The 72,089-nt window shown below is 28.1% G+C and overlaps 3 protein-coding genes across 4 annotated transcripts in view; 1 reads left to right on the top strand and 2 right to left on the bottom strand.

Annotated features, from left to right (window-relative positions):
* Positions 1-30,167: 30,167 nt before the first annotated feature.
* Positions 30,168-42,316, bottom strand: LOC135928201 (uncharacterized). The gene is made up of 6 exons (XM_065464586.1): positions 42,171-42,316; positions 40,593-41,590; positions 40,230-40,292; positions 31,855-31,977; positions 31,006-31,191; positions 30,168-30,911 (listed from the first exon to the last, which is right to left on the bottom strand). Exons 2-6 carry the CDS (start codon positions 41,464-41,466, stop codon positions 30,274-30,276), a joined length of 1,884 nt encoding a protein of 627 aa, XP_065320658.1. The 5' UTR covers positions 41,467-41,590; positions 42,171-42,316; the 3' UTR covers positions 30,168-30,273.
* Positions 42,317-46,585: 4,269 nt separating this feature from the next.
* Positions 46,586-62,792, bottom strand: LOC135927955 (uncharacterized). Of its 2 annotated transcripts, none has more exons than XM_065464243.1 (11): positions 62,680-62,792; positions 62,540-62,637; positions 62,344-62,434; positions 62,220-62,302; positions 62,095-62,175; positions 58,371-58,559; positions 55,979-56,154; positions 53,544-53,700; positions 52,491-53,121; positions 52,087-52,228; positions 46,586-46,920 (listed from the first exon to the last, which is right to left on the bottom strand). In XM_065464243.1, exons 1-11 carry the CDS (start codon positions 62,700-62,702, stop codon positions 46,894-46,896), a joined length of 1,698 nt encoding a protein of 565 aa, XP_065320315.1. In that variant the 5' UTR covers positions 62,703-62,792; the 3' UTR covers positions 46,586-46,893. The 2 variants fall into 2 exon arrangements, with proteins under 2 accessions (XP_065320315.1, XP_065320316.1); XM_065464244.1 differs by having other exon boundaries at positions 62,095-62,172.
* An 8,037-nt stretch (positions 62,793-70,829) lies between these two features.
* LOC135928103 (trimeric intracellular cation channel type 1B.1-like) overlaps positions 70,830-72,089 on the top strand; it is a 7,032-nt gene continuing 5,772 nt past the window's right edge. The window contains exons 1-4 of the mRNA XM_065464451.1: positions 70,830-70,944; positions 70,987-71,143; positions 71,187-71,371; positions 71,507-71,591. Of these exons, the coding sequence (XP_065320523.1) occupies positions 70,941-70,944; positions 70,987-71,143; positions 71,187-71,371; positions 71,507-71,591 (431 nt within the window). The 5' untranslated portion in view covers positions 70,830-70,940. The remainder of the gene's footprint in view (positions 70,945-70,986; positions 71,144-71,186; positions 71,372-71,506; positions 71,592-72,089) is intronic.

Raw genomic sequence — 72,089 nt, 5'->3', positions numbered from 1 at the left:
TAGAAGATGGGATATTTGATCGCGATAAAGCCTCTAGCAGATACAGCACACATTAACCAATGGGATAAAAAACAAATATTATTTATGAAAAATGGTCTGCATTTACCTAATAACAACGCTTCTAAAATACTCATTTCTCCGACAAAGCAATTATAGGGATATTTTATGCTCCAATAGACAAGGTGAGCGGTGGCTAGGCACACGAGTATACTTATAACTTGTATCCAGATCAAGTAATATCTACTTTGTACGTTGTAAACCAATTTTATCACTTTTCCGTAAGAATTTTTTGTCCTGGATAACATACAATAAATAATAAGACTGTTTCCCAATATCCCAAAGGTATCAAAATGATAAGGATAATAGGAAAAATATGTTTTTTTTTAAATGATAAGGTCGAAATGATTTCTTGGGTACGATCTAATCCTGTTAAATTTACCGATGAATCATTATTATCCTTGTAAATGAAGAATAGTAAATCCATTAAATTGTGTTACCCTTTTATTAAAAGAGGAATTTTTTTTAAAACAAATGTCGGATTGTGACTTATAAAAATGTTATATAATTTAAAAGAAAAATAATATATACTATATTGCATGTCTTAATTTTTGTTAAAAAAAAGAATATATAATATTATTATGCAAGTTGGCATTCATTAAACACTGAACTTAATTTTAAAACTGGTTATTTTCGTTTTATAATTGATATTAGTTTCGGTTTGTAAATTAATTGAAATTTAAATCATATTATTCCTTTCCAATAAACAAGAAACAAGTATCGCCAAAATTAGTAACATTAATCGATAATATATTTGTTGTCAATTTAAAAAGGTTAAAAATTATAATAATATTCAAGGAAGCAAGAGATCTGAAATTATCCTGAAGGTCCTCCCGTGCATCCTGGGAAGTGGATACCAGATGTTTTTGTGGCATAAATACTTAAATGGGTATGAAATGACGAATTTAAATAGAGTAGTAATCGTCACTCAGAGCGGGTAGGTCTGGGGAGCGGGTAGGGGGTCATGATTCTTTTTAAAATTTCTATATTTTGTCCAAAGTAAGCTAATCATAAATTAGTTTGCTTGCAATGTTGATCATTATAATTCAAGTAAACTAGGTCATCGGGGTAGCGGGACTCATGAGTGGTAGAGAGGTTTAAACCGGTTATGACCTAAGAATTTATTTTCCATGATATATCAGTTACCAAAAAATGTGTTTATATTTAAAAATTCATTAATTTTTTTTAATTATGTTAAAACTATCATATAATTCAAACCAAATTATTCAATTATTCAATTTGGAGGGGTTTTTCCTTTAGTTCTTTTGTATAAATATATTTACATGTTTTTTTACATTTAATCTCTTTTAATTTTTTATTTTACTTTTTCTTTTTTTTACTCTCTTCTTTATTTTGTTTTTTTTCCCTTATTCAAAATTGGCAGTCGACAATAATTTCTGAATAAAAATTGGAAAGAAGACAAGTTTATTTTTTTGTCATTTAGCATTTTTATTTTTCGATTTTAAAATTACAGAGGATTAAAAAATATATATTAAAATGGATATATTAAAAATTAAATATAAAAAAAAATAAATATATAATATATATATATAATCTATGAAGACATTAAAAAGGACTATAATAAAAAATTATATATTTTTTTAAAAAAAGGGGGGGGGGGGGGTATATATCATCCAAGAGAAGAGTGAATACTTAAAAAATTAGACCGGCAAATTTCCAGTGAAATCTGCTGGCGAAGGTAAAATCCTTCAATGGAATTTTATTGTGTTTTTTGTTTTACATCTTTTTATATCTACTTCAAAAAATAAATATTAATTTATTAATAATTTAATTAATCTAAAAAAAATAACAATTTTTATAATCCTTTTTAAACAATAATAATAATAATATATTAAAAGAATAATTGCTCAAAATAATCAAAAAAATAAATATTCATTAAAATCATCGTTAATAATAGAAATTATTGTGTTGTATTTTATTTTTAGATTTGTTTTTTTGGTAAAGTTATTATGTATTGCGTTTTGTGAATCATTTTTTATCAAAATTTAATTTTTATCGCGCTTAAATTATATTTTTAGATTTGTGAAAGTTTATTTTTGGTTAAGTCATTACTATTGCAATTTTTGAGTTATTTTTATTTTATATAGTTTTTATTTTTGATTATAATTAAGATTCTTCAGGATAATTTTGGGATTTATAATTTTTAAAAAAAAATGTATTTTTTTAATTTTATTATTATTTTAAATTAAAAAATTTTTTTTGTGAGTCATAGCTTCCCTAAAAAAAGGGAAGCATATTGATATGTAATTTAATTCTTTTTTTTTTGAATTCTTTATTTTCTTTTTCTATTTTATTTCATTATAGTTGATTCGTTTTTTTTGGTTAAAAAATTGATTATAATAAAATATTCGGAATTCCTTTTGGTATCCTTTATTCTTATTTTGAGGGAATTATTCTAAGTTTAATAAGCGGCACAATCACCAAAAATGAATGACTTCACAATTTAACATAAAAAAAACGACCCACACAACATAAATAATGTCGACTTTTATCTTCCTTGAGCTGATTTTTTGAAAGGCCTCTCAATATTTTAGCCAGAAAAATATTGCCCTTAGCCTCAAAATTTCGATAATACATGTTGATGAGCAAAATCTTCAGGCTTGTGTAGTTTTTCTGGGCGAAGTATTGAGTTAGCCGTTAGTTTTATTTTCCTTACCATATTTTTTATTGCATGATATTGAATCATTAACCATGACCATGACTATTCTAAATAACTACCTACCATTTGGGAGCCTCTTCATTTGTGGCGGGCCAACTTTGCTAGAATTATTATAATGTATAAGAATGTTGCGTAAAGTTACCTTTATAATTAGATTCTTCAAAAAAGGAAATAGTTTTATAGCAGTACGTCTACTACTGTGTGGGGGTGAGAGGAAGGGGGTGTATGTCGCAAGTTCTTCTTTAAAATTGGAAGGGGATAAGTAGATTTGTAAATTATACCCTTATTTATATAAAATTGAATAAATGTGGGGGGGGGGGGGGGGGGTATATTAATTAATATTTCCTTTTTTGCTAATTTTTTTATGGTACTTTTTCCCCTTAATTATGAGTAGGAGGGAGGTAAAATTTAGAGGAAGTAGGGAGTTAAAAAAAATCTTCTACTAGGAGGGGGGGGGTGTAGAAATAGGCTCGGACTAGACCTAATTATTATTTTATTCCTGGTCTTGTCCTGTCCCAAATTTAATGGGAAAATATAATTAAACGCATATTTAAGCGATAAAATAATATAAAATTCCTTTGTCCTAATCCTAGAGATAACAATTTATTGCTTAGAAGCTTTTTTTTAAATATATTTTGAGTCAAAAAAAAATGTCAAAAAAAAATATCAAAAACAAATATTAAAAATCCTAATGTTTAATAAAGGATTTAGTCCCAAGACCGACAAAAGGCCCACTTTTAGATTTCACAAAGTCTCTCATGGCTGATATATATAAAAATGTAATTTTCACAAAGCTGTATCCGTTTTGCAACGAAATTCGTTTGCGATAATGCATTTGCAATGCATTCATGCTGATGCAATGGCAGTAATACAGAATGCATTCGCGATAATGCTTTATCTATAATATTATCACTATAATATGTTGGCGTAAATGCATTTGTATTTGTGTTATTATTTTAGCGGTAACGCATTCACCATAATGCAATCACGAAAATAATTTTAGGTGGTAATCGACATTCCCGGTATTACATTCCGCGTTAAAATTTTGGCGGGATTGACATGTGTAGGGATTAGTTAGTGAATTAAAGAAATTTATTAAAGTGTTGGTAAAATAGTGATCTTTATCACAATTTATTAATATATATATCTTTCGGTAAAAGTTAATTGTATTATAAAGACATTTGAATATTATTTATTTCAACAAAAAAGATAAATTAACTTTTATAATTATCTAAACTTAATATTTGATTTGTAGAAGCAAAACATTATATAAACGGGTAATATAATATTAAATAAAAGTCCATTAAACTATAAAGTTGAATATATATAATATTACTACGACACATGTAACTATTATGACTATAAATTATTATCTATATAACATTATAATATAATATTGATAGGATTTGATGTGAGGAAAAGGAGCAATTCAAAAAGTGGTTTATACTGAGCTTTGAGAAACTTAATATAAATTGATCATAACTATCTTGAGACTAGAATATATTTACCAAAATAAAATTTAATCATTTCTGATATAAGACTTCTAAACTTTGGATTGCCGAACATTATTATGTAGGGATAAATTATATGTTTAAGAATTAGGAATAGATAGGAGAGCATGTAAAAATCAGAATAGCAATTTAGGTTGAAAAGTTCGTAGTCTCTTTTAATTAATGTTAATATCGTATATGGTATTGAAAAAATGAAAGTAATTGTACTCAATATGCTGGCGATCTTGACAAAATCATGCGATTTTATTACAATATTGTCGGTTAGGGAGCCAACCCTCGATGTGTTAGCTCTCAAATCAATTCCAACATTATTAGATATCGTTTCAAATTTAACGGAAACTTTATTTGTAGAATCTCTTGTGGCAGAAATAGCTTTATCTTTTCTATATATCAAATACCAAGTCTTCAAATTTAAAATCACCATCAATAAGCAAGGTAGCGTGATAGATATCGATATAAAAAATAGATAATACACCTTGTAAAAGGTGTCAAGATTATAATTAGTCCTAATTAAATATTTATTTTTCAAAATGTATTGTTCATTTTTGACAAGATAAATATTCTTAACCATGAGGTGTGGTAGAGACATTATTAAAGACACCAGCAATAACGACAACATTATAAAACTATCCAAAGTTGACTCTTTATCTAAGAATTTGATTTTGTAAAAGATGGGATATTTAATCGCGATAAAGCCTCTAGCCGACATAACACACATGAACCAATGGGATAAAAACCAAATATTATTTAGGATATAGGGTTTGAATTTACCTATTAACACCACTTCTAAAAGACTCATTTCTTCCACAAAGCAGTTATAAGGATATTTTATGTTCCCATACACAATTAGAGAGGTGGCTACGCACACGAGTAGACTTATAACATGTATCCAGATCAGGTAATATCTGCTTTGGACGTTGTAAAACGATCTTACCGCTTTTCCGTAATAATTTTGTGTCCTGAATAACATAAAGAAGATAACAAGACCGTTACCCAGAAATCCGAAGGGTATCAAAAGGATAATGGGTAAAATATAATTATTTCTAAATGACAAGCCCGCAATAATTTCTTGGGTGGGTCTTGATCCTATTGAATTTACCGATGAACCATTATTATCCTTGTAAATAAGGAATAGGTAATCCATTAAATTGTGTTACCCTTTTGTTAAAAGCGGATATTGTTTTTTTTTTAAATATCGAATTGTGACTTATAAAACATGTAATCTAATTTATAAGAAAAATAAAATATACTATATTGCATGTCTTAATTTAAAAAAATAAAGTAGATATTATATTATATTATTATGTAAGTTGGGATTCGTTAAACACTGAATTCAATATTAAAATTGATTATTTTCGTTTTATAATTAATATTAGTTTCGGTTTATAAATTAATTGAAATTAAATCAGTTCATTTATTTAGTAAACAAGAGTCAAGTATAGCCAAAATTAATAACATTAATCGATAATATATTTGTTTGAGATCTGGAATTAACCCGGCTGTCTTCCTGTTCAAACTGGAAGCGGAGTTGACCAGATGTTCATGTGGCATAAATATTTATATGGGTATGATATGACGAATTTAAATATTTTTTCAACTGAGTAGGAATAGTCACTCAAAGTGGGCAGGTTTTTGAGGGGAGTAGTAGAGAGGGGGTGGGGTTGGGTCATGATATTTTTAAAATTTCTACAATATATCTAAAGTAATCTAATTAAGAATTAGTTCTCTTACAATGTTGATCCTTATCATTCAAGTGGACTAGGTCATAGGTATAGGCGCTGACTTTATTCGGGCAGCGGTGAGCTCTTCTCCATTAAAACATTTTGCCGTCCTCTGATCATGATTAGGAGAGGGGTTTAAACTGGATATATATATATATAAATTCATTCTCTTTTTTTAAAGCTATTATGTTAAACTATATTATAATTATAACTAAATAATATCGAGTTTTATCTTCCTAACCATAGTTTTTGGTTCATAATATTGAATTACTTACCATAACCATTATTCTCGAAATAACTACCTTAGGGATCCTCTTCATTTGTGGCTGCCTAAATTTGCTAGCATTATTATAATGATTAAGAATGTTGCTAAAAATTACTCGTGAAAAGTAACTAATTAGATTCGTACAAAGGAAATAGTTTTATAGCAGGACGTCTTCTACTACTATGAGAAGGGTGTGGAGCAGAGAGTAAGTTTTATTTAAAGTTTATAGTAATAGATTCCTATTTTCTAAAAAAAAAAGGGTGAAGATCTCATGGCACATAGAATTTTAGTTATGTTAAATAAATTTTTCAATAGGCTTGTTGAACAGGTAGCGCATAAATAAGGGTATTATGTTGTTTGGGGCGCTGTGTTGTAATAGTCTATTATCTATTATTCAAATTGTGATAATATTCAAAGACAAAATAATGTTTTATTAAAATTGTTACTTTATTTTTTAAGTACTATGCAAATGAGATAAAAAAAAAGGCGTGATAATTGAATATTTTTCATACTTTAAGAGTTTTAACAATTTGATTTACTTTTTATTTTTAAACCTTAATTTTTTTAAACTTTTTTATGATTTTTTGCCTTAATTTTCTTAACTTTTTATTTTTCGTATATAAATTTCTTAATTTTTAATCTTTTTATTTTTTGTTACTTTTTCCTTTTATGTTAATTTATAATTGATTTTATATAGAATTTATTAAAGATTTAGTATTTAAATTTTATTCTTCTATTTTATTCTTAGGCCCCAAAATTCTCAAATATAATAAGCTAGTTAGTTAAAAATATTTTAACGCCCCTTTCTTTTCCCCTATGAGGACAGATATGTTAAAATATTTATCGGTATAGCTTAGAAATAGCCTTGTAAAAAGGCTACATTTATTCAAATTAAAATTAATAATTTGGCCATAATATATACAAACCTAGAAGAAAGAAAGAAAGAAAGAAAGAAAGAAAGAAAGAAAGAAAGAAAGAAAGAAAGAAAGAAAGAAAGAAAGAAAGAAAGAAAGAAAGAAAGAAAGAAAGAAAGAAAGAAAGAAAGAAAGAAAGAAAGAAAGAAAGAAAGAAAGAAAGAAAGAAAGAAAGAAAGAAAGAAAGAAAGAAAGAAAGAAAGAAAGAAAGAAAGAAAGAAAGACATAATTGTCGGACGTAAAAGAAGCAGTAGTTATATTTAAAATATTTAATTTATTTTTTTAACAAATAAGGAATTTTTTGTCCTTCAATGTTTGTTGGTTTTTATGAGTCAAGGTTTAAAAAAAATTTATGGGAGGGCAAATTGTTTACTAACCGGTGTTTCGTTTTGTTTATGTGATGTTAATATTAACATTTGTAAGGAATGTGGTAACGCAAGTATAATCCCAGATGATAGATTTACTTATGGGATAGTTATTAGGTCATCGGGCGATCATCTGATGAAAGTTTCCGGGGCCTAAGATATTGGGAATTCGAACTTTTTTTAGGATTGATGAATGGCGTTGTTGACAGCGTAGACTTTTGATAAAAATTTATACTATGTCTGCCCTTAGCATTGACTGATAAGTTTTAATTCAGGCAAATATGAGGTTGGACTGTCGAGTCCAACAAGTCATCGCTAAAGGAAGGGGGATTATAATGAATAACGTTGAATAGGCGAAAAGAGAGGAAAGATCAGTGACTAGGTATGAGGGGATAATAAGTCGATACCACCCATTTTACCAGAAAGTTTGGGTATTTCTATTCTAGATGTTAAATTTCAAATTTTCAAATAAGGTTTTAGGCAAAGATCACAACCACTCGATAAACACTTTTGTAAAAAAAAGGAGGATATAAAACGTATATTAGTTTGATAAGAGAGGCTCTGATATAACGGGAGAATGTTTAGGAACGGACCAAGCTGAAGATGTTTACAAATATTTTAGTTAACAGAAAAATATTGCCCAAGTCTCGAGATTTCGCTAAAAGATATCTGAACCTTTGTGCCATATGTGAGCATAATCTTTAGGCTTCTATAATATTTTTCTAGTAAAAATATTGGGTTAGTCGTTTTAAAAAATCCACTAGTTGGGCGATTCCTTATTTTATCACATTTTGTTCGCAAATTTCGTTTTAATTGTCATACTTTTTAATATTATATTATCACTTTAGCATATCTATTTTTGTTTTAATTGCTATACTTTTTGATATATTATTTTGTAAATTTTTTTATAATCTTTATAATCAACCTTTATATTGGTAGAAAAGTAAATAAAATTGAGCTTTATTTAAAAATTTGTCCTTCGAATCTTTTCTTAGAAGAAATACGAGGCCCGTAAAAAAAGGACAGTAATTTCGAGGTCAATATGGATTACAATCTCTACTCTCTCTATTCCACCACTCGGATATTTTGTTATATTTTATAGGGATCTCCTTGAGATACAATTGTTGATAGATTTGACATAGATATTTATCCTCTTGTCTCACGATGACATTCTTTTCTTCAAGCGTGATATTCACTTTAAGAGGGTGGCATTAAAGTCCAATTATAAAATGTATAGCTAGTTCTTCAAAATTGTTGGGATCAAAATAGGGGTAATTCTTTGGTATTTCTTGATATTTCGCGCTAATGAGTCATTTTGGGATTGATTTTCTGGTTAGGAGATGAAAAAAAAATATGTACACATTACATTATATAGGTATTATTTACGTATAGTAATCAATAATAAATTACTATAAATTTTCATTGTAACATTTTCCATAATATAATCGTTTAAGGGACATAAAACAGAATAAACATTTAGGCCGTGTTCTAGTTTGTTCTATTTTTGAAAATTTAGATTTTGAATTAGGACACCCTATTTTTGTTTTGTTTAAGTGTTCTACTAGATCTAGCTAGTCTCCATCTTTTTATTCTATTTTGATGAAGCTATATAAGCGGCTAATAGATTCCCAAAAACTCATAATAGTTACGATTTTAAAAAATTATGACAATTTATAAGAATATAAATTAATCATTAGCCAGGGACAAGGCCCCATAAATAAAAAAAATGAAGGCCCTATCCTAACACATATTTAAAATGCCTTAATGTTAACACATTTACTCTGGCAAGCGCCTGAAGATTAAGCCAAAACGTATATATTTATAAATAATATAATGCATACCTCTTTTTCTAATTAAACTACCAGGAAATAAAATATCGAAATGCTTCATTCGCTCGAAATATTGATCGAGAGATTGCCAAAGTAATACCCCCTATTTTTTTCACACAATAGTCCACCCTTCTCACGCTTGGAGGAAAGAGTATTTTATCGTATCGAGTCTTAGAGCATAAATATCTATGCCAAATCGCAACATTTGTATCTCTAGGACATACCTAAAAAAAATTTTTACAAAATATCTCCAGTGGTGGAACGGAGAAAGTGATTTTAATTCACATTGATTTCAAAATTTAAATCCGTCTTCGAATGATTTAATAAGTATATAACGATGCGAGCATTTTTTTTTCAAATCATTTTTTGACCGCGAGAAAATCTGATTTTACAAAGAATATACTCCATCATGCTGGAATACCTACCATATGAATTTCAAACAATTTTGTCATGAATAAAATTTATAATAGCTTTTTTTTCCATAAGATTTTTTAAAATAAATTATAAATGAATCAAAGATAAATGGCAAAATTGTCTACAATTCGTAAGATGGGTATTCCAAACATTCTGAAATACATTTCCGGTAAAATCAAATTTTTTAAATTTAAAAAAACCCGCTCAAAAATATGATTTGTAAGTTGAAGAAATTACATTTTCGAAAATAACACCTAAATTATTTTATTAATTATAATATAAAAATGTCGTAGATTGTTCAATCTGAAATATAAAAAAAAGATAATCACATTGTAAATATGGCACTACATATATATAATAGTATAAAATAAATTAACAAGAATTTTAAGGTGCGAGTCGACGAATAAAATAATACAAAGTGTAAAATTGTGATAAAATAAAAATGTTAATAGAAAATTTATAAAAAGGAAAGAAGTGGGAGGTCAAAAATAAAAAAGAGTCAAGAGGAGAATGAGTTAATAAGACAGTGGAAATTTTATTATGATCTTAATTGCAAAATTTTTGACGAAGGTTAGAACCCTTCTCTTAGGTCAGGTCTTGGGTTTGAGACGAAAAGTTACAATTGGGATTATATAATGTTGGAAATGAAGTAATATTCATCGCATGTTCATGTGTTTGTCATATCATTACCGATATTAAAAACCCGAATCCATTGTAGCTAATGAATTACCGCGAACGCATTATCTATCGCGAATATATTACAACGAATGCCTTATCGGGAATGCATTATCGCAAATGAGTGATAAATTATTTAATATAATTAATATAAAGTATTAAATTTTTTTGCTACTTATACATTTATATATACTATAGTTAATCAAATTAATATTTTTGTTAATATTTTTAATCGTAAACTATGGTTTTGTTACCTTTTGGGAATGCCGGTATTTTATTGCTTAGAATCTTTTCTATACATATTGAATTATATAAAAAAAATTAAAAGTATGAGTCTAACTTTTTTTAAAAAAGGTTTTAAAACTAAGTTCGAGAAAAGTTCCATTTTTAGATTCCACTAAGTCTGTCTAACAGACGATAAATTATACATTCTCTATAAATTTATGAAACGCATGCGCGATAATGCTCTCGCTATAGTATTTTGGCGCAAATGTAGTAACGGTATCAATTTTGCTATATTATATTCGCGGTAATGCAAGTCGCGATAATAATGCTTTTCGCGCCAAAATTTTATCGGTATTAGCATTATGACTATAACTAATTATCTAATTTAATACAGTTAATATTATAATATCATATTGATGGGATTTGCTATAATGTTGATAAGTAATAACTGAGCTGAAGTGAAATAGCTTGTACTCAGCCTTAAAGGATAATTAAATATAAATTGATCATAACTATCTTGAGCCTAGAATATATCTAGCATAATAAAATTTAGTCATTTTTGATATCATACTTCTAAGCGTTGAATTACCGAACATTATTATGTAGGGATAAATAATATGTTTAAAAATTAGGAATAGATAGGAGAGCATGTAAAAATCAGAATAATAATTTATTTTGAAAAGTTTGTAGTCTACTTTAAAGAATGTCATTAACGTGTATGGTATTGAAAAAATGAAGGTAATTGTGCCTAATATGGTGGCGATCTTGAGAAAATTATGCGATTTTATTACAATACTGTCATTTACGGAACCAACTCGCGATGTGTTGGCTCTCAAATCATTGGTAACATTATTAGATATCGTAACAAATTTAATGGAACCCTCATTTAAAGTAGTATCTCTTGTGGCAGAAATAACTTTATCTTTTCTGTATAACAAGAACCAAGTATTCAAATTTAAGATCACCATTAATATGCAAGGTAGCGTGATAGATATCGCTAACGAAAACGGATAATACACGTTGTAAAAGGTATCGAAATTATAATTAGTCCTAATTAAATATTTATTCTTGAAAATGTACCGTTCATTTTTGACAAGATAAATTTTCTTAATCATTAGGTGCGGTATAGACATTATTAAAGACACCAGCAATAACGACAACATTATAAAACCATCCAAAGTTGAGTCTTTATCTAAGAATTTGATTTTGTAAAAGAAGGGATATTTAATTGCGATAAAGCCTCTAGCCGACACAACACACATGAACCAATGGGATAAAAACCAAATATTATTTACGAGAAATGGTCTGCATTTACTTATTAACATCGCTTCTAAAAGACTCTTTTCCCCGACAAAGCAGTTATGGGGATATTTTATGTTCCAATAGACAAGGTGAGCGGTGGCCAGGCACACGAGTATACTTAAAACATGTATCCAGAACAGGTAATATCTGCTTTGGACGTTGTAAATCAATTTTATCAGTTTTCCGTAAGAATTTTGCGTCCCGGGTAACAAATAGTAAATAATGAGACCGTTTTCCAATAATCCTAAAGGTATTAAAAGTATAAGGATAATAGTAAAAATATAATTGTTTTTAAACGATATGGTCGCAATGATTTCTTGGGTGTCTTATTCTTGTTAAATTAGCCGATGAACCAACATTATCCTTGTAAATAAAGAATAGGTATTCCATTAAATTGTTTTAACCTTTTATTAAGCAGATGGAAAATTTTTAAATATCGAATCGTCACTTAACATCTATATAATAATAGGTGAAGAAAAAATATATACTTATATTGCATATCTTAATTTAAAAAAAATATATAATATTATGACAGGTAAGATTCATTAAATATATGTGGAAACACTGAATTCAATTTTAAAATGGACTATTTTCGTTATATAATTAAAATTAGTTTCAATTTTTGAATTAATTGAAATTTAATCAGTTTATCTTTTTTTTAAAATAAAACCAGAGTCAAATTATCACCAAAATTAATAACATTAATCGATAATATTATTTGTTTGTTGACAATTTAAAAAGGTTAATAATAATGTAAAAGGAAGCAAGAGATCTGGAATTAAACCGACGGTCCTCCTGTACATTTTGAAAGTGGGGTTGACCAGATGTTTTTGTGGCATAAATATGTAAATGGGTATGAAATGACGAATTTAAATAATTTTTCGACTGAGTTGATGTAGATCAACTAGTAGAAGTCTACGAGCTACAGATAGGCGTTACATTTTTTTTTAAAGTATCTACTTCATAGTTATATCTCAAAGGTAACTTGTTACATTGCAAGTTTCTAAATAGATTATTTTATAATTGGTTTATATTTATAGTATATAATTTTAAATTACATGAAATAATTTCGCGATTTACAAATTCGGATCAAAAGAATTCAAATAAAAATTCAAATCAGATTAGGCAATAACTTTTACGGAAAAATAATGCATTGCAATATATTATATATATATATTTAAACTGAAAAAAAATTATCTATTCACAATATTTATATTCCAAAAAAATTGGGCCTTAATAAAAATTTATATTTGGCATTTAAAATATGCAAAGCAGGAATTCTAACCATTACCCGAACCCGAAAAATAAACCGCAGGTTTTTAAAGAAATTTTTTGACCCCGAACCGAACCTGAACCCAGCTTATTAAATTTCCAATACCCCAAACCGGCCCAGGGAATTTTGTTTAAAAATCATATGTTGAGATATTTGTAAAATTGTAAAGACAAATATTAATAATTTGATGAGATTTTTTAATATTTTCTATTTAATATGAACGGTATACATCCTTAAATATTGCAGATATTACCTAATGATGATAAATAGATACCCATAGCCCCGTTCGTTTTATCTGATGATAATAGTTAGGATGAAGTTAATTATTAAACAAGATGATTTAGAGAAATTGATACAACTTAAAGAAAAGGCGTGAGAAAATACTTAAAAGAGGGCCAACGATTGTAGAGAAAAGTACAGGAACGATAATGATTGAATTCGGCGATTTTAAAAGATTTGCTATTCCTTGCAACCCAAGTTGATTTATCATATTTAGCATATAATTATATTTAATATTAGCGTTGAAAGATATTTTTCGCATTTGAAATTCATTCTTTCACTGAATAGATCGAGGATAAGCGAAAAACTCTTAGTAGGTATTATATGGTAATACGTTTAAACAAAATTTCGAAAATTAATACATGACTATGCTTTGTATTTTTAAATATATTATGTCTATAAATAAAAGAAAAATTTTATTTTTTATACTAAATTTATATCTAGTTTTTTTAAAAAAAATTATGATTTAAATATGGAATTTATATTATTATCATTTCAAAAATTCCTCAACCCGAGCTTAAACTGGAACCACGGGGTCAAAAATATTCCCCTGAACAGAACTCGAACAAATACGGTTGAAAATTTGTTTGCATCCCATGCCCTGTTAAAAGTTAGCGCGAATTGGTGCTAACGGCGAACGCGTGGTTAGACTGAACAAATTTTCTATACAGGAGCGCTTGATCTTAATATTGATTCATTACTAACTATAATTTTAAATAAGGAAATCATCTTATAAAAAGGTAATAAATGAAATGGGAATATTATAAATATAAACTCATATAAATTAAAAAAAATAAAAAATGTCTATGGCTGAAATTGTTTGTAATTTACAATTTGGGTACTCTACACATGCTAGAATACACTTCCGGTTAAATCGGATTTTAAATTTTTTTTAAATCGCCCTCGGTAAATGATTTAAAATCAAGAGATTTCGAATCCCCGCGGATTCCTAATCCCCATATGGCATGTGTATAATAAAATATTTAACATAACCCTAAATTCCTTTCTCCAATATGGTGATTAATGCATTATGATAATTGGCCACCAAGAAAGAGCAACAACTATAGTAACCAGTGGCGTAGCTACGGGGGTGGTTTTCGGGTTTGGACCCCTCCCAGAGCAAATTTTTTTTTAGATTATACGTTCAAAAGACTTATATACCAAATAAATACCATTATATATTTTTCTGGTTTTGATGTTTGTGGAAGGATATTATATTACTATTCTGGGTAGTATTATTATAAAGTCATTGAAAATAATTTACTAAATTATAATAACATATTATTCATGCATTTATTTATTATATATTGTAGAAGATGTGGTTATGATTTTTAAGATAAACCCGGCCGAAGGCCGGGGAAAAGGGCCGAAGGATTTTATATGTATGGACCCCATCTAAGAAAAATCCCTAGCTACGCCACTGATAGTAACCCTACTGGCTAACCGCTAATTAAAGTTTAAATAAGAGTTTGAAAATAATTAGTCAAAAAATTTTACGGCCAAAATTTAAATCTATGTTTTCATCTTGAAAGACTTTTATGGGTGTGGTAAAATTTGATCAAAAATCTGTTCATAAAAAGAAAAGATCCTCAAATATTTTTTTTTAAGATTATTTTTTTTTCTTCAAAAACTCTGGTTTTTATAAGTGTTTTTGATGGATTTTTAAACGTGAAGGCGGTGGAGAAAAAATTTTTTTTTTTAAATAAATTATTTTAAATTAGGGTTGGGAATTTTCCCAATCATATGATTCGGTCATTTAACCGATATATGACCGATCAAATATGGTCACATTCAAATAAATGTTTTTTTAAGACAAATATTAACTATTTTTATGTATAATAGTAAAAAAGGGAATGGTGAATCTATGTAATAATTAAAAGAAATTCTTAAATTCTATAAATAATGTTCCGCTCTCCAGGGGCGCATAGTCTAGCTTTGCTTTATAATCCAATTTTATCGTTTTTTTCTTTAATATAATTAAATCAATCTTAGGTTATGATATACTCTTACCACAATTCTTATTGTCGAGATCTTCAGTCCATTTCTTTTCATCGTACTTTCCGAGAAAGGAGTATAAATAGGAATTGTTAGAAGATATCTAATGTTAAAGGTGGGTAATGTCAATTCCAACAACTTGAGCCCGAAATCTGATTGTTTTTTTTATGAAAGTTACCGCTTTTCACGTATTTTGGCTATTAAATATACCGCCGCTTACCAATTAAAATATTTTGATTATCAACACCTTGTAAAATGATTATTTCTTATATTATATCACATGCTTCATCAAAGTGGCTAATAAAAAGATGCTGCCCTTATATCGGGGTTCCAATAAATCAGTCAGCAGTGAGTGAGTACATGTATTTGAATTGTTTTTTTTCTTCTTTTATCAAACATATCTTTATTTATTTTTTTTACTTCAGTGGCATGATATAGTTATGTGTTTTTCAAATTAAGCATCTCGTTTTTTTTTGCGTGAGCTAAAATACATTTATTCCTTTGCACTTGCAACAATAAGATAGCTATATAGTGAGCGAATAGTTTAAAATTTTAAAATATCCGCGCGAAATACTTATTAATTTAATATATTTTTGGTAATTTCTTTCGGCGAAATATTCAACTTTTTCAAAAGCTACTTTCAGAGTCTTATCGCAGATTTATATTTGCTCCATACAATTTATTGACGATGCCTATCTCGTTTGGAAAAATTGTACATCATGTAATATAAATTGACAATTAGTAATTTTCTCATAACCATGCTTGAGCAAAATTTATTATATTTATTTATGTTGAATATGTTGATCGATGTTATTTTATTATTTATTTTGGCAATTCAACATCCGGTGGAAAATTTGAAGTGATAGAACGGTAAATGTTATTTTATTTTAATCATATTTATTTACAGATTCTATGAACATTATATCTCAATATTGATAGTAATTATAACTTACACTAAAGAAATTAAGCTTAAAATCAGCCATCACCCACCTTTAAAGTAATTAAATTATACTGTAGTTCTCGGGTATAGGCTTTTTCTTTGTCCCACTCCTTTTAAATTAAATCCTATGGAGGTTTAAGCAACATTTTTCTAAATTTTGTGCCTACAAGTACGTGCGGCTTGCCCACAAACGTGTGGAGGGCTCTCATATTTTTACTTTTATACCAAAATTAAATTGTTCCAATTAGATGGAAATGAGGAAAACCTAGCGTAGCTTTGTTGAATCTTCAACGCTAGAGGGCAAAAGCGCTATATATCACGTACGTACGATTTATTTCTTTATATATCAATTTGTATTTAAATTTAATCGGTCAAAATTTTGTATTAACATTATTTTTATACGATCAATTTGTATTAGTTATTTTTTTTTATATTGTTTAAAAAAAGGATATGTAAAGCGAAATTGTTTTTGTTGAAAAGACAGATAAATAATGTAATTTATCTTTAAAAAAATAAATATGTAATATATCATATAATAAAATTTAAATTATGATTAAAAATAAAATGTATTATAATTATCTAACTATAATAAAACGTGGAATTAATATAATAAAACGTGGAACCAACATAATAAAACGTGGAATTAATACAATTCCAACGGCCAAGACGAGTCTCGAACTTGCGACTTTCGCCTTATACAATTCCAACAATTTATATATTGAGATCCAATCAAAGTAATAATAAGAAAAAATTCTTTTATTTTTATATTTTTTAATGTGAAAATCTTAGATTTTTAATATAAAATTATAATTAAATCGATACCTTGATGATACAAATATATTTTATTAAATAAATATGTAACTTAATTATATTGAATAACATTAGTATTGTTAAAAGGTTCGATTTGAGCCAATTTTTTAAAAAAGGCTAACTCAATATTTTAGTCAGAAAATATTGATTATAAGCTTCAAGATTTCTCTAATGGATGTCCAAATCTTTATGCCATCTATGATCAAAATCTTCAGGCTTGGGTAATATTATTCCGGATAAAATATTGAGTTCGCCGTTTTTAAAAATCGGCTCAAATCAAGTCGTTTAATAACACTAAATTAGCATGCATTAAATACATATTAGTTAAATAAATCAATATATTTATTCATCAATAACATCTTGGAGTTTTTTACCGTATTTTACAAATACTCCTACGGTCATTTGTGCGACTTGCCAATCCTGCTTTGATTATTATTCCTTCTGTTTATCTGATTTAATATATTTCCCTCTACTTAAAAAGAATGTGGAATAGTGAGGTATCCTTTCCAACGACTCAACTCAGATTCCATTAATATAAGAGTAATTCATCGAGATTCGCCATATATATTTTGGCAACCAATGCATCCCATAACCTAATTCTCTATGTCATAATAATATATGCTAAATAGATCATCTTCACACTTCCTCCATTTACTCACCAAAAAATTCAAATATTCTTTTTTATTGGCTCTCTAAAATTGAAAAGGCCGTAGTAATCTATAACCTATAAAATCATATATATATATATATCATATTTTTTAATTTAACAACCATACAATATTTACCCATGAACGACTTTGTCGTTATCTGAAAATCTCAATTCAGATTTATCATAAGATTTGTCAAATTTTTGGCAATTCTCCCTAATATAATAAGACTATCTATTAATTTCACGGAGTTATATAAAGAGTTCCTTCTTGTTATAACCGGTTTTATTAGATATCTTCCCATGTTTTCTTAAAATAGGCTAAACAGTTTGAAGATTGCCCATGTTTATTCCACATTAGCTTATACTTAGAAAATGTAATTTTTAAAATGGTTTTAAAATGGACATCGTTACCTGCCCTTTCAATGCCAACTCTTGCAATGAAATGTGTGTGCTGAACAAGAATGATGCTTGAGTAAGTATACAATACTATCATTAGTATTTTGATTTTCAAATAGATCAAATAATGGCAGAGGAACTATTTCATCATCCGATTCCTCTCCTTGTTCATATACTCTAATAAATTTTTAATAAATATATTATAATTTTTTTACTTGAAAGCTTCTATATAATTTCTAGCATTGTCGGTAATGCATGTTGGTCACTTTATTTTATATCTTATATGTAGTAAAAATAGATTATTTTTGGTAGATAATCAATGTGTGTTTTTGGTTTAGCTTCTTCTACAAACTAAGCTGTCTGAAATCCTCTCAAGAGTGTCTGGGTGTAACCAGGGTACCGTCATCCCTAAATAAGATACTTTTTAAAAGACAACATTATCAATCTAGAAAATATATATTTTATATACCAATGATAAGCTGACCAAATGTCCACAGTTGTATAGACAATTTTTGTGATACACAATAAATCCACTAATTTTTTGCCATGGTGCCATATGTTTTGTTAATTTTTAATATGAGAATAAGCCTACATCACATTTTTAGTTGGCTGCAATTTTGATAATATTAATAAATGCAATGCCTTCTACAATTGAATAATTCCTCAATTACAAAATTAAAAACTAATTCATCAACAGCTGATTAGGCTATTTTTATCTTTGGTGTAGATGGATTCTGCAACTCAATGAGTATGAGTTGATTGGTTTTTTTTATATTACTATTTAAATTTCATTTATCTCTTTCATTTTTTAGGAATGTACAGCCTATAATTTTCTAATTAAAATATTATTAATTCCTGAATTTTTTATTAAAAATAACTTAGTTTTTTTTCAATAATTGAGGGTAATTCTTTTAAAAATTAATTTTTAATCCCTCTCCAAGCTTATTGTAAAGGAAACATTAAAAATTGAAATTATGATTGCCAAAAAATAATTTTTCAATTTTTTATTATTTTTAGAATTTAGAATTAACATTTAAAAAGGAATCAGGGAAAATATCTAGGCATATCAGTTCTCTAAAACAATATTACTACATAGTTTTATTCCATATATATATTTATTTAAAAATACATATCCATTTAAACAAAGTTGTTCTAAATTCACTATTTTATTCTTTAAATTTATTAACAATTCGAACTTAATCCAATAGCAATACCAAAACGAGAAATAGAAGATATTGTTAAACCAAATATAATATTTTGAACCAATACCAATATTTTGTTAATCTTAGATTTTCAATGTTGATTCCCAGCCCTATATTATAGTATTTAATTGCTTATATTATAATTTCATGATTAAGCTTTGCAAAATATTATGATAGAATACTTCTTTAATGGTTATTTTACAATACCCATGAGTTAATATTGTGTTATTAAAGTAATGTTTAAAATATTAATATATTAATTTTTCTTGTTACCTTCATTCTTTAAGTTTACACTGTTGGTTATTGAGGTTAAAATATTTGTGGTAGGGACACAATTTACATTTACAAAGTATAGACTTTGTACCTTTAATTTTCTTTACTGGTGTAAAATATGTTTCAAATTAGGACCAGAGAAGGGTTAAATCATCTTCACCTGAAGAAGTAAGTACTATGGACACTTAAATAAATTATAAAGCAAAATAATAATATTATTATTAACATTTACTTTAAATTTTGACGAATATTAATTAGATTAGCATTCGACTGAAAATTAACAACGAGTATTTAAAATAAAAATGAAGGAATGGTGGTTGATATGAATTAAAAAACTGGGCTTAAATTATTTATATTAAAAAATAAATAAAAATAATTTTATAGTACAATAAAATATGGTTTTCTTTTTTTTAATATTTTTTAAGAAAAAATTTAAAGTTACGAGTAACATTTTGCGTTTACTCAAAAAAAGAAACTTATTACCCTCGTAACCTCTAAAAGAAGGTAACGGCGTATCTTTTCTTCAAATAAGGTAACGACGTTTAATGACGTTACTTTTTTTACGATACTTTACAGCACTAATAATAACTAATATCATGTCAATACCGAGAAATTTTTCCCCAAATGTATCATGCGAATGCGTTACAACGAGTGTTAATTACCGCGAAAAGATATTTTAGCAAATGCATTACCGTGAAAACAACATCGCGAATCCATTATAGTGAATGCATTATAGACTAAAAAAGTATCTCCAAAGCATTACTGTGAGTGTATTATTACGAATGTATTATAGCAACAGCGAACTGCATTAAAGTGAATGTTTTACCGCGAGAATACATTATCTCTAATGCATTACAGTGAATGCACAGTGGCGAATGTATAATCAGGAATGTATTATAGCGAATGCATTATCGTGAATGAGTGATTTATATTTGAAAAATGGTTCATATAAATAATATAAAGTGTTAAAAATTTTTTGCTACTTATTTTTTTTCCTATATTATAAGGTGTTCATCAATTAATATATTTTTTTTTATTTAAATATTTTTGCATTTTGTTACCTTTTGGGAGTGCTGGGTCCATAATATTATTCCAAAGAATCTTTTTTTCTCTAAAGATATTCTTTAAAATTTTTACTGCAATATTCTAAATCATTTAGCAAGTTCAAACCTTTTGAAAAAATTTTTTAAAAACTCAGCCTAATTAACGCTTTTTAATATTTATTTAACGTGGTGTTTTTAGAAATCAATTTTTAATAATATATGTTACGTGTTCAATTCATTCAACTTTAGTTAAATTTATATTTATTTTGATCTAAATTAATTTTTATGGAATTTTAACTTTAGTCACGTCCATAATTTTAATATTTATTTTTAGGCCCGAACCAGACCTAATTTTTATTTTATGCCTGATCTTGTCCTGTCCCAAATTTAATAGAAAAATATAATTAGACGCATATTTAAGTGATAAAATAATATAAAATTTCTTTGTCTTAATCCTAGAGAATAGAGATAACATCCTATTTTATTGCTTAGAAGCTTTTTTGTATATTTTGAGTCAAAAAAAAAATTAAAAGTACGATCCTAATGTTCAAAAAAAATTGATTTGGTCCCAAGCCCGGTAAAAGGTCCATTTTTAGATTCCACTAAGTCTCTCTAATGGCCGATCTGTAACCGATATTGCAACTGTGGTAATTCGTTTGCGATAATGCATTCGCAATGCATTCATACTAATGCAATGGTAGTAATACAATTACTCTAATATTTTGCAAAAATGCATTCGCGATAATAATTTCTCTATAATATTATCACTATAATATGTGGCGCAAATGCATTCGCGGTATCAATTTCGTGATATCATATTAGCTGTAACGCATTCGCCATAGCAATGATAACTTTTGGAGGTAATTGACATTCGCGGTAATACATTTCGCGTTAAAATTTTAGCGGGAACATGGGTAGGGATTAGTTAGACAAGAATTAAAGATATTTATTTAAGTGTTGGTAAAATAATGATCTTTATCACAATTTAATTTATCAATATATATATCTTTCGGAAAAAGTTAATTGTATATAAAGATATTTGAATATTATTTATTTCAACAAAAAAAGATAAATTAACTTTTACAATTATCGATACTTTTAAATATTTGATTTGTAGACGCAAAACAATATACAAACGGATAAAATAATATTAAATAAAAGACCATTAAACTATAAAGTAGAATATATATAATATACTACGACATGTAACTATTATGACTATAAATAATTATCTATATAACGTTATAATATAATATTGATAGGATTTGATGTGAGGAAAAGGAGCAATTTAAGCAGAAGTGGTTTATATAATAGCTGAGAAACTTAATATAAATTGATCATAACTATCTTGAGCCTAGAATATATCTACCATAATAAAATTTAATCATTTCTGATATTAGACTTCTAAACGTTGAATTGCCGAACATTATTACGTAGGGATAAATTATATGTTTAAGGATTAGGAATAGATAGGAGAGCATGTAAAATTCAGAATAGCAATTTATGTTGAAAAGTTTATAGTCCCCTTTGAATAATGTCATTATCGTATACGGTATTGAAAAAATGAAGGTAATTGTGCTTAATATACTAGAGATCTTGGCATAATTATACGACTTCATTACAATACTGCCATTTAGGGAACCACCACTCGATCTGTTAGCTCTCAAATCAATGTTAACATTATTGGTTATCGTTTCAAAATTAACGGAAACTTTATTTGAAAAATCTCTTGTGGCAGAAATAGGTTTATCTTTTCTGTATATCAAATACCAAGTATACAAATTTAAGATCACCATCAATATGCAAGGTAGCGTGATAGATATCGCTAACGAAAATGGATAATACACGTTGTAAAAGGTGTCGAGATTATGGTTGCTGCTAATGGAATATTTATTTCCCAAAATGTATTGGTTATTTATGGCAAGATAAATATTCTTAATTATAAGGTACGGTAGAGACAATATTATGGACACTATCATTAACGATAACATTATAAAACAGTCCAAAGTTGACCTTTTATCTAAGAATTTGATTTTGTAAAAAATGGGGTATCTAATCGCCATGAAGCCTCTAGCCGACACGACACACATCAACCAATGGGATAAAAACCAAATAATACTTAAGAAAAAGGGTCTGCATTTACCTATTAACACCACTTCTAAAAGGCTCATTTCGCTGTTAAAGCAGTGACTGGGATATTTAATGTTCCAATAGACAATGTAAGAGGTGGATATGCACACGAGTAGACTTATGACATGTATCCAGATCAGGTAATATCTGGTTTGGACGCTGTAAAGCAATTTCACTGCTTTTCCGCAAGAACCCTGCGTTCCGGGTAACAAACAATATAAAATAAGACCGTTTCCCAATAATCCGAAAGGTATCAATATGATAAGAATGATAGGAAGAATATAACGGTCTCTAATTGATATGCCCCCAATGATTTCTTGTGTGCGTCTTAATCCTGTTAAATTTGCCGATGAACCATTAATATCATTGTAAATAAGGAATAAGTAATCCATTAAATTTGTTATCAAAAAATTTTAAATATCAAATCGCGACTTAAAACATGATAAAATTTATAAGAAAAAAATAATACTATATTGCATGTCTTAATTTAAAAAAATATATTAAAAATATTATTATGGCAGTTGAGATTCTTTAGATATATAAATATATGGCAAACACTGAACTCAATTTTAAAAAATTGATTATTTTTCGTTTTATAATTAATATTAGTTTCGGTTTATAAATTAATTGAAATTTAATCAGTTTATTTTTTTTTCAATAAAACAAGAGTCAATTATCACCAAAATTAGTAACATTAATCGATAATAATATATTTGTTTGCTGTCAATTATAAAATGGTTAAAAATAATATATAATTTACAAGGAAGCAAGAGATCTGGAATTAAACCTGGAAGTGGGGTTGACCAGATGTTTTTGTGTGGGCATGAAATAACGAATTTAAATATTTTTTTCGACTTTGTCACTCAAAGTGGGCCGGTTTCTTTTTTTTGGGGGGGGGGGGGGGGGGGTGGGAAGGGGGAGGAGGGATCATTATTGTGTTTAAAATTTATATATTATATCAAAAGTAAGCTAATTAAACATTTATTTGCTTACAATGTTGATATAATTAATTGAACAAGGTCGTGAGCATAGGCGCCGACTTCATCGGAGGCAGTGGTCTCGTCCCCATTAAAATATTCTACATAATAGATAATATTTACCCAATTTACAATATCAATTTTTTTTTTAGATAAAATTTATAGCCCCCCTTTCCCATTGGAATTTTTATAAGTCGCCGCGCCTCTGGTCATGAGTGGAAGAGGTGGATTTAAACCGGATATAACCTAAAGATTTTTATTTTCCAAGATCTTCCAGTCACCTGAAATCTAAAACTATCATATAATAATATAACTAAATAATAGCGAGTTCCTTTTTTCCTAACCAAATTTTTTTTTCTTGCATAATAATGAATCACTTGCCATTATCACTACGAAATAACTATGTACCATCTGGGATTCCTTCGTGGTGGGCTATACTTGCTAGCATTCTGATAAAGAATATTTCTTAAAATTACTTTTGAAAAGTGACCATTTACATTTACTAAATATATTCTAAAGAAGTGAAATAGTTTTATAGAAGGACGTCTACTACTATGGAAGGGTGTGGGGGGGGGGTGATATGCTGCAAGATTCTCTTCTAAATTAGTAGGGGATAACCAGATATGAAAATTAGACCGTAATTTAATAAAATTGGATGAGTGGTGGTGGGGGGGGGGGGCTAAAAATAAAAGCAAGAAGTAAAATTTTTGAGTTGGGGAGGGGGGTGTAACTTTGTCATTAGCTTAAGAGGGTGTAGAAGTTAGAGATTCCCAGTCCAAACTTTAAAAAAATAAAACTTCTGCTAGAGCTGGGTGGGGCCTGATATTTAAAAAAAAAAATTGGGTCAGGCCAGATCGGGTCTTGTTAAAATTTATAAATGACATCTTTCAATTTCGTGAAATATAATGACATATTTTAAAATTCTTGCAAGAAGGGGCCAAAATTTTATTTTTAAATTCGGACCGGACAGAACCGACAACTAATTTTTATCTTGGGCCATACTTTTTCGGGATAAATAAATAAAAATTTTGTTCGGGATTGGGCCGAGCAAATTTTTTTAAATTAATGATGATGCAGAAAATAAAAATCAATAATGGATGCAGCATCCTTCATTTGCTGAGTTAGGGATTTATGTAAAGTTTTGTCGTATCTATTCGAGCCGGACCTGGATTAAAAATTAGGCCCGATGCAGATCATTGTAGAAGTCTCTGAGCTACAGTTAGGCGTTACATTTTTTTTATAAACTAGCTTATATTCGTTACATTTTAAAAGTAACGGGTTACATTGCAAGTTTTTAAACAAATAATTTTTAAATGGCATTTACCACAATTCTATATTATATAAAATAATTTATTTACAAATTTGGATGAAAGGAATTTAAATGTAAATTAAATTAGATTAAGCCATGATATCTTTGAAAAAAAAAATATATATATACACCGCAATGTAATCAATTTGAACTAAAAAAATATATATCGATTCATAATGTTACCGGGAAAATATCTAAATTTTAACACAATATAATATTTATATTCCAAAATAAAAAATGGGCTTAATAAAAATTTTAATATGACTTTTACAATAAACTATTTTCCAAATCGGTATTTAAAAGTGGGTGCAAGCTTTTCTTCAAAATTAAGCTTCCCTAGATTAGACAAGCCTTCTACAGATGCGCCTGATTTTAAATGACCCATTACTCAAATAAACTACTTTTAAATTTGAGAAATCATCATCTTGTTATATAGTGGTTTAGAGGGTCTAATGATAGTCGTGCCTTAATTATACTTAAAATATTTTGAAACAATAAAAAAATATTAAATACGGTTTGAAAATTTCGAATTGTTAAAAGTTTATTTTAAAATTATGTCTCACCTGATCATTATTATCAACGAATATTTTCGGATCTTGCTATATAGTTAATACAAATAATACTATAAAAAAATGATAAATTGATGGGAAAAATATTTAAATAATCCCAGCCTAGTATTTTTTTTTGTTAATATTTTTTAGGCCTGGCCCGGATTTTTTTTTAGATAAATTTTTTTAAGCCCCTTCGGGGTTTATTTAAATTTTTTTACTAGGGCCAGGATTGTAGGTTCTCTGGTTATCATGTATAGAAGCAATATTTTTTTTTTCAAATGTGAAGGTAAACCCAGATAATTCCTTCAAGTTAGGCTAGTAACAGATAATGAATGAAATGAGTAGTGATGTTAAGGTAACTAGTTAGTTATAAAAATAACTGTAACTAGTTATATTTTTAAAATTGTAACTAGTACCTGTAACTAGTTATAATTTTTGAAATGTAACTGCCAAAAGTAACTAGTTACTTTTAAAGATATAAAATTTTGTGAAAATGTCTGATTGTTATAATTTCCGGTTCAAATTGATTTTCTTTACTTAAATTGTTACATTCCTGCTGGGCTTCTTAATTTTGTAAGCAAAAAGTAATTTAATAAATTTTAATATTATATTTATTTACAAATGTAGCACAATATATTTTTTTCCGTCAAGTAACAAGCATTGGAACTTCATATCATACGTAATAAAAAAAATTTAAAATTTAGTATAAGGAAAAACAAAGACAGATTATTTTAGAATTTAATATTAAATTATTAATCATTACTTACAAGAACCAAGTCTAACAAAAATATCATGTTATAGGTTTAATAATCTTTATGATAATGACAACATCATTGCTGCAATTCTTCACCCTTTATTTAAAACTGACTTGCCTTGGATTAGGCAAGAAAGGAATAAAGCAAAAAAAGGAGGAAATTTTATAATTTAATAAATACCTTAATACCTCAAAGTGAATCCCAGACGAATGAATCATACTCATAACCAACATCACTTGATGTAGTTGGATTTTTTGACCTAATGCGCCAAAATATTCTGGATAATGAACTTATAGAAAACTTTATCAAATCTAATAACAACACTTTTTCTTTATATAACGATTTTCCAAAGTTAAAATTACTCTTTATTAAATATAATGTTGTTCTAACATCAAGTGCTCCCGTAGAGCGCTTGTTCAGTCTAGGTAAGCTCATTTTTGGAGATAAACGAGCACGTTTCCTAGATAATAACTTTGAAATTAATTGTTGTTAAAAGCAAATAAACATTTATTAGATTCTAATTTTTATGAAAAATAAATGTTTTTTTTTCAATGCAAATATATATTTTTATATTCGATATAAATATTCAATTTTGCGATATTTTTTTATATAAATAAATTGTATATTATTTTAAATAACTGATTATACTTTGTTTATCCTAATTTTTTTTTATTAAATAAATGCATTCAATAAAATAATGCGCATATGAATGATGTATAAAGTAAGTAACTAGTTACTTTTGAAAATAACTGTAACTAATAACTAGTTACTTTTGTAAAAATGTAACTAATAACTGTAACTAGTTATGTTTTTGCCAATGTAACTAGTAACTGTAACTAGTTATGTTTCAAAAGTAACTTTTAACATCACTAGAAATGAGATAATATAAACATGATCTGCATCGGGACTAATTTTTCAAGCCTGGCCCCGATATTTTTTAAAAAGTTTTGCCGGCCCGGCCCGAATTTATTTAAATATAGTAATTTTTTTTATAATTACTCAAAATAAATGATATATGGTGTCGAGTTTCTTATAAAATCAAATATTTTTTATTTTACATTAAAAATTCAACATAAAATTGATATTTAAAAAAAAATTCCAAAGCCCAATGGCCCAGCCCGATTTCTTTTTTCGGGCCTACTTTTGCAGATCTCTAATAAACATCGTGTATATAAAATATTTAACTTAACTGATTCGCTACTATAATAAATTATCGCGATACGTAAAAAAAAAAATTTTTTTTTACCGTATTTTAAATATCATTTTTTTAAAAAAATAAAAGAAAAGTTTTACCAACTTTAATTCGAAAACTAATTATTATTTCATGTTCATACCTACCCTACTTTATTTTAAGATAAAATATTGATTTAATTTAAGGTATATTACAATATTTATACCTTATTGGCAACAAAATTTAAGAAGAAAGAAAAAATAATATTAATAGTAAAGTAAAATGAATAAGAGACGATATGTCGGGCTATCTGTGTAATAGACACTTATCTTTTCAAAAGGTAGAAAAAAATATATATAATGTTTATAAAAAGTTAAATTTACTAGGATATAATTAATAACATAAACATTAATGAATAAATACATTATTAGTATTTTTTTTTTAAATCATTCATTTATCATATCATGTTTTTTTTTATCTTCTTTACCTTTGAAATAAAATATAAATTAAAAACAATCTTTTTTATTTATGTCGATAATCTAGATCTAATTTATATATTTTGTTAGACTACAATCATCATCAATTTTAATTCTTATTTACAATGTTATGATATAATCAGATCAGATTCATGTATAAAAAAAATATAATTATTTTGTAATTTTAATTTTTGATATAAAGTTTCAATGTCTATTCTGTACTATAATTTTGAAATTGAAATAGAGAGATTGATAAATGCGATCCTATCTCCTTCCCATAAGGACTGGAATCTGCCTTTCTCTCAACAAAAAAAGCAATAAGGTTTTCTTTTGTTGGGAATTATTACGAAACCATCCTTTTCGTAATTGTATGGTGTATTAATATCATTAAAATTTTGAAAAAAATAAGTTTTAAAATTAAAATATACTACAAAAAAAAGGTATTTAAACATATAAAAAAAATTAATATGCCACCAAAGATAACAGTCTAGTTATTTAATTTATTCAATTCAATTATAGTAATTTGAAGAGAAAAATAAAATAAAGCTAATTTATTATATTTTTTTAAAAGGTAATAAGTATAATATTTTTAATTTATAGGCAAGTGGTGGCATGGAGACAAGGTAATACTGAAAAGCCGTACATGTTGAACTCACAATATATATTTTAATTTATTTTTAGCAGACTGGCTAAAGCATTAATCGTTTTTTTTCTTCTTAAATGGAATTCTTAATTAAAATAGACACGCATGCGTAGTTTGAGTTTTTTTTATAAAAAAGTATATATAAAATAAGAGCTTCTTGGAGCCTTTTATATCGATGAAAAAACCTTTTAACTTTTTTTTTTAAAAAATAATTCATTCGGAAAAGAGTGGCTTAGCATTTTAAAAATATTTTATTTTTTTTCAGTAAGCAGACTGGCTTCGAATTTAAAATAGTTTGTTTGTTCCTTTAAAATTAATAAATTAGCATAGGCGCGCATGCGTAAGGCTACTTAAATTTAAAAAAAAAACTTTATAAAAATTAATGCGGAGCCTTTTATCTAGAAAAAAATGTTTGCATTAAATCATTTAAAATAGTCTCTTTTTTTTCTTTTAAATTAAAATTCTTAATTTTGAATAGGCGCGCACGCGTAGACTACTTAAATTACGTTTAATTTACCAACAAAAAGTTAATAAATTATTAATATATAAAAAATATAAATGGGAGCCTTTATTGAACCCGTTTTAAAAACAAGTTAATTTGGAAAATTAAGTCCTTCCTGGAGTAAACAAAAAAAAAGGATTAGTTGCCAATATTTTTTAAAAAAGGTGGGTAACTTATATTTGAGTCACGGACAGAAAAAATATAATTTAGACGCTTAAAAAAGGTAAATATTTTTAAATTACCCCCCTCCCCCACCCTTTATGCATTTCTTAAATTGTCAACGCTTTTAAAATTACCCGTAAACAAATTTTTAAAAATTGGGACATTTCTGGTGATTCCTTGTATATGACCCGGTGTTGAAGATATATAGATTCCGATTCCAGTTCAGACAGATTTTTAGTTAATTGAAATTAAAAGATTTTCTAAGAACTACAGTTAGGCAATGGCAAATGTCGGCTCAATCCATAGGCGCGAGCTGGTGGAAATCCGTTAATATTAAGGGGGCTTTCATTTATATCGGTCTCTTTCAAATCTGCGCTGCTATATTTTTAAGGAAAACCCTCCGAGGTCACAGTGATAACTTCCAGTTAAAAACTCGGTTTAGCCCGCTAAAAGTTAGCTTAAACGACTAAAAAATAATTACCCAAACTATACCAAGGACTTTGCTGCCTCATTTTTTATAATTATTAACAGTTTAGCCGGGCAGTATGGGCGTCTTAAAAATTAAGGCAACGCTTTTATAAACAAAATTTTTCAATAAGAAGAACTTTTCATATAACATTTATTTCGATATTTATTTATATAATTATATCTATATTTAATTGTGATACGTATAATATAATATAGTTAGAGCAGTTTTCTGTAATCAGCGTATAGTTATCGTGTTTAAAGGGCGTTTATTTGATTTATCCCGAAAGATTCATCGCGTTTTTGTTTAAAAATTATAAGAAAAGGGTAATCTCGTACCATACAGGGCAGGATTCAATGAATCTTCGGGAATAACCCGGGCCCCATCCTTTTATGGGACTGACCCGTAAAACGGCGTGAGGTCGAAACTGTTCATTTCGGAGCGTCTCCTGTTGAGGGAGCATTAATTTTTCTGTAACTTCCACCCGCTCCCCTTTAATCGTATACCCATTTCCGGCATCTGCATTTGGTATCTTTCCCGCTGCCGAAATATCTATCTCATCGTCTCCGGCATCGACCTTCCCAAAATTTCCCATTTCTTCTTGCTCCCTCGTGCCCTCCCTATCATCGCCATCGTCCGAATAACGACTCCCATCCTCACTGTAGACTTTGACACCTTCATCACGTTTATTTTCACGGGTAGTTTTACAGATATCTATCATATCCTTGGGACAAGCAATATTGTTATTATCGATATCTTCTTTGCCACCATCGAGCGTCGTAAATTTCGTCCGATCGCTAACCCTGCAAAGCCGCGAATCATAAATCCGCGCACAATGGCCGGGTGGAAGGCGTATTGGTTGGCCCGGGGTGTGCGAAACGTCGGCAAAAATGGCGTGAGTTGATTGGTTGAACAAATAAACGTTTGTTCGGCGTGATCGTTGCTCTATGGCTAATAGGGTTAAATATATATGAAAAAATAATAAATTTAAAAAAATTTAATCAATAATAATTTTTCAAAATTCGCGGATTTATTAAATAAAAACCTAGGGCTAATGAATCAGCTGGTTGTGACGAACCGATGTGGGAGGGTAAAAAAACGACGGGCTCAGAATTAAGTGTTTGAGGACCGGAAAAATGCTTGAATTCCCAACGGGCTAAAGAACACCAAGGAGGTGGAGAGATATTATCGGCAAATTTGTCGAGGCGATGAAGCGCCGAAGTATTTTCTTCTAAAGAATAAGGATAAGATTTTTTTTGTAATTATGAATGTGAATTGAATGAAATGGTAAATTTAGTAAGCATTTTGGCGATAAAATTAATTGATGTCTGCCACCCCCTCCCCTCCTTCCATTTTTTCGTAAATCAAGGCATCCCCGAAAAATATCGATCTAACCATGTAAACACGGAGAATAAATTATCTAACAAACTTTGTATCATAGACCTGCAGGCCCGGCCCGAGCTGTATTTTAATTTTTTTTAATATACCCTGGCCGGGCCCGAAAATTTTTTTAAAAAAATATCCGGGCCAGGCCGTATATTTTAAAACCAAATATTCGAAATCGCCATTATTAGCTATAAAAACAAATATAATATATTTTAAAAAAATCCGGGCCGGGCCGTGAAAATGTTACCTTAGCAAGGTCTCTGCTTTGTATTATGTTTTGGATTAGCCATTTAGTATAATAAGTTAATTTAACGTATTTTAGCCTTATGATATAAATCTAACCTAATTATCCTTATTCAAATATAATTTATATCAAATTTAACCTTTAAAATTTTAAGTTTGCCCTTTTAAACCGTCAATAAAAATTTTTTTATTGACTTTTATTTTATAGTTTCGTTATTCAAATCGAGCAATTCGACATAAAGGATTCTAAGAAGTAAAATATAACTTTTTCGGCGAAGCGGGTGAGGTACTACGGAGCCGACCCCCTGAAGAGTTCCGCCAGTTTCAGTTGATTCGTTATGTGACGTTAATTGAGGTAGGTCATTATTTGCATTGTCGAATTTTAACGCTAATTTAAAGAAAATAAAATAAAGCGTAAAAGATGGAAAGCGCAAATTAATAATTTATTCCCAAGGGAAAAAGTATTCCCTAATGCCCGGCATTTTTAATACGCAGAAAGAGGAGTGAGGGGTATGACGTAAGATCGCCAGAAAGGGGTACCACGTTTGGCGTAGCCTTTAAATAAAAAAAATGTAACTTTTTCTTCTAGTAAATGATTTTTAAAAAGTTAAGATCGATAAAATAATTATGTAATAAATAAATAAACAAATCCAAGTTAAAAATAAATACTTTTCGCGATTTTATTTTGAAAAATAATCATTTGAAATTGATTTTTTTTTTAAAAAAAAGGGAAATATATAAAATTACGAAAGAGAAAATGATTTTAAATGACTAATATATTAAGTACATCGCATCATCCATCCATCAACATTTCTTCTTCTGACTTAGTGGTGTTGTTAAACGATTCGGTTTAAGAATCTTTAAAAAAAAAGGACGAACTAAATATTTTATACGAAAAATATTACTACGCATGCCTGTGAATATTTTGCTCATATGACACTTAGGTTTGGACATCTGTTAGAGAAATCTTGAGGTTTAGGCAATATTTTTCTGGCTAAAATATTGTGCTGGCCATTTTTTAAAAATCGGCTCAAATCGAGCCCTTTCGGAAATAATTTTTCAAGCAGTCAGTATCTTCTAAATTTATAACAGAATCATGATATCACTCAAAATAAGAAAAGCCTGGGGGGAGGGGGTTGAACAATATTATTATGGTTAAGTTTCCACGAAAAAAAAAATTTAATTTTAAATTTATTATCTGAAATTCAATCTTATTTGGGATTGGGCTGATTTTTCAATGATCTTTATCGGTAGTTGGTCTCAAATCCCTTGGGTAATTACTAAATTTAGCCGTTTAAGCAAATTTTTAGCCCCTTAAACTAAGTTTTTCAAACTATCCAGTTTGACCTCGGGGTTTTTCTTAAGATATCAAGTTCAAATTTGGAAGAAACCTCAAAACGCCTTAATATTTATTAACCGGTGTTTGATCACGGGATGGATACCTTTAACATCCTCAAAAATAAAAAAATCCGTCAAAACCAAGATTTAAAACAGATTTGGCAATATAGCGCACACAAATTGAACGTTGCGACTTGCAACGCAGCCTTTCAAATCGCATATAAAAAAAACTTAAACGCTGCCATATTTAAATTGACGCGTTGAGTTTTATTTTTTTTTCCAATATGAAACATTTAAATTTAAAACAAAAAAAATGCTTGCCCTGTATTTACTTTAAAAAAAAATTAAGGAAGGAAGAAGTGCAAGACATCTCGAATATATGTTAAAAGAAATCCTTTTTCTGAATATATCAATATAAAAGGCGATTTGACACATTCCCAATTTTATAATTCTACAAGAATGAAAAGATCAACCTTTTCATATATTCTTGGGCTAATTTATGATTATATTAATCCAAAAATTATTAAATTAATGCTGAAGACTGATTGTTTGTTACCTTGAGGAAATAAATTTAATTCATTAGTAATTTACATGATCATTTTATGCAATATATATTTTTTTTTAAAAATGGAATACATTTTTTTGAAACTATGAGATTACCTGAAATGAAAGAAGTATATAGGAATTTAAGGAAATTAGGAGAAAATGTAGACCCTACAAATTTTGATAGAGAAAGAAATTAAATATTTGATAAATTATTATCGTGAGGATTGTTGAAATAACCCATGAATCCCGGTTAAACGCAAAATAACTTCCCGGGAAAAAAATCCTCTATATGAGGAAGGAGGAGGGTTATTTAAATTGTTAAGTGATTTTTTTTTCGGAGGAATTATTCTGAGTCCAGATTAACGAAACTAGTGCGAAAGATTTTGCGCTAACTTTTCGAATAAAAACTTCCGGGTCGGTTTTGTGGGTATCCCTGACAGCCAGCTCATTGAATCGATAGGATTAGATGTTGTTGGGTCGATTTGAGCCTATTTTTATAAATGGCCAAATCAATATTTTAGCCAGAAAAATATTGTCGTGAACCTCGAGAGATTAGGCTTAATAGATACCCATACCTTTGTCGTTTTTTAAAAATCGGAGCTCAAATCGAGCAGCTTAACAACACTAGGTAAATACACAACTTTTATTGCGTCAACGTAATATTATTTTTAAAAAAATTGGTATCCCCCCCCCCTCTCCCCCAATCAAAATCTTTTATTTAATTTTTGTTTTTTTTTAAAAAAAATAAATTTCATACAATTACCAAGTCTCGACAGTCGACATCCTCTTAATTACTATTATGTACATATATAACTCCTCTAAACAAACAGTTACGTCAAATTTTGATAGTGATAAATAATATATATAATCATTGTATATAAAAAATAATGTTTTTATAAACCAGATGTCCATTTTATTTGAACCCTTTTTCATTTTAATATCAATTAATATAATTCTATGATGGCCAGTCAATACCTCTTTTTTTTGTTTCCTGTTACATATAAAATTATTTTATTTTTTTTAACAGGGCAAGGAACAACAATAATTTTTTTTTCTATTGTAAAAAGTAGCTCTTATGTCATACAACACTTCAAATTTTAATAAATTTTAATTGACGTGTTGTTAAATGACTCGATTTTTAAAAAAAGCTAACCCATATTTTAGCCAAAAACATTCGGCAAGCTTCGAGATTTCGATAATAGATGTCCAAACCTTTCTGTCATTTCATTGACTTATAATAATACCTAGTAACTGATGATGCTAATGTAAAGCTCGTTTAATGCAAATCAGCTGGGCCCGCCATTTTGGTAACTCATAGTAATTATAGTCATGTTAAAAAGTACTAATAAATTGTTAACTTGCTTTCTTATTAATCTCGATGATCACACAATTCTCTAATAAAGTTTGCGTCAGACAGGAATAAATTGGCCTCTTGTTTAAAATTTTTAATGAGATATGGGTAATCAAAATGGCGTCCCCAGCTTTTCATTAATGAATGGCTAGTCTAGATGGCCTCGGTCCGATTCATTTATCTTTCTTTTGTCATCAAACTATTTTGAGTCAAATGGCAAATTTTTTTTCCTAAAATTTATCATTAAAATATTTTACATAGTAATTGGTTTTAATTAATATTTACATATATTTTCTGAACCTTAAAGGCAAAGGTAATTGTTTTATTTAAAATATTTTACATAATTAATATTTACATATATATTTTTCTAGAAAATTGTAAAATAAAGAACAATATTAGCAGGATTCTATATTAGTATTATCAAATATTTTTCTGAACCTCAAAGGCAAATATCAAATATTTTTCTGAACCTCAAAGGCAAAGGTAATTGGTTTTAATGATGTCATTTATTATTTTCTAGAAAATTGTAAATAAAGTACAATATTAGCAATTATTCTAACTTAGTATTAGCAAGATTCTATCTTAGTATTAGCAAATATTTTTCTGAACCTTAAAGGCAAAGGTAATTGGTTTTGTACAATATTAGCAATATTCTCAACTTAGTATTAGCAAGATTCAATCTTAGTATTAGCAAGATTATTGTATATCAAATCTTTGTATTAGCGAAAGATTGGTTGTTTCTTTTTTTCGGCTCTTCGCGGTGATATTATGTACATTACAATTTTTAAAAAAGGAAAATGTTGACCAATTTTTGTATTCAAGTATTAAAACCGGATATGAATATTGCATGAATGATTTTAGAGGTTATGGAACCTGTTCCTACTGCTCTTTCGACTTTAGAGAGAGTAGAAAAAAATGCTTTTGGGAAATCTCACTCCCACGATAACTATTACGATATTTAAAAAAAAGTAGCTTTAAATAATTTCATTTTGTAAGCCACTTATTAATGCAAATTTGCAAGACAAAGATAAAATGTATGACAGCTGAAGTTTTGTTCACAATTCATATTTTGATAATATTTTATTCCGGTTAAATATATATAACAGCAATAATTCACCCGCTATTTGAATCAGATTGACCCTCGTAAGACTGGATATCAGCGAAAGAAGGAAGCCTGAACTTACCTCCTGCTTCAGAAAAAATATTGACAAAAAAAATGCAATTCTTATAAAAAACAACACACATACAGATTGCTTTCTGATAAGGATATATCTCACAAAGAAAAATTAGAACGGCATCTGAATGACTATTTCCAAACTAAAAAAGATTCTTTAATTTTTAATAAAATCCCCCATCCCCAACCCCCCCCCCTTAATTAAATAATTTCATTTATCCATTGTAATGCAACCCCCCCCCCCTCCCTATCCTCTGCACCAGTTGAACGTGCGTTCTAGCACAGAGTGTTGAGCACTATGCACTCTTGTTTATCTGATCAAAATTTTAAAAATCAATTGTTAAATATAAATTATTTTTGTATCATTTCGATTTATAAATTATACATGTATTATAAAAAAAATATATTATATATTATTCATCGCATATAATACAAAATTTTTTAAGTAACGAGTAGTAACCCGTTCCTTTTTTTCAGACGTAAAGAGTAACGCGTTTCTTTGAAGTAAAGTTTGTTAAACGGCTTGATTTGAGCCGATTTTTAAATGCGGTCAACCCAATATTTTAGCCAGAAAAATATTGCCTAAACCTTGAGATTTCGCCTTTGTACCATTCTGTGACCAAAATCTTCAGGCATGCGTAATATTTATCTGGATAAAATATTGAGTTAGCCGTTTTTAAAAATCGGTTCACATCGACGAGCCGTTTAACAACACTACACATAATCACTACAAAAAAAAATCAAATTATAGTAGGAAAAACAAAACCATACATCATCATGATTCGCAATGCAACATGTACTTTTTCAAAAATAATAAATTAATGATTTTTAATTATATCGCCTATAATTACCAAAAAAATATAACATTTAAATCCAATTACGTTTTTTATTAAAAACTACTGTTTTATATATATATATATTTTTTTTTTTTAAAAAAATACAATATTAAATAACATTTAGGTATTTATTAATGATATAAAATTTAAAAAAATTTTATAGTCGCCAAACAAATTTTTTATGTTATTTTGTTTTAAAAAGAAAATTGCTAAAATAAAATCGCAGCGAGTCGCCAAACAAATTTTTTATGTTATTTTGTTTTAAAAAGAAAATTGCTAAAATAAAATCGCAGCGCCAAGCAGGTGAATATATAATATATTAAATTTGTATTAATTCCATTTTTTTCATTCCCTCTTTCTTCTATTCTTTTTCTTTCTTTCTTTCTTTTTCAATATATTTTTCTTAAAAATATTCTTGTATCTTGTATAATAAAAAAGAATATTTAAAAAATTTTTTTATAAGGTAGCCAGCCAATAACCTCGTAAGTAATTTTAAATTTCTTATTATTACGGAAAAATCCATATTAAAGGCGCCAAAATTAAAAGGAAAAAAAAATTCGCGGGAATAAATGCGATAATTTTAACATCCTTTTATTTTGCTGGTAAAAAGATAAGATAATATAATCGTTTGATTTTTTTTTACCAGCCATCAAGAAAAAAATAATTCTATTTTTTTTTATTGGCTATCGTTATAATTTAATTTTTTTTAAAAAAAACTAACGGCCAATAGAAAAGGGGGGGATTTTAAAAGATTTAAACTTTTGGCGGGGTGTTATATTTATAGTTTTAAAAAACTACCTTTATTCGGGCCCCACCTTCCATCTTTAAAAATATAACTTTTCTGACTCAAAAAAATTGGACAACCATTCAATCCCTGTATAGTTTGGGATTAAGAAAGTTAGTTGGAATCCATTTTGGAAAATCACTGACTATTAAAATTTAGACCCTTTAAAAAAATAAGAATGATTTCAAGTCTTGGACTATGCCCAACCAGGAAATGGTCTCTAATAAATTGCTAGTTTATGATAATTTCACCCAAAATCTTGCTGATTGCAAAATAAATATTTAAGCGCGACCTGTACCTTTATTGGAGCGATATGCTAAAATTTGTTAACATGACAAGATATAAATTGGTTAACTTCTCTTCTCTTCTCTTCTCTTCTCTAACTAGTTATGAATTTAGTGAGCTATTTTATTCCTATGTCCAAAGGATTTAAAACGAAATTCATATTCATATTATAATTAGAGAGATAATAAAAAATATCATGTGTTCATTTAAAATATTATATATGAAAATAATACGTGATTCCGAAATTTAGTTTTAAACTTTTAGTGATGCAACTTGGGCGTTCACGCTTAAAATAACATTAATACGAATTCATAACTAATTTAAGTGGAACTGATAGTGCGCATAAATTGAGCGTTCGCGCTTTGCCGCAATTTTTTAATTTAAAAAACGTAACGCCATCCCTTGTTTAAATTTGAAATTGCCTTTTTAATTAATATCGTCGATTCAAAATTCTAACTAAGTTGTAAAAAAAAGGATTTGTCTTTGAAAGTTATATAATCGTCTGCCTTTTTATTTCCTTAATTTATGAATATTCCTTTTTAAGATATAAGTAAATTTTTTTTTTTACATTTATATAAATATTTCAAAATGGAGAATAAAAAGAAGTAATGAAAAAAAAGCAAAACTGTTTGCGTTTGCTTAAATTGTTGCTAACGCCAAACGGTAATTTTACAAATTTGCACGATGCCATTTGAAATGCATTATTTTGCAACGCGGCGTTTGAAACGTTCAATTTGTGCGCACTTATAAAACGGGTAAAAAAATGAATATTTTCAAGCTTATTTATTCGTCGGGGGGAAAAAACGTTTTTTTTTCCAGATACAAAAAGTTAGTACTAATAATAACATAAATTTTTTAAAAAAATTTAAAAGAATTATTTTTTAAAAAAAAACAAAAACCCCCACTATTTTCTTTTATAATTGAAGTAAATTAAGCAATTTTTTCTCGACTCGATTGATTACTAGTGTTGTTAAAGGGCTCGTTTTAAACTGATTTTTAAAAAAGGCTAACTCAATATTTTATCCAGGAAAAATAATTCGCAAGACTGAAGATTTTTCTCGTAGATGGCTTGAAGGTTTAGGCATTCATTAGCGAAATCTCGAGGCTTAGGCAATATTTTTCTAGGTAAAATATTGAGTTAGCCGTTTTTGAAAATTGGCTCAAATCGAGCTGTTTAACAACACTTTCGATTACTCGATTAAATCTATATTTAGAAATTACATTTTTAGAGGGTGTCCTAGTTGACTTTTTAATGGCAGCAGTAGTTAAATGTTTATTGCTGCATTTATTAAGACCATGGGAAGGGAGATGCGATATTTATTTAAGGAGCTTCTAAATTTTGATCATGCTTTATTTAATTTTTTAACCAGCTGATTTTTTTTAAATAGATAATTTACATCGATTTCCTTTAATAAGTAAGCTTGGACGATGCTTAGAGAGATGATAAGCAGAATTAGCTAATGTATAATTTATTTATTCTAGTGGATAAAAAATATTTTATTTAATCACGTTCCCCTTAAGATTGTTATTTTGGGCGCATGCGCATTAAAGAAACTCGTTGAAAAAAATTCTAATATGATTAAAGCGGAAGACGATGCGAGATAAGAACATTTAAATATTATATATTAGAGGTAATCCAACTTTCGGCTGACCGGAAATAATTTAAAATAAATCCGCGCCGGGCCAGTATAATAAAAAATTGAAATATATGATGGGCGTGAAGACGGTGCGATAAGGACATCATTCAAATTTTTTTAGGTTAGGGCCCTTTCGCCCCACTCGTTTTTACTGGCCCGGTCTACTTGAACTTTCGGCGCATGGGTAACGACTGCAGTCAGTAAATTTATGTTATGGACAGGTAAAAATAAGGTAAATATATGGGAGGGAGGTCAATGTTTTCTATTTGTTATTTGTTTTTCATTGTCTTAAAATTATACGTTTTTTTGAATGAATGTTGGGGGGGGGGGAGGGGTAAAGATCAATATTGATTTAAAATTTTTACCTATATGATTTAATTACTTTTAAACTATATACGTTTAAATTTAATTAAGAACAATGTAAGTTGTACTCTACGTATTAGCCAAAAAAATATTACTCAACCTTAGGGATTCGCTAGATTGCAGAAATGGTTTGGATATCTATTAACGAAATCTCGAAACTTGTATAATATTAATTTGGCTAGAATCCTAATTTAAATTCAGCTAAATCGAGCCGTTTAACAACACTAGTTGTACTCTCTTTACATTCTTTAATATTCATTTATTTACCTAAAAAAGGTAACCATTTTTTTAAAAAAAATTAATAAAATAAATATTTAAAAAAAAACCTTTATTATTGGATTTCGAGGAATCGGTTAGGGTATAGAGTGGATAAGGCGGAGGCGGATAATCTAAATTTAATCAAAAAAGATAAGTTGATTTTATTTTAAAAAATATTTATCAAATTTAAGAAATTTTTTCAATATGAAAGCACCCAAAGACAACCATATCCTTTAAATGATCATTATTTAGATCGACACACATTTAAAAAATCCAAATTTCATCCCCATACACTGATGATTGATAGTGATAAACCGCTAGAGGCCGACGCGGCCGGTACTGGCCTTCGGCCTGGACTCTTAAAATATTCTATCGCCCTAAAATCGTTTTAGGCTGCGGGCATTAAATATCTAATTTTTATATAAATTTACCTATATAGCATTTCCTGCTCCAGTGATAAGGATTTATACAAATTGGTTGTGATTCGGAATAATTTAGATCCCCCGTAGAATTATTAGAATCTTTGCCGGGGATAGGATTGTAATTACGGTATAAATACGAAGCAGAAGAACAAAATGGGGTTGGTTTAATCCGTTTTCGGTAATCTTTCGAATTCGGTGGGGGGTCACTTGTATTCCTTAGTAAGCTATTTATCTGATCGACCGGAAGCAAGTCTGGCCATCGCCAATGCAGACAACAAAATACCGCTGGGGATAGGATATCATCGCATGTCGCGGAGTTACAAGTATCCATCGTAGTATTTACGGTTGAGTTAGGGTTATCTTTTTTGGGTCTCGTAATACATGTGGTACTCGAGGGTGTTTGTTGCAAATGGCGGCATTTGCTTGATGCGGTATCGTCATCGGTGGTGACAATGTTGAAACTCGCCTTCTGTTCTAACGTCCTACCTCCGGTTTCCACGGCGCGCCATAAAATTTCCAATTCGAGATCGCTGAGCGTTCTCAAGAAATTTTCCGTAACCGTCTTAATTTGTTCCGCGTCTCGGGATCGTCGCGAGACAAGGTTCGACGGAATTAAAGGAGGGGGCAATGATTGAAAATCGCGCGGAGGATCGAATTTGGCGACATCGTTCCCGGGATAAGCGGGAGCGAATGTTATAAGTTGGTTTGTTTTCGCGAACATAACGCGACTATTTTGGAAGGAAGAGCTGTTTACGGGCACGATTTTATTAGCGGCTATGGGATTGTTTGATAGCGATTCTTCGATGATAACCTCTTGGTTTTGTAGCAATAGAGAACTTCTTAGGAGTTTCTTTATCAATATATTTCGCTTACACCTAAACATACAATGCCTTAAGCATAGTACGATGCGATTCAGTGTTACGGCGGAAGGATATGAGCATATATTTCGATTTTTTGTATTCCGTTTAATGGGCTCTATTGCAAACGCGATTTTAATTAATACTATCCTTTATAATAATGATAGATAAAAAAAAATATTACATTTTGAAATTATTTGTAAAAAAAAAACAAACTTGTGTTATCTAATATTTTATGAATATAGAATCAAAAATGAAATGAATAAATTAATCTTTTTTATTTGGGCAACACCCCATAGCTCAATGGTAAAAGGTTATTGTGAGGTGAAGGGAGGAGGGGAAGGATGAGAGTGACCTTATAAATTTCTTGTTAAAAATTACAATGGACGATTTTTAAAAACGACCCGATTAAGATAGGTGTTGTTAAACGGCTCGTTTTGAACCGATTTTTATAAACCGGCTAACTCAATAATCCACCCAGAAAAATATTACGCAAGCCTGAAGATTTTGCTCATAGAAGGGAGGCTTAGGCAATATTTTTCTGGCTAAAATATTGAGTTAGCCGTTTTAAAAAATTGGCTCAAAAACAACACTAATTAAGATTATAACGAAAATAATGGTTTCGCTCATAGATGGTACCAAATCTCACCGTTTTTTTTTAAAAATAGACCCCAAATTGGGTTTTAATTAATGGTTAATTATATAATCATATTTTTTTTGTATTGCTTACCATTTTATTTTTGAATCTGTTTTAAAGAATTTCCACAAAATATTTGATAGCTTAAATTAGAATTATAAAAGAAGAAAGATACCAAACGATTATTTTTTTTTTCCATAGGTTTTAGTCAAATTTTAAATTTTATGGTTTTTTTTTAAAGTTAATAATTTTTTTATATATATTTTTGTTGTAAAAATAATAAATATAAATATATATTTTAAAAAAATAAAATAAAAAAATACAATGTTTCAAATATTTATAATATAAATAAAATAAAATAATAAAAAATAAATGAAAATCAAAACGTTTACAAATCGAAAAATCAAAAAGTTTGTTGTTTTTTTATAAAATAAATTTATTTATTTTTTTGTTTCAAGTATTATTTTTTTTTACGGAAAGAAGTGAAGGGGAGGCCAGGGGGGAGTAAGGGTATTTTTTTTTAATTTTTTTTTATACTATACAATTTATTACATTTTACTCACTCGAGAAAAATCATCAAAAAAAAAATATAACTTTGTTTTGATTGGTCAATTCGCGGAATATTTTTTTTTTAGTATAAGGGGAGGGGAGTTAATCATGTGAAAAGTTTATATAAACAACATGGCGGACAAAACATAAATAATAAAATATGAATAAAAACATTTATTAAAAAAGAATTTATTATAACATTGTTTATTTATTAAGAAATACATATTTTTTTTATAATATTTATAATAAACGAATAAAAACCGAATATTTTAAAAACACGACTGCAAATCAAAGTTGCCATGACCCCCCCCCCCCCGTCAGGACAAACTGTAGACTCCCGCAATTATAAATTTCTCACGCTTAAAAACCTTAAGTTTGTCGGTTTCCTTCACCCTAATGCGTTTTATCCAATAATAAGACACTTATATTTACCATTAACTAAAACAATTTTAGAGTATTACCATTCATATTTCTCAGGAATATTTTTTTAACCAAATTAAAATTTTAACTATACAACCTTGCTCGATTTTAATTTTTCACTAAGTTTACCCGGTTCGGTTTAAATTTGTTTTTAATATAAATATAAAGCCAAGAAAGAAATATGTTGGTGAACACCAAAAAATAAATAAATTTTTATAATATTCAGGAAGTGGTTAAATTAAAAATACTATACTTTATGGATTATCACTTCTATGAAATATCAGAATTCATCAAAATATATATAAAAAATGATTTTTTTACCCGACCCTAGGCTGTTAATTTTTTGGCCCGGTTCATATAAAAAAATATTTCAAACGTTAACCGGGGCGGGTTTGGCGGATCTCTGTCTTCCAGTCTACTTGTGAATTACAGAGGAAGTATGGGATGGTGGAACATGGGTGAGCTCATTGTTAGAGAGTTGTAATTACGGATATTTTATTTTTTTTTCGTAGTTTTAGAGAGGAAAAAAATTCAAAAACGAATATACGAATAATAAAATTTACTATTTGGTATTCGATTCCTATTATTCGGTTTTCTAAAATATAAAATAATTCATCCGAGGATATTGTTGAGAGAAATTTTTTTCTTCATTGTATATCTAATTTTTGAGGTTAATTTTCCTTTAAAAAAATCAAATAATCTGATGACGAGAAGGACCCAGGGGAAAAAAAAATAAATTTGGCGGCCCTATAAAAACTCTCATAGGATAATTATTTGTAAAATGGAATAATTGAATAAATAGTTTAAGTAATATTTTCAATGTAAAAAAAAATTTGTAATTAATTTCTGAATTAAATAATATCCACACTCACCATAATATATTGAATATTCATACCTCTTTTTGGAAAAATACAATTCAAATTTAAATCCATATAACATATAAAATTTGGTGTCCCTTAAAATAGTCTTTGACGGCTCAGCGCTCTTGCTCCACGCTCGCTTCTCCGTTTGCACGGGTCTGAATAAAGAATATGCGATACATTTTATTATCCATACTCAAACCCATATTATTAATTTAATTATTCATAATGTTGAGCCCATTTTTAAGGCAAAGAATTTTCCTTACCGTGTCTTCGTAAAGTCATGAAATCTGACAGTAAATAATTAAGTTTCAATTAAGAAAAGTCCCTTTCACAAACAGCTGAGTTAACCCAGCCCGTGCTTTAAAAATTTTTAACCCGGCCACTTAAATGGGCGGTGGTAGGCGGCTACTAGAAACTCATTTTTTTAAATTTTTGATGGACCCTTTAAAAAAATGTATATTTAGAAACAGAGCAATTTTCCATTTTCCAAAAATCGTATAAAAATGTTTTAGGATCGAACCTTTTAAAAAAACGATAATCCGACTGGTGGGAAAATTATTTATTTTTATCGATCCTGAATATTATAGTTTTTATGCCCATTGGAGTAATCGCATTAGAAAAAGGACAGAGTTTTTTTAAAAATATTAAAATAGAGAAAATACTTTGCATTATTTATTATATAATATTGTTTTTACCTGTTTCAAAGTATAGCGACTCAACTAGTGCAATGGGGTAATTTTTTCCTTCATTAAAAGGTTAATTTCAGATTAAAAAGGTAAAAATATCACGTGATTAACATTACCTAATGCAGTCAGTGATTTATTGTAAATTATTTATATTTTACATTGCAATAATATTACTAAATTCATAGGCGAAGCTGTCTATTTACGAATCTCATTATAAATCAAGTATTATTAGCCAATGAGAAAAGGGTAATAAAAATAATACGATGATTGCGCTTATGTCCAAATATTCGGGCTGATCGGTAAAGGGACAAATAATTTATAATTGAGGTCAATCCTGTTCGGGATAAATGATTTATATTTGGTTCATCTTAACAAATCATTTTTGGGGTCGATGTGTAGAACTCTAGAAACAACAAGTATGAGTCCGGTCTGACTGAAGTCGAGGAGATTAGACCTCTTCTAGGAAGCTCGGGCATGGCTCTGCGGAATGATCCAGTGATATTATTGGATTTAAAAGAATGTATTATTTTTTAATCGAATACATAAAAGTAAAGAAAAATATTTTATAACATTTGCGAGTAAAGAATGACTGTTTAAGTAATAGGTTTGAAGGAGTGAATTAATAGATCCAATAATTTGTTAAGTTACCACGTTGTGAGTTTGGAAAATTTTAGTTGTCTAAGATATAAAAAAAACAAGTGTGAATTAATAAGATCCTATAATTATTTAGGATCCCACGCTGTGACAGTCTGGAAATATACCTTAATAAAAGTTTTCTAAGTTATAATCCTTGTAGTGATTAGCTACCGAATACGGGGATTGACAGACAAGAATAATGAATCCGCCTCATGTCGTTTTGGAGATGGAGGGAAGTTCGAGAATGATTGCTGGGGATTATAGAATGGGATGACGATGTTTATGATTGTATTATTATAATGTTGTTATCGGATATAGATGGTTGATATTATTTGTACAAATGGTTTATTTGATTGCAATAAAGAATCACACAAAGTTTAAGTTTTATATATGTTACAATCTTAAATTTTTTAGGTTCCCACGTTGTGACAATCTGGAAATATATTTTAGTAGCAATTGCTTTACCCTGCTTGCGACAATTGTGAAATAAGTTATAAGTATATGAAATTTTCCTTTTCAAAATTATTCAACAAAAAAAAACAAATATTGAGTTTTTTTAAAAAAAACAAATCAGCGCCTTTAAGATTTCCCTAATCAAAATTCCTGATGACTTAAAAATAATTCAATTATAAAATGGATACTGCTATTGCTCTTTGATTAAAATATTACCCCTTTCCCCGATTTTAGTTAAACTGATTCGTGCCTCTCTTGTTAGACCCTGATACAAAAAAGATATATTTGATTATAAAATAATTGGGAAAAATATAAGACGGCCTACCGACTCGCGGATATGGCAAAAAGATTTCTGAATTGGGCCGGGCAAATTGTGCTAAATATTTTTATGTGCCAGCTGGAGGTTTTGAATAATTTTTTTTAAATGTTGTAATCAGAAAACGTACGTCGTTAACCTTCATAAAAAAATTTCTACGGGCTTGGCCGGGCGGCATAAGATATGTTTTAAGAGTTGGCCCCAAAAAAACATGATAATTATTTTAACGGTTAGTTTTGGTCAGCCCCCGTTGACCTCTACAATCAGCCCACATAATTCTAAACTTCTTCGAAATAGAAGAAGCCATTTTGAGAGGAATAGTACCAGATTCTGAATCGAAAAGTTAATTTTTTTTAATATTTATGATCGAAAGTAGTTATGCAAAAACGCTTCATTTGTGAGCCGATTTTTAAAAATGTCTAACTCAATATTTTAGCGAGTATAATATACTGAGTTATCCGTAATTAAAAATGGGCTCAAGAGCGATTTTACACTAATAATCGAAGGTTTACTTTGCTTGCAATAATCATGTAACGGAAACTATGAGAAAGATATAATTTGATATTTATTATAAATAAATCCATATATAATACAAAAATTATTACCATAAAGAAAAAATAAATTATAAATTAAAAAAAAACACATAGTTTTAGGGCCTCGTTTATAGTAAGTGCGAAATACCGCTATATCGCTAAAGCCGGTAAGTAATCCACCGCTAAACGACTATCATAGCTATATAATTTAGTAAATTACGCATCGTTTAAGCGACATCGCGGTATTTCCCTCTTACTCATAAATGAAGCCTTATGATATAAAACATCTTAAGAAAAAAATAATATAAAATTAAAATCTTAATATCGTCTGCATATCACGTGTTCTTTATCTTCTTTCTTTCAATAATAAGCTCTTCTTGGGTTATTCTTGAATTTTTTTTTAAAAAAAAATTATAAAAATTAATTTAAAATAAAAAAATTAAAGTCTTTCATTATCGTCAAAAATAATAATGTCGTTGCTTGCTTCAACGGAAAGGTCAGAAACAGGATATAATAAAAAAATCTTCTGAACTCCAAAGATCAAAGTTGGGGCAGGTCCTTTAAAAAGGGATCTAGAAACAGATTCTTTATGAAAAAATGTATCTTAGATAGTGACATAATAATCATTAGTGTTGTTAAATAGTCGAGTTCTCCTGATTCCGACTAGGAGTAGCAATAATTCAACTCAAAACTCGAATCTAGTTTGGGTCGATTAGTCGACTCATTTTTAAAACTTGAGTTGAACTTTAATGTTAACTTAAATTTCTTGTTATTTGGTTTGCATAAAACCCAGACCCGGGACTTGCGTATAAAAATCGACTAAATTAGCTATGAGCACGAACCCCAAGCACAGACCAATATATTTTAAGATGTTTTTTGACCTTATTAAGCTATATAAATATATGGTTGTTAAAGGTATCAACCCAAGCGAAGCTATTAATACGGGGGTCAAGAATAATTTAATCAGCACCAAATATTGATAATGGATGGGTATATAATAAGTCTAGTTCTACCTTAATATGGTGTATATAAGTTTGACCTGGGGGCGGGGGTAAAAAATAAATATGGTTACTCATAAAAATATTCTCTTGGACATCGCATGACTCTAAATGGACAGGTCTAGATCTTAACATTTTACTCTTAACTTTTGTACAATATTAAGAGAAAAATATCTGCTAGATTGCCAAATTTGGGATCTGGACCTCGGGTTCAAGGAATTTTAAACTCTATTTAGCGTAAATTTTGATAACATGAACTTAATCGAAAACCGATTTTCTGAGAACATTCTTGTAATATCTTGCACGATTATATCTTTTGATGACAATAGAAAAAAGAATCAATTCTACAAATTATTATACTTTCCTCAGGTTGTCCCAAAAAGGAAATTAATTTATATTCCAATTTTTAAACAAACGCCTGGGCATATTAAAAAAAAATATAATTATTTTGACTATGCACCATATTTTTTTTCTATTATTATACATTTCTTTTCTTTTCTATATTACATTTTAATATTTATATATAAAAAAATATTTTTCTTGGTGTCATTATTATATATATAACTATAAAAACAATAATTAAATATAAAAAAAATATATTGAATTTGTATGTAATCCAAAATTAAAATTATTCCCACCCCCTTCCACCTCCTTAATTAGGTGCTAGCTAGGTGTTAACAAATTAAGAGTAGAAATTTATTATTTCAAGAGATTTATTATTTTATTTGAATGAAATTTTTTTTACCTAACACCTTTCCTTACATATATAATATCAATAACTATGAGACGAATATAGATTCCGAAGTAATTACTAAAAATGTAATCATAAATTGTAGGCGGATCTTATGGATCAAGACAATAATTTGAGTCAAAGCTCTTTTACCTCATCAATAGCTAATACCTCATTTACTTCTTCAATAATATCTAATAACAATTTCAATATAAAAAATATGTTCCAACAAACTTAATACATATCGGCGCATATATGTGCACTGTGACAAAATCCACAGTCTCCATACGGCTACAAGTATAATATTTATCTAAAATCTATTTTTGATATTTTTTTTATCCAACCTTAAAAATCATATTAAAATATCTCACCCGGAATTGATTTGCCAAACTAAAGAAATAATGTCCAAACATTTATTGGGAATAAGAAAATTACAACCAGAGGGAAACTAACATTTAAATAAACTCATACTCAGATATGTGATTAAAAATAATTTACCTTTCAACCAATTTGATTCCATTTGAATTCAAGGATAAATTTGCCTTTATAAAATAAGGACAACACAAACTGCTGAAAATATACTTGCATTCTATTTATGAAGCATAGGTACATAACAAAATATTCCTTTCCACGGATGTTTGGACAGAAATCAACTCCTTGTCTTATTGTTCGATTACTGTACATTATATAACAAATAATTGGAAAATAAAAAATTACCTTCTTGATTTAATAGAACTGCCTCACCCAGTAGACAAGATATAACCAATTATTTATTAAAATCTCTTGAAACATTTGAAAAAATGTTATAGCGCTTACACTTGATAATGCTAAAAATATCATAAGTGTAATAGATATAATTTTGCATAAATTGGGCGAGAGGTGAATTGTCTTCACCAATTTGTGTATTTTTTCTAATTTTGACTCAGAAATAATTAGCCCTTCTTTAACGATTATATTAATAACATGAGGTAGACATCTATGACTACAGAAGGGCATATTGTATTTTTCCATATAATGATTGGTCATTATATCTGCAGCACTTATGATATTTTTAGCATTTTCTATAACATTTAATTTTGAATCTCGAATGTTTCAAGAGACTTTAATAAATAATTGACTATTGTTCACTGTGCGGGTGAGGTAGTTCAATTAAATCTAGAAGGTAATTTTTTATTTTCCACTTATTTCTTATATAACGTATAGTAATCGAACAATAAGACAAGGAGTTGTTTCTTGCCCAAATATCCGTGGAAAGGGATATTTTCCTTATGTACCTTTTTTAATTTTGCGACAAGTTTTAATTTCGATGCTTCATAAATAGAATGCAAGTATTTTTTAACAGTTTGTCTTGTCCATATATTTTTTTCCTTTGTAAATATAAAGGCAAATATATCCTTGAAATAGTCAAATTGTTTGAAAGGTAAATTATTTTTAATCACATATCTGATTATGAGTTTTTTAAATGTGTTTTCTCAGGGTTGGCAAGTTGGTCAATTGACAGGTCAAATTCGGTCATTTAATAGAAGGAGTATTTGACCTGGTCAACTCTAAAATGTTATTGATGAATATTTAATGAACTAATATGTATTTAAAGCATATTTGTCAATCTAATTTATTTAAAAATTATTTTAAAATATATTTGTATCATTAAGGCATCGATTTAATTATAATTTTATACATAAATACCAAATTTTTATATTAAAATATTAAGAATTTTTCTCATTATTAAATTTATTGGATCTAAATATATATATAAATAAAATAATTTTGCTTAAGCAGGTTTGAGAAAATTACTAATTTCCAATTTATATTACATTATATACAATTATCCAAAGAAGATGGGCATCGTCAATAAAATGTAATGAGCAAATATAAATTTGGAAAGCTCTGAAAGCAGCTGTGGAAGAAGTTGGATATTTGTCCGAGAGAAATTACCAATAATATATTAAATGATATTTTGGACAAAAAATTTAAAATTTTAAACTATTCATAAAAACATTAAGCGATCTTAATGACCTTGGTTCACGTAAAAACGAGATGCTTAATTTAGAAAGCACATAATACAATCATGTCCATGATTTTATAACTTACCAACCTAAAGAAAAAAATATTAAAGATAAGTTTGAAAAAGAAAACAATACAAATACATGTGCTCACACTGCACTGCTGATTATTGAACCCCAATATAAGGGGATCATCTTACTTGAGTTTGACGAAGCATATGACATAATACAAAAATTAGTCGTTTCATAAAGAGATGATCATCAAAATATTTTAAGTGATATCATAAATTTTAGAAGTAAAAGCGGCGTATTTAATAGCCAAAATACGTGGAATCCAGTAACTTTCATAAAAAACAATCAGATTTCGGGCTCAAGTTGTTGGAATGGGCTTTGTTTAACTTGAATATTAAAAGAAGTGTCTAAGAAATCCGAATCTCAACAAACAGAAAATTGGTAGGAGTATATCATAACCTAAGATTGATTGAAAAATGTTAAGAGTGATTATGAATTAGAACAAGGTTCTGCCATGGAGAGCGAAACATTAATTTCGAAAATAATTAATATACATACATTTTTTACTATTATATATAAAATATAATATTGCCCTAATAAACATATATTTGACTTTGACCATACTTGACCGGTCAAAGATGAATCAATTGACCGAATCTTATTTGACTGGTCAAATGCACAACCCTGACTTTTCTTATACCCAATAAATGTTTGGGAATTATTTCTTTAGTTTAACAAATCAATTCTGGGTGGGATATTTTAATATGATTTTTAAGGTTGGCTAAAAAATATTAAAAATTTTAGAAATATATTATACTTGTAGCTGTATGGAGACTGTAGATTTTGTCACAGTGCACATATTTGCGACGAAATTTATTAAGTGTGTTCATTTTTTTTATATTGAAATTGTTATTAGATATTATTGAAGAAGTAAATTATTAGCTATTGACTCAAATTATTGTCTTAATCCATAAAATCAGCCTACGAGCATTTTTTGTCGGCCATTTGCATTGAAAAATACAAATCGATTTATATTTTATTCTTTTATGCTAGGAAAAAAAAGAGATGGATCCGTATATCAAATCACATAGCTTAGCGAAATATTACTATGAATGCATCTTAACATATTTTGTAGTTTTCGCATCGTATACATATGTGATTCGTGTTAAATTATGAATTTAACCTTACCCGGAATTGACAGCGAATTCGCAACTGTAAATGCAAGGTTAAACATGTTTAAATATCCATTTTACAAAGAATATAACATACATCTGCCAAAACTTATAAAATGATTAACATTAATATTGCTAAATCTAATTTACATACAATAAAATTGGCGTGTAAAAATAAATAACTAATTCTTAAAATATAAAGATTAGGAAAGAAAGAAAACCAAATCGATGAAAGAATCCAAGAAAAAAATAATATATAAATCATCTGTCTATTGACAAAGAAATGAAAAAGAAACGAGACTATTTGGAAACTTAGGTATCTTAGATATATAAGTATCTTATTAAAAATTTCAAAAAGTACAAGATACAATAGGATCTTGTATGCTCAGTACTGCCCAACTTTGCTGAATATTCCTTTTCGCCAAATTTTTTTTAGCAAAAATCTTTGAAGATAAATGTGCTCCTGCGGAATTTCATTAAAATATAAAAAAAAATTTTGAAGATATTTGAGTTTGAACCAATATCAAACTCTAATAAGTTTATATACGATTTAAAAACTTGCATAGATTTCTCCTGTCTCTTCATATGTCTGACAGTGATATCAATTTAAAATATAGAAATATTATTTTTTTTTAAACTAATGGATTGGGCCTGAATCGATAAGCCAGCATCATACGTTTCCTGTAAGCGTCGAATTCATCATCCCCTTCTTGCAAATCATTGGAGAGACCCTTTTGACTCAAGGTACCAAGCCCCATTCTATCAGGCAAAACGGTTGCTCTGAACGAACATATAAATTATTTTAAGCTATCAAACTTAATTTTTTTGTTTTTCCTAATGCATTAAGATAGAGTGTCCTATATTAATTAACATTTTTCAAAAATATTTTTTAACTGGCAAAAATTTTTGATAATTTACTCTTTAAAAAATATGTAATCAAGTTTGTACATAGCCCAAGAAATAAAATAAGAAGTTATCAAAAAATTAAAAGTAGTTTTTATAAATAAATGAAAAGGAAATTAAAAAAAATTAAGGTGCAAACTTGTTGACCGGTTCAGTTATGCCCTGGCTTTCTAGCCCTAAGCCGTGTTCTTCGTCCCAGCCCATTTTCATGAGTATACGATAACCTATGTTATCTGAATTAATTTTGCAATTACTGTATTCAGAAAATTTGGCCAATCTTTTCTTTCTCCTCGCCTCGATATCTAACGCATTTGGGGTTGCGATAATGGGAGGTAGCACTATATCACTAACAACTACTTGACCTTGAGCTGTGTCATTCATCTCCGTCAATTCTAACATTGGAGCTGGTTCTGTTGAATTATTAAAAGAGACATCAATATTTGCTTTCTCCTGTTCCACACAACTAACTTCTACAGCAGAGTCTTGAATAGTCTCTGTCATCTGAACATTGATGTCTGGGGCTGATAAATCCGGCATATCACCTTTTTCTTCTTGAGCTTCAGTTGAATCCAAACCTTTAATTTCATCAATTTTATCCTGTTCGACGTTGGTCTGAAGGCCATTATCAATCGGTTGGATATTATTTGATTCGGCGTCGGCTTGTTTTATGGATTCGTAAGTGTAAAGAAATCTTTCTAGTTCCTCGGGAGGTAAAAAGTCGCCCACGTGATGTTTATCCCGTCCCATGTCAGTCAAAAGGGCAGAAATTTCTAAAGTGGAAAAATATTTTAAACAAATTAATCATAAAAGAAATTAATTCACGAAAATTGTATTTTCTAAGCTTTAAAAAAAACTTTTATAGGTATGACCTGTGGGCCACCGCCTGACTTATCATCGGAAATAAAAAATTTAGTGGGTGCCTATTAATACGGGGGGCAGGGGGTATGAATGATTTGGGTCAACTTTTAGGTCGTCTTCTGGGTTTTTGATTATTCTTAATAAAAAAAAGATAGTGGCCATTTTTATTAAAATTTTTAAAGAGTTAAATCAATTGGACAAAAGGATCAATTCCAAAAATCAATCGAAGGTAATGAAGCTGGGTTAGTCCCAGATTTAGCAAAAAAATAATGTTCAAATTCGGTCCAAAGCAGTGGGGACCGAACCGCGAACCGTCGCTTAACTAAAAACGAACCTTTGGTCCTTTCCATTTCGGCTTTCCGCCGTTTGTGTTCCCAAGTACCATCGGTGATGTCTTCGTCGGAATCGTATTCATATTTAACTTTTCCCGTTTTTTCGTAATGCTGACTGATCTTGGCTTTGGCTATGATGTAAGAGCAAAGGGCTCTCATCTAAAATGTTTTCAAATCAGTTTTTTATTAAAAAAAAATATATTTTATTAGATTTAAAAAAACCCATTATCAAATTAATTACGAGTTTTGATCCTAGCCCTAACTCGATTCTGAACAAAAGTGAAGTTAGAACCTTATATTATTAAACCGTTGTCATTAATTTAACTCACAAATATGAAAAATTGTTTTAGAAAATGTACGAATTAATTTGTTAGTAGAATTTTGATAATTTGTGCAGGAGTACTCGTGCATTCGCAAATGAAGGTAACTCAGTTGATTGATTTATATATATATATATATATAATCTTAAATGTGATTAACCCAGTTCACAGCTGATTAAATTACTTATAACTTCTCATAACAGTAATCATGGATTAGCTAAATTGACGATACATTCATTTGAATGAGTATTAATACAAACCAGCTGGTTACACGTCATTTTGGTTACCCGCAAAAACAATTTATATCAAAAAAATTTCACCAACTACCTTTCAAAATTCATTTTAATGAAGGAATCATCTCTAGGCAAATATTACATGTCACTCACTAATCCAATCGAGAGGAGTTGCAACTTAATAAATTATTGCTTACTGGGAGTAGTTTGACTAGGAATTTTAAAAAAACAACAAACAAAAAAACTGGTTTTTTTTAAATTTCCAATATAAAAAACGGAAAAAAAGAGAAAAAAATTAAAACGATTAAAAATTATTTTAACGAAATTCCATTAAATTAAGTGCTGTCGAAAAGCTCGAATTTGAGACGATCTTTAAATATGGCTAGCTTAATCAATTATTCAGAAAAGCATTTAGCGAGCCTGAAGATTTAGTTGATCATAGATGGAACAAAGGTTTGGGCATCTATTAGCGAAATCTCGAGGCAATATTTTTCTGGCTAAAATATTGAGCTAGCCGTTTTTATGAATGGGCTCAAATCGAGCCGTTTAACAACAATGCATTAAAAGCGTATTTTTTTTAACAAAGTGAGTGGAGATATAATGATTGTGATCATGAAAAAATTCCAGCAAAAATATGTAAGATTAAAAATTTGAGATATTATTTTTCATGAGGATTGATTAGTATAGTTATAAAAAAATATTTCCTTCATCTCTAAATTAAACAAAATGTTATTACTTAAATTTTATTTGCTTGTAATAGGTATTTTTTTTTTCGTGCTACAATAAGTTGGATTGTTTTATTCCTCGAAATCATTATTAAAAAAAAAATTTTTTATATTATATTGGTTATATACTAAAAATATTATTAAATTAAAATATTGTTCAATTATATATTTTGGTCATTAAATAGTATTATGAATTAAATATCATACATTCGCATTACTAATTTTGAAATCTATATTTGCGTATATAGAAACCTTGTATTATTATTTTATATTATTCTAATTTTATTTTGTATGTATATATGTTAGCGTCAATGTCCTTTTTTTCCGGCAATGTGTTATAATTTCAACTTTAAATCATTTTTTGGCGCGTTTTAATAAGATTTAAAAATCTTATTTTACCGGAAATGTATTTCATCATGTTTGGAATACCTACCCTATAAATTTCAGACAATTTTGCCATGAATTTTAGAATTTAACAAAATGTATATCAGATTTCCCATACATTTTTTTATATGAATTATAAATGACTAGGGATTTATATATAAATAAAGGCAAAAATATTCCAACATTGATTCTAAAAGAGATAATCGAAAATAATGTCAAATATCTAGGGTTGAATTCATAGTGGGATCCGATCCGGCACGATTTGACAGCTGACCAATTTGATCTTTGATCCCAAATTTATTGATTTTAATAATAAAAAAAATTCATCTCTAAAAACAGAATTTAAAAGTCGATCAGCTGTTAAATCGTGTCAGATATCCCACTACGAATGCAGCCTAAACTCAAAAAAGTTATATTTCCGGTTCCTAAAACCTTCTAAAAATGAACCACGCGATATTATATACCAGTTCCGGTCCCCATAAATTTTATGAGTGATTCCAGATTATGATTTCTAGATTTGTACCGGTTCCAAGGATTCCGAACTCTCGTGAAAACTAAGAATTAAATGATAGAACAGGAGTCGGAGATGCGTCGATACCATTTATTTGCCGTTACCGATAACGTTACTGAAGGATAAAGGGCCGATACAATCGATAAAAAAATCATCTTCCCTAGTGGAATGATGCTATAAATGCTTCTTAATTTTGACAATTTTATTCCTTTTAAATTCCCCGTCAGGAATGATAAAAAAATTTTTGTTTCCTTTTGAATTAACCTTTTGGGCTTCTTCGAAGATTGCTCTCTGTTCATCCGACATGGAATTTTGCAAAGCTAAATCATTGTTAAACGTTTTAATCGGCGTCACCAAGGGGATAGGAATTGAGTTGACGTTGTTAGGCGGAAGAGGTATCATGTCGTTGGCATTAAAGGGTATCATGGAAGGAACCTTAGCTACGGGAAAAGAAAAACATTTTTTAGGTTTGTACATCTATTAACAAAATCTCGAGGCTCGTGCAATATTTTTCTGGCCAAAGTATTGGAAAAAATGGCTCTAAATATATCAGAGCCCAGCAGGCCCGGCAAAGATCAGGCCGGTATTTTTTTTAAAAAAAATATCCGGGTCTGGCCATACAAATGATACCTCTGCAGGTCTCATCCAAAATAATACTATATAAGCCTCAAGATTTAGCAAATAGATGTTCAAGCCTTCCTGCATGAGCAAAATCTCAAGGCTTGCATAACATTATTTTGATTACAATCTTAATCTGGCACCGTTTTTAAAAATCGATCCAAATTGGGCTTTTTAACAACACTAACAAATACTCTAACGGCGAGGCCCAATCAATCTTTTTTTTTATTTAAAAAAACATATTATAAGTATCATGAGATTAAATTTGTATCTAATAGGACATAAGATACTCATCCACAAATTTATCGAATTAAATGTTTAATTCATTAACCAATAAATTTCATTCTAAATGTCATTATACTTTTTAATTATTTTAAACTAATGAGTAATGACTAAATTCACAATATTTAAAGGGGCATTTCAATTTAAACTCGATAAACTCTTCAGATAGATGACAATCTTTACAATTTATATATATATAAATTTTTTTGCATTCAAGTACACTTTGAATATGATATTAATGGAATTTGAATAAATTCAAAAGTCAATATATTTGTTAACAAAATATCAATTTAAAATAAAAAAATAAAGTCATAAGCGACTTTTTGTTTCCATTATGTTCAATAATGAAAGCTTTTAAATTTTAATGCAGGGATCTGAATCCAACCTTGGACCTGTTATTTTTTATCCGAATCTGAACAGCTAAAAATGCACGTTCGGTTTGAAACCTTATGCTTATAAAATAATGTGAAAGTTATTATTGGCATATAGCTAAAAATTCTGATATATCAGAATTGTTTAAAAAATTATTGTGAATCAATTTTGATTGATACGATTCAGTCACAATTTAAATTTTTTTTATATTGCTATTTTATAACATTTTTTAACTTCCTTTTTTTTATATTAAAATTTCAAAAACACTTATTGATTAGGGATAAATATAAATCCAGTATGAAAATTTTTTATGTATATAATTATAAACTACATCTAAATGAACATGAAATTAAATTGTTATAAGGGATGATTCTATTGAAAATGAATCAGCATATGGACCCTACCTCAAAATTAGATTGTATAAATAAAACTTTCAAAACGATCAAAGAACATTGGAAGTTAATTAATGAATGTCTAAAATTGGGCAAAATCAGAGAAATTGAATCCCCTAATTATAAAAATTATATAATTTTATACAATGTCGACGACTCATGTTAGCGAAGAGAGATGTTCTTTAAACAATAAAATTTATGCTTTTTATATATAGATGTAATTTGATTGAAGTGAATCTAGAAATTTTTTAACTGTATAATGTTGTTAAATTGCTCGATAAAAGTCTTGAGATTTTGCTAATAAATTGCGGAAAATTTTGGACATATAAGATTTTTTGACTAAAATATTGGGTTAACGGTTTTTTAAAAATCGAGCCGTTTAAAAATACTACAACTGTACATTTTAAGGTGTTTAAGTAAATTGTTTTCAATATTGCAGTTAATAAATGATGTTTTATTTGTTATCTAATCTATAAATTAGATATTGTTTATATAAAGCGCAGTTAATAATAAAATAAACGTTTTATATATTTGTATTAATGATGAAATACATAAAAAAAGTATTGCTTTGCTCTATATATAATACTAAAGTGTGCATAAAAGAGTTCAACCCGGTTCTAAAGGGGGTTTGAACCAAACCAGATATGCTTATTTTGTAAGAACCGAACCCTCATTTATATCTAAGCCTGAGCCTGAGTTTCGGTTCAGATCCCTGCTCTAAAGTTGATTAACTCCAATTCTGGGCATATCATAATATGACTATAGTTAAAGGCTCCATCTTAAGTTACTACTTTACCCTAATTTTTACAGACATCTTAACTTTAGAGATTGCTTAACTGATTTATTTTATGGCACATCCTGTAGATCAAATATAAATTAGTTATTACCAAACTATAAATATAACCAAAGAATTTTTTCTCTTCTGGCTTCATATATTTTGATATCAAAAGTAATTTTCCAAATTTTAACAAGTTTAATCGAGTTATTCTTACCATTATAATTCGTGTAAGGTGTTTGCACAACTGGGATCAAGATGGCATTTTTAACTGGAGCATTCTCTCCCCATCTACTTTTACGCTTTCGCTGTTGAGCTACCAGTAATTCTTCAGGATTCGTCTTGTCAATTTTGGACGCCTTTGTAGCTTCCGAATTTGGGATAAGTTTAGGGATTTCTGCGGTTACTAATAAAAAAAAATTAAAAGCAAAGGTTACTTTAATCGCAATTGAAAAAAAAAGCAAATAAAATAACTGGAGGGGGGAGGGGAAAAGTGGCTAAATTTTGGCTGTAAAAATAATGAAAATGAGTATAATCAAACGTACCACGTGAATAAGCAAGAAAACATTTCGATAAAATTTGGTAGGCATGTTATATATGTTTTTAGTGTTGTTAAACGGCTCGATTTGAGCCGATTTAAAAAAAAGGCTAACTCAACATTATAGCAGGAAAATATTGCCTAAGCGTCGAGATTTTGCCAATAGATATTCAATGCTATGTGCCATCTATGAGCAAAATTTTTAGGCTCGCATAATATTTTTATGGATAAAATATTTGAGTTAACTCTTTTTGAAAATCGGCTAAAATTGAGCCGTTTAACAACACTAGTTCTCGTAATTAATATCTTTTAGCTAGCAATTATATTACTCGAGATAATAGGGATTAAAGGTCCAAATTCGCTTTTCCACCCTTTAATTGATGTTAAATAATTAATTTAAAATTAAAAACTAAATTCGTTCAAATACCAAATTTACATTAATAACTAAGACAATAATTAATATGGGGGGGGGGGGGGGTCAAAATTAATTATATATATATTTTTTTTAAATATAGGTCATCTTGCGTTCCATTTGAAAATTTAAAATTAATATTTCGATGATATTATGAGCTTCAATTTTTATTTTCTATTATTCTTTTACTATTTTTCTCATATTGGGTTATTTTATAATTTGTGTATATTAATTTTTTATTTATTTTATAAATAATTTCATAACATTAATTGAAATGAACAAAAATACAATATATTTGTTGATAATGGTAAAAATAGTTAAAATTTTTTACATCATTTTTTGTTATATTAGCTGCAACAAAATATTGATTTTAAAATATCTAGTATCACATTAAGGTAATGTTGTTAAACGACTCAATTTATCAAAATACAAAATAGTTAACTCAAGAGGGTAAGTAATATTTTGGCTAAAATCTTGATTAATCTCTTTTTAGAAATCTACTAAAGGGAGTAGTTTAACATTACATTCATTCATAAATATTACAAATATTTCAAAATAAGATGATTAATTTTTTAAGTAATATCGGGAAATATTGGATCAGATCAGATTAGTAAAAATTGTGTGGGTCGGTACAACTCTATATAAAATTATTGTGATAGTGAAAAAATTACAACAAAATAGAGAGATTATATTTAAGATGACTGTAGTATTCAAAAATTTGAAACAACAAAAAAAATTGAAGATTAAATTTTCGAGGAATGTAGTATAATAAAAGGCAGCATTGATACGTCTGTCAAAAGCAAAGTTTAGACACTTAGAGGGGCGTCGCTAGTTTTTACAATCTCAAGGGGCTCAGCTAAAAAAAATTAATGGGCCAGGTTTTATATAAATATATTACACATTTTTAAAATATGCTAACTCTAGACAATTATTCTGAATTTCATATTTTGTCATTTATAATATTTTGCATGCAAAACAAACTAGCATATAAATAATTAAAACAATACAATACATTTCTAAAAATAATATTTTTTAATACAAAATCTATTTATTACAGTAAAATATTTTCACATAAAAAAAATTTGTGTAATGAATTACAAGTGATAAAAAAAATAATTAATTCATACATATGCCTCAATTGATAATGGTTTTTAAAAACCACATAAGGCTATATAATTCTTAGCAAGTTATATTGACAAAAGGTCATGAAACTAATATAACTCTCTATTACCATTTTAGACAATGTTTTATAGAATGGACTAATAAGGAAAAATTTATAGGCTTACCAAATCAACAATTCTTGAAGAAGAGAATATAAACGACCAATCCAAATTATAAAACTATATGGTGGCTAGAGCTTCCTCTTAGATGACATGATGGAAGCTAAGTAATCGAGAAAATTTTTGTGAGATATTAAATTTCTAAAAGATTATCTTCCTTTTTAATGATGTATAAACGACTACACAGTTGACCATTATTGCTTATCTAAAATATGAAATCATATGCTCTCAACAGCTATAGTAATAATCTTAAATTACATAGCACACAAATAATAGATGCTGGTTAATTGGCAGTCATAGCCATGACACTCACGATGGTAACCCATATCAGAATTTATTATGCTAAATAAATTTATAAAACAACAACAGTAAAAATTATGCAAATATATTGAAGTCTTGAGTTATCTACACGGCAAGGATGTCATATTGGAAATGAAACATTTTACTATAAAATAAGAACCAGAGTGATATGTTGAAAGTAATCAAGATTTTATATATTATTGTAGCACCACCTTAAGTTGGTATTTATATCTTAAAATATTAGTAGATTGTAATAATATCAAAAATATATGTATTAAAAATTTAACTCAAAACTGTTTTTCAAAGAAAAAAATGGCTTTCCTAAAAAAAGTAAAAAAGAGAAGAAAAGATATCTCATTTATTACATCCATTGTGGAATGAATAATAAGAAGTTTAATTTTAATATATTTAATAAATAGATGGCGTTAAATAATTAAATGCAAATAACTTATATTTATTATCAAAACCATTTATTATTAAAATTTTAAAATTAATAACTAATATTATATAACTGTCAAATACGTCTGTAAAAAAGGTATTTTACCTAATATTATTAATAATTATAAAGGATTATAAACTGTATATCTACTTACTTTTTATAAATAAATATCTTATACTCTGGCATTTGAAACTTGAAAATAATTTTAGGAAGAGACTAATTAAATTTAAAAATCAATAATGTAGTTGATTAGTGATTTGAACTTGGCTAATTACAATATTAAATTTGAAAATTTTCAATTAATAAATGATTATATTCATAATTTTTCTCTAAAGGGCTATTCAAATTTTTCAGGGGCCTCAAGTCCCTGCCCCCCCCCCTAGCAACACCACTGTTATCAGTATAGGTAGCATTCTTTTTTTTGGTAAAGTTATGTAAATATGATAAAGGAAACCAATTATATAATAATATCGTTTTAAAAGTTAAGGATAATTACACTAAAAAAATTTGATATGAATGAAAGACTTTCCACATAGCAGTAAAACTGAAAGGTCTGTTTTAGTTCCTTTGTTTGAAAATTTTAATTTTTTAAAATAAAATTTACAAAATGATGTCAAATTTTGAAATAAAAATAATACCCAGGCTTGTAAAATATTCCAAACTATGTAAGTGTTACCCAACTTATTGTTAAATATTTACATAAATCTACCTATTGCAGACTTAAAAGAAAATTTCCTTTTAATTTAGATTATGACCTTCTGCACTTATAATGATATATATTTGTGAATACATGAATAATAATTTATATATAACATTGCATATTATAAATGTACCATTCATTTTAAGTTAAGAGTAGTTTATAAACATAGTAAAAAATTAGACAAAAAGATTTTCTATAACCTAAATCTATTTTATTAATTAATATCCTATAATTGGCCAATTTTAAAATTTTTTTACAAATACATAATTTACCATTGTTGAATGTAGCATTGATAGACAAAGTCTTTTTATTTGAATAATCATGGAGATTTTTACCATTCTGTATATCAACTGCTTAATATATAATTCAAGTAAACATTTTAATACACCATAGATACCTTTTTCATTTGCCTTATTTGTGTGGGATAGTTTTTCAATAGCTGGGAGGATATTTGGTTTTTTAATAGTAAAAGAGAGATTTCTATAATTATAATTTAGGTTAGTTTAAAATATGAATCAAACCTGAATTTAGTAATTTTCCCAATCTGAAATGCATTCTTTATGCCTTTTTTGCAACTCTCTGTATTGGCATTAGTTTTATCTGTATTACAATCTAGTAGAAGATTCTTTTAAGTATAGATATCATATCATATAAAAATTACTTTAAGTTTAAAATATAGATTTATCTTAATGTTTATAATCATTAATTAAATTTTACTATTTTTTATGGTTTCTGTATTATCCTGCAATGGCAAAGGGGAGCCAAATGGTAGAGGTACTTCCAATTGTATATTAGGATCGGTTGGCAGAGGAATACTTAATTTAAATTAAAATTTTATATATTTAATATGAAATTACTTATCTAAATCAAATAAATCCATGCAAATCCACAATCGCTATTATGATAATTTAGATATAAGCATATTATAGAATATAATGTGATTGTATTATAGGACATGCATATGACTTATTATAATTCCGACAGTATCCTTAAAATTTTTCCAATAACCCTATATTTACACCCAAATCTATTATTGTCTATTATTTAGCCCTATCTGAATTTTGTCATGATTCTTATAATAAAAATCTTAGGACCATTTATACAAGTCGAACGAAAATTATCGTTATTTGTATTAGAAGGATTTATTAGTACGCAAATTTTATTTGTTAAAATTTATAGTGATTTTAAATTTTTAAAATGAGATCAAACGAAATGTAGTAATTAAATTATATTTTAAAGTTTATATATTTTACTTTCTTAATGTTCTGTTATTACTCTAATCTAATTTAATTATTATTAGCTTTTTACGTTGGAATTAAATTAAAGTAAGTTTATTATGGAACATGATCCTCAAATTTGCCTAAAGAGTTATGGACTTGTATTTTAAAAGGTATATATTCTAATAAAATATAAATAAATTATGGTTAATATGACTTAATTAATGTTTCCATTGCAAATAACCTCTATTTTTTTGTAATATAGGCGTAAAAATATGATAGTAGTCATTTAAGAAATTAAAAGAGTAATTTAATAACAATAAAAATACAAAAATTACTTTAATTTAATTCCAACGTAAAAAGCTAATAATAATTAAATTTGATTAAAATAATAACAGAACATTAAGAAAGTAAATTATATGTTGAATAATGATTATTCTTAATTTTATTTTATATAAAATACTTATTTAACTAGTGCTTTTTATTTTATTTCGTTTATTTCGCCTTGATTATTTTGTAAGTAAACTTTTGTAAAACACTTATTTAACTAGTTCTTTTTATTTTATTTCGCCTTGATTATTAATTTTTTTAAATTAGCTTTTTATATAATTTAATTTTAATTTGTAAAAAATGTATAAATCATTAAAAAAAGTAATAAAGCGAACATTTGTAACAATTTTTATTTTATAATCAAATGTTACAAGAGCTCTCTTCTAATATATAAACTGTAAAATGAAATTTAATTATTACATTTCTTCGTTCTCATTTTAAACATTTACAATCTTATAATAACAAATAAAATTTGGCTACTAAAAAATCCTTCCAATACAAATAACGATAATGATTAATTTACATTTTACAAGTCAAGATTCAAGATATAATTTATATTTTACAAATTACTACAATCAGTAACAGACTTAATTTAGAAAGATAACAAAATTTATAATTTTAATTTCGTATTTTCCTATCGATAAATATGAAAAATAAGAATGGCTAACTGGATGGAGAATTCCAAACATTATTATTTCCAACTTACATAAAATTTATTTTTACTTTTTGTTTAATTTAAACAAACTAGGAACCGAGTTAAAATTAAAGATGAAGTTTCAGATTCATGAATTTAAGCTGAATATCGATAACATACTGGTTTTAATTTATATCGAACCAGCTGTTAAAGTAGTTTTAATAAGTCGTGTTAGTTGCAGCATGTCAGAAGTGTACCAAAAATGGGGGTCACCCCCCCCTCATTACAAATTTGTCTGTTCTCGTAAATATATTTTTAAACTAATAAAATTTATCCCCTACACCACTCTCCTCTAAAATTATATACAATGTATGGCCATAAAAAAGATTTGGAAGAAAAGTTAACCTTTTAAATTAACGACGAAAATTATGAGTTTTAAAGTAAACAGCTATTTTCAAAAAATAAGTGAAAACCTAAAATTATTTTAATAAAAATAGAATATGGCCAATATACTAAGGTGGGTCTAGCGGCTTCCAATAAAATTATTGGCGACAAAACCCTCTTAATAGTGTTTCCCCCACATAGGGAAATCCTGGATATTCCTTAACGCGCGCTATATTTATTAAGTAACAATCGAGAGCGCCGTTACTTTCATAAAAAAATAGTAGCTAATTAATACCGCCTCAATTTTTTCGAATAGCTAAAGCTAAAAAATATTTATTTATTTAGTTACTTAAAATATTTTAATTCATATTTTAAAATGATTAATTTAGCTAATTTTTTTTATTTTATTATCAATTTTGACAAATAAAATAGAGTTTGTTGGTTAAGGTGACCGGCAGATAAAATGTTAATTTAATTATGTATTTTATTAAATAATTTACTCCAAACAATGATTTAAGAATTTTTTATTTCTATTTTTATTATATCAAATATTGTATGTATCATATAATAAAATTATATCTTGCATTATAATAAAAAAAATTTTAAATATAAAATTGTTTTAGGGTGTTAATTTGAATAAAAAAAAAAATAAGGAAATATGATAACAAAATCATAGATCTTTCGATATTACGAATTTTAAATTATAATATAAATGGTAAAAGTAAGAATTAAATAAAAAAAAATTTATATTAAATTATTTAAACATTGCAACAAATATATATAAAATCAAATTTATTCCAATCTTTTACTTCTTTTATTTATTTAGAATTTTGGATGATGATCTTATAAGGGTTTAACATTTTCACGAAATTCAAAAATCTTCTAAGATCCTTACTCTTTTGAAAATCAAAAAATACCAAGATTTTTTTCAAAAAAACTATTTTCAATTTGCTCAAGTCAACTAATTTTATAGATTTGCTTATATATTTATATTATTTTGCTTTTTATTTATTTTATTTTTGAATTTATTTATTTTAGTGCGTGGCTAGCATTAAATCTTTTTTGAAATTATATAAAATAAATAAAATTTTAGTCTTACTCGACTAATCGACTATTTTAGTGGCTAATATTTTTAGTCTAATTTTTTGAATATAACTATGATTAGCAACACTATTATTTGAATAAAATCATGAGTCTATAATAATACATACTCATAATTATATAAAATGAATCTCCAATAAACATAATATAAAATACTTAATAATTATCTTTTAATCTAAAACACGTCATGTTAATTTTATCAATGATATGGATTTTTTTTTAAATCCTTCTTTATCTTAGCTTGTCGTTACAAAAATGCATTTATAGTAAATATTATACTATTCATCATAGCTTGGTTATCAGCCGACAAATTATTTTTTTTAACTAAGATTAACTTTTTTTATCACTTTCTTAAATAATTTACTTTACATTAACTATTTTGTTTTAGATCAATTTAACCAACACATTAATAACCTTATAGCATAATTCTTTATAAAAAACAAATTTTTATATTGAAAGGAGTTTTAAAAAATATAGTTTTATATTATTTAAATAATAAAAAATAAAATATAGTTTTAGAAATAATTAAATATATCAAATAAAGACATTAATTTAAAATCCATTCAAAATTAAAATAATGGATGGTGTCTTAATACATTTTGTAGTAAGTGTTTGAAGTTTAATACAAAATATCACGTATATATATATAATGAATTCAATCCTTCAGGTTATGTAATTTACAAACGAAAAGTTAATATTATATTCAATTTAAATTCAATTTACAATTACATTTATATTACAGTTCTCCCCACTATAAATAGAATTCATCGTGATAACGTAGTGGGGTTTCGAAACTCTTTTTTCAAGAGTTGTATTCTCATGTTCTGCCTTTTCCACTTCTTCGGTCAACGTAACGGGTATTTCCTTCTCTTGTGTATGTGCATCCCTCAATGGATCTGCATGCTTGTTTCTAACGATCCCCTCTGATTCCACATCTTACAAAATTGCGCTTTTTCGTTGTAACACTTTTCCTTCATGCCACCCTGCTGTCCTTTCGTTTGCAATCCAAACTTTTTGCTGCTCTTCAAACTCCCGAGATTCAACACTTATATCTTTGTAGTACTTTTGTTTCCATAGAGCGTTTTCCGTCCTTTCTCTCGTTGATAATTTCCACTGATCTAATGTCGTCCTAAGCGACCTTCCAAACATCATCTCGGCAGGGGATTTACCAGTAGTTGCATTGGGAGTAATACGGTGAGTAATTAAAACATTTGCTAAATTTAACTGGTCCGGAGTCCCACATCTCCTTCCAGCATAGAAACGCGTCTTTATCGTCCGTATATATCGTTCAGCCAAACCATTTGATTTGGGGCTATAAGGGGCCGATCTAAAATGTTTTATATTGTTTTTAAAAAGAAACGTTTTAAATTCAGATCCAGTAAACTGAGTACCGTTATCTGAGACAATGTAGCGAGGTAACCCAAATCTAGCGAAATAATTACGCAGATTATTTATTACACTCGCCGAATTAATAAGTGTTAAAATTGCAACTTCAACCCATTTGGTAAAGGCGTCTACGGAAATTAACCAATACTTTCCAGATATGGGGCCTGTCAAATCAATATTCGTTCCCAAGGTCGGGTAGGAATGTTCCAATTGTATAATGGCACTTCTTTAGCTCCCGGCCTTCCTTCTTGACAACTCTTACAACATTTAACAAAGTCTTCAACATCAGTATCGAGATTTGTCCAAAAAACGTAATATCTACACAATGATTTCATCCCCACTATCCCAGGATGTCCTCGATGAATCACATTTAAACCTCCTTTTTTAAAATATCTGGAATAATAATTCTATCATTATAAAATAATAATCCTTCTTCGAACGAAATATTATCTTTAATCGAAATATATTTTTTTACGATCTCCGAATAATTATTTATATTATCAATATACCAATGATTTTTAAATAATTTAATAATCTCTTTTAGGTTTATATCATTGCTCGTTTCACTTACGACTTTACTACGAGTGAACGATAAATCTTCTATTAAATTGATTTTTAATCCTCTGATTTCTTCTTCGAATTTTTTGTAACTTCATTGGTTTTTGCTTTCTCTACCCCCAAACGGGACAGAGCATCGGCACATTTGTTTTGATAACCTGGTCTATATATTATCTCACAATCATAATTTAATAGCTTCGTCGCCCACCGTATTAAACGGTTATTTGTTATTTTGTTAAGATCTCCTTTATCACCTAAAATATATTGTAATGGTTTATGATCAGTAATCAAGATAAAATGTCTTCCAAAAATTGATGAAACTTCTCGATAGCGAACATGATCGCCGAAGCCTCCCGATCAATTGTGGCATAATTCTTTTCAGCCGCCGAAAGTGTCCTCGATGCATAAGCAATCGGTTTCTCCTGGCCAGTAAGAAATCTGTGTGCAATAACAGCTCCTAGACCATCTTCGGAAGCGTCACAAGAAATCACGACAGGGATATCGGCTGAATAAGGAATTATTGTATCTTCTTTTGACAATATATTTTTAACTTTAGTAAATATTTCATTTTCTTTAGCTGACCCAAACCAACCGACATTTTTACTCGTTAGTCGGTGTAAAGGCGCACAAATAGAATGCAAATTTTTAATAAATGCCTCATGATAATTCACTATTCCAAGAAATGATCGTAGTTCTTTAACATTGGAAGGTGTTTTAAATTTTTTTATAACGCTAATCTTATCTTTTGTAGGGTGAATTCCGAAACTGTCAATAACATGACCTAAATAAGTGACTGACTTTTCTCCAATTTTAATTTTATCGGTCGTAGTGGTCAGTCTAGCCTTCTCAAATCTTCTTAATACTTCTTCCAAATTAACTATGTGATCGGAATTATTCTCACCTGCAATAATTATGTCGTCTAAAAATACACTAACCATAGGAATTCCCTTTAATAGGTTTTTCATAAAGCGTTGGAATATTATCGGAGCGCTTGTCAAACCAAATGGAATTCTTTGGTATCGGTAATAACCGACATGTGTCTAAATTACTAAAAGGTCCCTACATCCTGGACTAACTCCGAATTGTAAAAATGCATCTCTTAAATCTATTGTTGAAAATATTTTACCACCCGCGATCTTATTTGTTAGGTCGACGAAAGTTGGTAATAAATCGTTATCGATTGCTAGATATTTGTTGATTGTTAAACGAAAATCTCCGCATATCCATACGGCACCGGATTTCTTTAAGATATTAACCGTTGGCGTAGCCCAAGTGATTGGAGTTATTGCTGGATCCACCTTCTCGATAACGCCTTCGTCTAAAAGTCTGTCCAACTCAGCTTCAATGGTTCGACGCAACAAAAAAGGAACTCTTCTTGCTGATAATGCAATCGGTAACGTGTTCTGTTCTATTCTGATGACTGCCTTTTGCAGTTTGATTTCACCTAATTTTTTTTTAAAAACTTGAGGGAATTTTGAAACAATCGTATTTAAAGAGGGAATATTCATATTTATTTTATTAATACGAACTTCTTCCGGTAGTTTTATATCAAATTCTCTAATGAAAGGCATCCCAAAAATAATGGAATTCTCCCCTTTAACTACCCAAATAATTAAAAATCTCGAAATATTTTTTACTTTGACTTCTACGGTACATTTACCTAGTACTTCGATTTGGATGATTATATCCCACTAATTTATAAGCCGGTGATAGTTGTGGTCTGCCAATACGATTCCAGGTGACCTCATCAATCACACTACGCGGCGCCGGTATCAAACTCCATAGCTAGCTGCAACCCATTTATCTTCGCATCGATGGTTGCTTTATTTGAAAATGACAGGCGAGGTGTCCGTGTCAAAATCATTTGTATGGCATGGGTTCTACAATCTTTCGCTATGTGGTTTGCCTTACCGCAACGAAAGCATATCACTTTCTTTTGAATAGCGTTAGGTTTGATACTAGGTCTATAATTATTATTAGGAATAATTGTTACTAAAGTGTTTATTATTATTGAATCTATTGACGTTTGTATAATTATTATTTCTAAAATAATTATTTTTCGAACCCTGTGTTGGCTTATTTCTAAATATTTTATTAACTTCAGTCTGGGTTTTATTTTCCAACGAAGCCAGCGCGATCGGTAAACGCACGGTCTCTTTAAAAGTAATATTGCCTTCGATATACTTTGACCGAAGTTCTTTGTCCAACTCAGGTAAGCCTACTCCTAGGATAAATATATCTCTTAAAAGTTCATCAAAAGGCGGTTTAAAATTACAAAGAGAACAGACAGTTTTAACCCTAATTGAAAAGTCAATAATCGTCTCACTACATCTTTTTAACATAAAATTTTTTTCCCTATTTACGAAAATGCTCGAACTATCCTTGAACACCAAATTTAAGCTTTTTATTAAAGTATCATAATTTATCATCTCTAAATTTATTGGAAAGTGAAAGTTCTTATTTGATAAGATTGTCTGTTCCGATATAGGCTAAAGCAGGTCTTTATTTGTATTTAAATCTATAATATTTCTTACTTTATAAATTAACTCCAAGTTAAATAAGTAGTCCTGAATATTTACTTTTTCTTTGACGAATTCTGGAATATGGAATTTAATAGGAACTAGTTCCATTGGTCTTTAACTTTAATAAGAACTACTTCCATTGAATCTTCAACTTTAATAGGAGCTACTTCCATTGAGTCTTTTACTTTAAATTTAATAAATCAAATAAATCTTCTCTAAAGAAATCGTCGCCAATAAAGTGTTTTATTAAATAAGTAAAAAAAGTAAGTAAAAGTTTATTTAATACAAAATATCACGTATATATATATATAATGAATTCAATCCTTCAGGTTATGTAATTTACAAACGAAAAGTTAATATTATATTTAATTTAAATTCAATTTACAACTACATTTATATTACAGTGTTATTCGCAATCAAGTCTAAGCGAAATGCTTATATGAAATTCTTCATTAGTGAGAAGAAGAAAGAGATTGTTGATGGGAATAGCTAACAATGGTTTAAAATTTTACTCAGAGATAAAGACGAATTTAGTTTGTATCAAAATCTTAATATTTAATTTCACTAATTATAAAACACTAATATTTCCCTAGTAATAAATTTTACTCTTCATCATATCCAGTAGAAGTAGATAGCTGATAAAATGATCAACTTGAAACAGAGAATTATTTGTATCTGTATCAATTATATCTATACCAATTATTGGCCTTCATGATTAATCAAATGTATTTTCGTTAAATATTTAGTCAAGTGCTAGTACTTCATAAATTATTTTAAGCAAATCATATGGCATTAATATTTAAGATTTCATTCATTTAACCCGAATCACTTTAATAATGTCTTATGACTATTTATCCTCTTTTAATCTACTTAAATTCGATCGATTATTACTGATTAATGTGGCAAATAGAGTTACAAATTTAAAGCTTTATCCTTATTTTGTAGTTGCACATGCCATAGGTGTTTGTTTAATATTAAAAGCTGAAATGAGTTTAAACTAATATATACCAATTTATATAAATATTTTATAAGATGATCGTCCCTTTACACGTCGTCATCCACTATCATGTTGGTTTTCAACAATGTTATCAATTTTTGCTGGAAACATATTAGCAAATTTTCTTCTTGGTGAGCCTATTATGATTCCATTTAAACAACAGGATAAGCTCATATTAGCTACCATTGTATGGTAATTATATTTTTTATTATCTAACAATAATTTATTTGACTAGGTATTTGATGTTTTATTCTCCTTTTGATATTGTTTACCATATTTTCAATTTTTTCCCCATAAAATTATTGGTAATGGGTGCTAAAGAAATATATAGATGTAAAAATATCTACGAAGGGGTTTCAATTGCCATGAAATTATACCCACAATCTTATTTAATTATTGTTACGATAGGAACCATTAAAGGTATATTCTTTTAAAAATTATAATTTATCATACTAATAATAAATGGAAAAAATTGAAAATAACTAGTATTTTATATGATTATATCTGAAATTTTATTTTTAAATAATCCTTTCAAATCATTCAAATTTATTATAGGTGTTGGAAGCCTTGTACTTAGAAACTTTGAGAGGTCTCTTCGTGGTATGGGGCCAAGCTCAAATGAACTGATGCAACCAACTGCGTAATTAACCTATTGATAATTTTATATTAAAAATATAATATACCCTAGCTATTATATCCACAAACTATTCTTAAATGATTCTCAGTAATTTTAAAACATAAGCTTTCTTTACTAAATCTATTTAAATATCTTTTTTTTTGCCATTTCAATAATTTACTTCAGCCAATTCTATTCACACCTTTCTTCTCATATCTCTTTATGCTTTCCTCTCTTTTTAAGTATTTAGATTCTAAATAGGGTTTAGGTCAATTCAGAGAAATATCAAATTTTTCAACCTTAAATAGTTCATAATAATGTGCATATGAGTGTTTCAAATGCTACATTTATATTCTCATTTTTCTTGGCCTATAAACAGATTTAAAACTAGGTTTTTTTTCACAAGAAAGCCTACAAAACTTGTTATCCAGATAAGAATAATAAGAGCAGGGTACTAAAAATCCCTTCCTAGTTGTATAATTATTTTTTAATTTAATATAAAATTTAAAAGAATTAACTTGT

Source organism: Gordionus sp. m RMFG-2023, chromosome 4 (assembly GCF_954871325.1).
Source record: "Gordionus sp. m RMFG-2023 chromosome 4, tfGorSpeb1-WG-v2, whole genome shotgun sequence".
NCBI classification, from domain to species: domain Eukaryota; kingdom Metazoa; phylum Nematomorpha; class Gordioida; order Chordodea; family Parachordodidae; genus Gordionus; species Gordionus sp. m RMFG-2023.
The sequence above is the reverse complement of the archived record's forward strand: the minus strand, read 5'-3'. Positions and strand labels throughout refer to the sequence as shown.

Bases quoted from the DNA above. Each gene is read 5' to 3' on its own strand.
- LOC135928201 (XM_065464586.1), bottom strand. From the start codon at position 41,466: ATGTTTAGGTGTAAGCGAAATATATTGATAAAGAAACTCCTAAGAAGT. The intron at 40,293-40,592 runs GTAAATTTATAT...GATTAAATTTAG, and splicing joins GAGCAGGAAATGCTATATAG to ATTATCCGCCTCCGCCTTAT. The intron at 31,192-31,854 runs GTTATATTTTAC...CTTATTCTTTAG, and splicing joins TCACCCGCTTCGCCGAAAAA to AAGAAAATACTTCGGCGCTT.
- LOC135927955 (XM_065464243.1), bottom strand. From the start codon at position 62,702: ATGGATTTATTTGATTTAGATAA. The intron at 52,229-52,490 runs GTTTGCACCTTA...ATGTTCGTTCAG, and splicing joins ATAACTGAACCGGTCAACAA to AGCAACCGTTTTGCCTGATA. The intron at 46,921-52,086 runs GTTTAAAAAAAA...AAAAAATTCAAG, and splicing joins GATTCAGGCCCAATCCATTA to AATAACCCAAGAAGAGCTTA.